Here is a 72089-nt window from a genome sequence, read left to right on the forward strand (position 1 = left end):
AAGTTTAACACACATAATTTGTATACGCCACCTCATTTGTCCGAGGCGGGCCCACTATTCCTGAATTTTTCTTTGTTATTCCGTTTGACTTATGTTAGGTAGAATTTAAAGGAAACTCCTTGCTACTCTTCCAAATATTATACGACTATTATTTTAATTATTCCATTAGGTCTCATAATATATTTTGAAATATGGAGACGATTTTAGAAGAACTATCTTGACATTAGAAAGACTTGCACTATGATTATTATTCAATTTCTTTTATATGATTCATCATCGAAATTATGCTATTGAGTCTGTATAAATATTTTGTATTTTAAATTGCATTTAGTTTCTCACTACTCTACTCGCGCATACTGTAACCACTCTTTCACTGAGCATGGGCCAGGACATGTTATCAAGCGTATTTCTCTGCATTGTTCATCATGCCCCGATGTGAAGGGGTAGGTACACCTTGTACATGGGTTTGTGGAGTTATGTTGTGCCATGTACACATATGCTGATGTCTGATGATATGATTTGATGTGATATGATATGGTCATCTGATATGTTATGATTTGTTATAGAGGTATTCCCTACTTTAGAGTTATGTTGTGCTGTGGCGTCAGAGACGGGGTGGCGACCACATTTTGTTCACCGAGTCCCATAAAATAGAGGCTGGATATTGCATGTATGATTTGTGATTATGATAAGCATTTTGATATTCTGGGCATTTAGTTCATTTTCTACACATACTATTCAAATTATGGTTTTATTTATTACCGTTCATGCTTTACATATTCGGTACATTTTCCGTACTGACTCTCTTTCTTTGGGGGCTGCGTTACATGCCCGCAGGTATAGATGTTTGATTTGCTGATCCGCCTGCTTAGGACATTCGCCGTGTTGTTGACAGTGCTCCTTTGTCCGGAGCTTATATTTTGGTACTGATTTTTCTTCTGTATATCTGGATATGTTGGTCAGGGGTACGACGGGGCCCTGTCTCGTCCTATGACTAGATTATCATTCTGTAGAGGTCTGTAGATATTTATTGTGGGTTCTGTATATGGTTTGGGATTTTGTATTCTGTGACGACTGTAGTGGCGTCCCTATACTACGTATGTTCTTATTTGATCTTGCGAACTCGTTTGATATCTATATTTGTTTATTCTGTTAATATGCTAATTTGGGCTAAGGGTACATATGGGTGTCCAACTCGGGCATGAGTCACGGCCTACGGAGTTGGATCGTGACATCTACTAGTCGTAGAGTTGAATCATAACTATTTATGATCTGGCAGCCAAACTCCGAATGAGGCAAACTTGATGGCGTTGAAAAGAGGATTCAAAGACCTTTATTTTGATAGGTCATGGGCCACCTAATTCTTTATATTCTAGTAGATATGATCGTTTGAAGTTTATTCAAGTAAAATCTTTTTACCGAAACTCAATCGGTAAGGAAGTTTTCAACTTGAATTTGTGCTAGAGGATCCTTATAACCTTAATTCATCTCCAAATCTATCATCACACTAAATAATTAACCTCCACACAATTATGAATCATCAGGTACAACCCCATAAACATATGAAGGATGGCTCGGTCTTAGCTTAATTTTTTTTGGGGTGTTACAAAAATGTGAATGGTACAAGTGCGGTATTGTGACCCCGAGATGAGAGCAATGAAGTGTGGATAAGTTATTAGATAAATAAGAGCATTAAGAGGTGTACCCATAATCGTATATAATCATATGAGACTCTAATTAAGATTATGATTTTCTATGTGTACCTAGATAGTATATTTGAGTTGTCAATATGGGGTAGGCTGATGTAAGTTTTCTTTATTATCCTTAAGAGTTTGGTCGAAGGGATCATATATAGATAATGATGAGCCTCTTAAATATAGTTCAAGTGTCCTTCAATTAGGCAGATATGAACTTAGAAGGATGGTATTAGCAGGCTAAGAAGAAGAAGTCATAGTATTAAGAATTAGAAAAAGCAGCTTTATAAGATAATGCGGGTAACAATTATAGAAAGACTTCTATAAAAGCAGGATAAAGTTAAGAGAAACATCTCAAAGAGAAGCTTTAGAAGGAATCTTAATACCTGCACTTAAAGAGTTTAGTAGACATGAGATTAACATTTTTCAAGTATTAGAGTAAAGTAAATATAAACCAGTTTAGAGAATGTGGAATAGGTCCATAGCCTTAGAGTGTTGGCTTCAAACTTAAAAGGGAGATGATAAATTGAGGACCAAGTTAAGTGATGAGAGTCAGATAGTGATGTGTTCAGAAAAAGTTCTGGTGGTATATCAGTCCATTCCTTTTCTAGCGCATTCCTCAAATTTTAATTGTTATAACACCCTATTGATGTCTCACATATCAGTATTATGTCCACGACCTATGCTCATATACTTCAAACAAATTAACATCTATGCTTAGTTCTCAGAATAAGAGATAAAGACTTTAGCCCATTAATTTTAATCTTACTCCATAAAGTTTCGAATATCAGCCTCATGATATGAATCATATTACGTCATGTATGTTTTCTAATCAGATTTCTTAAATGAATTGTGCTTATGGTCTTTTACTCGTCTTTCCAGTAATCTTTTTCTTTCAGTCTTGATGGTGATGCTGATAGTAGTAGTTGAGTTATGGCATATGGGAGAGAGTGGGTGTTCCTATTGTGATAGTTGTGGTGTACTCATTCCATTTAAGGTTATAGATGTGGAGGAAGAGCAAGATGGGATTTTGTTATGTACAATAGATAGATAAGAGTATATTGGTGTGCCTTTTAGTAGAAGTCAATGAAATTGTGGATGTATAGATGCTAAGGTAGACATAAAAATTCTTAACTGAGGTTGACTTCAAAAAAGCCATAAAGTGATTAGAATAATAGGCTTGAATGTGTGGTTGTCTTTATGTGAATGATTACATTAGGCTATTGATGACTTCTTATTATGAGTTTCAAGTAAGTGTATTAGAGCCTGTTTGAAATAGCTTATAAGTAGCTTATAAGTTGTTTTCGGATTTTTTGAGTGTTTAGATGGCCAATTTAAAGCCACTTTATGCTTAAAATAAGCCCCAAAAATAATTGGATCTGTTTGCATTAGCTTATAAGCAACTTAAAATAAGTTAATCCGAACAAGCTATTAGAGTAGTAAGAGAAGTAGCATCCTCTAAAGGAAAGTCCCTACAGAGGTATAGAACATGAATTTGTAATTCATAGTAGCATGGTCATCTTATGGGTAGCACCTTGTGATTTAAAGTTAGGCTTGAACACAATAAGAATATGCAACTAGACTTAGGCTTTAGTGGGAGCTATAAGTAGGCTTTAGTGGGAGCTATAAGTTCAGCTAATGAAGTGTAATATTCAAGAAGAAGAGCGTTGCTGAGAAGAGTTGGCAAGCTTAAAGGCTACAAGTCGTATCTCTTAATGCATAGTAATCCTACTCTTATATTATGCCCATAATTATCTTCCTAGAAATTATGAGAAATTTTCGTTTCTACTTTGTACTCGTGCCTTGTGCAATTTCCTAACTTGGCCATCATTCGAGGACAAATGATCTCAAGGGGTTGATGTTGTAATACCCAAGAATTTCTACGCTAAGACTTAAGTCATTTTTCATCTGCGTGTAAGCCCGAACCTAATAATTTTAATTATATATATGTGTTAGGATCAATTCTTAACTATTTGAAGTGTATTTGATGTGAATTAAGGTACTAAGAAACCTTAGTACTTAGTCATGTTCAAAGATTCTCTAAATTTAATTGTCTTACTATTTTTAATTATAATTATATTAATTGTATTTTTTTAGCAAATAGTAAAAATTCAAAAATATGTGCAATTATTTATATTTTTATATAATAATTTTGAAGCCCTTACTCTCTTTTTTTTTTTTTTTTGGGTTTTGCCTAAAGGCACTGAGTGGCGCCGATCACTACATCTATCTCTTGAACTTAGCTCCTATTCACATTCTTCATTCCCCTGATCGATCGTGTTGAAAGTAAAAAAAAATTATTCAGAGATGGCTTCGTCTACTTTAATTTGCGATTCTGAGCCCTGGAAGGATTTACAAGTAAGCAATTTCAGAATTAACCCATATGAATATGAATTAATTACTCCTATGTTGTAATTAAATGTGAAATTTCTGTGTTATCTCAGGCTCATGTTGATGATATTAACAAGACTCATTTGCGTGATTTGATGAATGACACTAATCGATGCCAGTCAATGATGGTGTATGATATACTTATTTGCTTTAATTATGTGCTAGTTAATCCAAGATCTTTCCGAAACATTTTAATTTTTTTAATCAATGTATAGGGAGTTTGATGGAATTCTGTTGGATTACTCGAGACAACGAGCTAACCTTGATACGTTGAATAAGCTCTTCAATTTAGCTGAGGTTTGTTTGTTTCCTTATACTAATCTCTTTCAGGTGCTTAGAAAGTTATATAACCTCGCATTCTTTGTGTTTTGTGATGATGCAGGCAGCACGTGTCAAGGAGAAGATTAATCGGATGTTCAATGGAGAGCATGTAAGAAGGTTACTTATGGTGAAAAATAGTCTTAGATAGTTGCATTAGGATAAGATAACTTTGTTCTTCAATACATGTTATTTTCTGTTCCATGTTTACCCTTTAATTTAATTTAATTGTGCATTTTATTATCATCGACTGTATTGAACTTGAAATTGTGAATGTAGTATGTTTATTTTTTCTTGTATGCCAAATGGAATCATCAACAGCTTAAATGTAATTGAGGAACTACAATAATTTGTCTTGTAGGCCAAGTGAATAATCAACATCTTAAATATAATCAAGGAACTAGGATATCTTCTAACTCACAAAGGCAGTTTTGTCTTTTACATTTGGTCATCCTATGAGAAGCCAAAAATTTTATCAGAAAACTGATTAAGCACTTTGTATTAGTATTATAAAATTTGCATTTCTTCTATGTTACTAAGCTGTATAAAGGATTTACGTATTGTCTACATTTACGTGTCCTGTCTACAAAAAAATTTTCTCCTTCAAATAGTAGGAATTTTGGTAATTCAAATATTGACCGTCAATATCAGTGTGCTCTAATGACTTGGGGGGAGGGGGAGGGACACTGACAAAGGATCGTTAGTTAATCTGATATTAACAACTCGAATGCTCACTTACCTATGGAGAAGTTACTAGTTCTTACAGTATTTTGATATTTTTTAGTTATTATGTTTATTCGGTCAACTAGTGAGTGGTTTGCAATATTTAATCTTTCTTGTAGATAAACAGCACAGAAAACAGATCCGTTCTTCATGTTGCATTGCGTGCTCCAAGGGATGCAGTCATAAATAGTGACGGGAAGAATGTTGTCCCTGAGGTTTGGCATGTTCTTGATAAGATCCGAGACTTCTCTGAGAGGGTTCGCAGTGGTGCCTGGGTAATATCTATTATCAAAGAGATTCATTTAAGCAATACTGCTAAGTTTCTAATCAAGAGGCAATTCTTGATAGGTTGGAGCCACTGGAAAAACATTGAAAGATGTTGTAGCTATTGGTATAGGTGGCAGTTTCTTAGGCCCTTTGTTCGTACACACAGCTCTTCAAGCAGGTATGTATACGACCCCCTCATCCAAAAAAATTCTATTCATTTGTTTTGCTTTCTTTGCTGTCTAGTTTTTAACTAGCCAAATGTTAAAATTTTAAACTTGAAATATTACAGAAGCGGAGGCTATTGAGTGTGCAAGAGGGCGCCAGTTGCGATTGTAAGTGTGAAGGAATTATTTAAACCAATTCTGGTTTTGAGCAAGTAGTTTTGTTCAAAACTCATTTGGCCGATAGTAACCTTTTAACTGCCATGCATCTATTGCCATACATGTTGTGTCCCGCTTTAAATGGTCCCGTATTTCTAGTTTAGAGCAAATAAATTGCTCTCTTTCTGAATTGTGAGAATAACTACATTTACATTTCTTTGTGGTTGCAGTCTTGCAAATGTTGATCCAATTGATGTAGCCAGAAATATAACAGGCTTGAATCCTGAAACAACTCTAGGTGAATTAATGTTTATTGATGTTATTTTCCTACAAATAGAGAAATGTAAACTTATCAGACTTATCCTTGATACTATCTTCTTTTCTTGCTTGAAGTTGTGGTAGTCTCGAAGACGTTTACTACTGCCGAGACAATGCTAAATGCCCGTACAATGAGGGAATGGATCTCTTCTGCATTAGGGTAAGTGTGACAATGTTTACGTCCATCTTTTGACATGTTTTATTTACTGTTATACTTTTGGACAATTGATTTTTATTCTGTGCTTCATTAATGGGAAGTATTGACAGTACAAGTGATGGGACCTTAGTCTGTATCTCTACCTGAAACCGACTAGCTAGCCTGAGTTGGTTACCTTAGATCAATTGTGCATGATGTTAGATTAACCTACTTGACTGTCCTGGTTCTAACAAAACCCACTGCACCCACCTGGTTAAAGAAAATGTTAGTGTCTCCACTTTCATCTGAAAAGATATTAAGAGAAATTCAGTTTTGGCCTGTTGCCTTCTACCGCATCATTTCAAACGAAGTTTTACCATAACGTGTGTCAAGGTGATATCAGGCTACATAGAGAGAAACCCAGGTTCATCAGTTATGGTGCACACATTAATTTAACCTTTTTCTAGAAGGCACATTCATTTAACCTTTTAGTGACATGTATCTTTAGTCCATTCTTTGTTGATTTTTCCGTTGCTGGACGAGTCTTAATTTGGTAAAGAGAGCCTGATAATTCTGAACGATGACTGCAGCCCAAGAGCGAGGATCCACCACTCTTTCTAACCCCAAAACCACGGTTGCCATGCACATCATCAAAACCACTAATGTTGCCCCAATGTGTCCATTGAAAATCTCCGCCAATGAAAACCTTCTCGGTGCTCGGCAAACCTCCCAAAATTGCATCCAATTCCTCCCAAAAAAGCGTCTTGACCTCGTCTAAACCTGAATGCAGAGCGTAAGCACTAACGACGTTCAAAGTTAGCCCAACAAAGATTAGCTTGATCGCCAACAACCGATTGTTAACCCTCCGAATATCTACCACTTGCTTCCTAAGGTCTCCATCTACTAGAATGCCTACACCATACTTGTTCCCCAGGCTTCTTGAGTACCAAAGTTTGAACCCGTCCACATCCCAAGGCTTAGAACCTACCAATCTAGTCTCTTGAATGCATGCCATATTGATCTTCCTCTTCTTAAGGATCTTCACTAACTCAATGGACTTTCCGAACAAAAGAATGTCACCTTACTATAATATGTAATTAGAAATAATTTAATTTTAAAATTCTCCTTTTACCCTTAATGAAATGATTTACAGCCACACAAATATTTAAGGATTGTTTTAGACCACAAGTTTCGAAAGTTTTTCCTTTTTTCTTAAACATCTGCCAAGTCAAATGGTGCCACATAAAATGGGACGGAGGGAGTACATTCTTTGTTGCTTTCTTCCTATTAAAATATCTTAAAACCTGACAAATATTCATGCATAAAATTATACAAACAGCTAATTCAGCTGACAAGAGACTACTTTGGATAGGTTGTTGACCAGTTCAATTCCTAGAAATCAGGTTAAACCTGTAGAAAGGGAAGCATGGGAAAAAATGTGAACCAACCAAGCTTCCATCATCTTCTACACGATTTATTACTGCTATTGTTGGAAACAGCCTCTGGCAGAAATGCAAGGTAAGGCTGCGTACAATAGACCCTTGTGGTCAGGCCCTTCCCCGGACCCTGCGCATAGCGGGAGCCTTAGTGCACCGGGCTGCCCTTTTATTGTTATCACCAGCTAAAAAAAAAAAGCTTAGCAAATGAAACATGGTAGTTCAACTTTACATCAGTCAGTATATATTGAAGGGATCACTTAGTTTGTTGGCATACTGGTCACTTGTTCAGCTATTGAAGTGTATTGACCAGTGCTTATTTATTTTGGATTTTTAGTGTCAGTTTTGTTTTTCACAAATCTTTGCTTGACTTGGACCTCCCTTTTCCGGGGAGGGCATTCTTACTTTTTAGACCTCAGGCAGTTGCAAAGCATATGGTTGCAGTTAGTACCAATCTTAAGGTGCGGTCATCTCCTTTGCTCATCTGTTTGTGTGTCATTTGAATCACTTCTTGCAATGAAATCATACTTATTCAAATTATTTCTAGCAAACGTGTTTTTGTTCTTTTTGCCTTTGTGGGATATAGCATGTTTGAGTTTAGCTTGATTTTGATAGTGTATCTTTGTTTAAAACAAATATCACATGATTTCTGGCTTGCAGCTTGCAAAACCTTTGACATGATATAGAGTTTTAGATGTTAACTTGACATATATATTATATACGTAATAGTAGAATGAAAATTTGAAGTGATGATTGAAAAGTTAGTTTGATAGAAAATATCACATCACATTCCATCAACTTTAAAATTGTGATATTCTAATGATTTTGAATTCTTGAAAGTTCTGAAATTTGTAGAAGTGGAATGTTATTAAGCAATTATTAACTTTCCAATAGTGCCATGAATCGGAGGAGTTATCAGAGTATCCAATTTTTCCTCTAGATAAATCCTGATGAAGTACTAGAAAACAGCTTGGTTGTTGCTAAATCGGTCAGTTTTTATCTCGAAATGTAAATGGACCCTGTTTCGTCGTCAGGCCAACACTAATGACTGCTAGAATTACAAAGTCCTAGAAGGGTTTCCCCTAGTCAGTGCATTTTGTAGAATGCCTTTTTCTTTTTGATCGGTTGCATTTTGTAGAAAGTATTGCCCATCTTCTTCTAGTTTGTCTTCCAATTTCCCTTATCTAGTGAGTAATTTGTTAAGCTTTTGTCCTCCTACAAATTTAAACAATATATAATTTTATTTAGGTGGTGCTTTACTGGGCAACTTTATTCCATTGAATTCCATCTGTTATATGGATTGGGGAGTACCTTTTTTGTTGATCATAGAAAGGATATTGGAGATTTCTGGTTTAACTAGATCTTAAAATCATCACTAAAGATACATTATATATTAGCTCACTATATTCTTTACTAAATGTATCAATTTGTAACAGCTCGTAGAACAATTTGGCATTGATCCAAATAATGCATTCGCTTTCTGGGACTGGGTTGGAGGTCGATATAGTGGTAAGTGTTTTTAAGAGTATCTTGGCAGATGCACACAGATTTTGCTATCAAATTTTGTTTATCTAAATGTATATTAAAGGATTACTTATTAAAAGAAGGAAATTTATCAAATATATTTATTTTAATCCTTGTTTTGCAGTCTGCAGCGCAGTTGGAGTATTGCCTCTTTCTCTGCAATATGGATTTTCCATTGTTGAGAAGTAAGTAATTTGCAGCTACCTTTGCACATAGATCCTTCATGTTATTTTAATATCTCATGCATCCTTTACGTTGACTATACACGTCTAAACGTTATAGGTTTTCAAATTGTATACTTTTCTCATGATCTATTGACAGGTCAAGTATAAACCATATCTGCTGATTAGTTATATCCATAACATCTGGTCTCTTTTGTTTCATAATCATCACCTCGAGTATATGGTGAAAAGCTAGACTGGAAATAAATTGCCTCCTTTTGCCCACTTAGTGATGTCAGGCTGTACTTTTTCTATTGCATAGTTTGGTGTCTCCATCTCTTAGCTTAATTATTAGGATGTTGTTTGCCAACTTTATTGGTTTGGCGGTTTAACTTTCGACATCAAGAGAACACTATATATCTGAAGCCTCCAGCGTTTTTCTCTTCCGAAGAATTGGTTGTCATAGGGTAGCAGCTTCCTTAATTGTTATGTTGCATGTGATAGGTGTTTCATTTTGCTACCTATTTTCTTTTGCTTCTGGTTGTACTGCTTTAATAATTTTTTCTGACATGTTCTCTATTTTTTTAAGATTTCTGAAGGGAGCTTCAAGTGTTGATCAGCATTTCTTCTCAGCCCCATTTGAGAAAAATATACCTGTATGTCCCAGCTAATAGAAACTTATGTTTATGTCCTCTCTTATACTTAATTGTTCTATTCTCTTATGAACGTTAGGGCTATAATATTTCTGTAATGTTCACTTGGTATACCCAGTGATGTAATTACATCGGTAAGTGTGCATTCCGCCTTAGAGAGTTCAGAAGTCCAAACTGAGGGGCTAAGTATAAATGCACACTTCACAAACAATAATATGTTGTCAGATTGTTTGATGCAAATGAATGTGTGCTTATACTGATGTATATCATGTCTACTTGTGTTTCCTCCATATCTTAGACTGGTAGCTTCATTCTACTCCTAGCCAATGAGGTGATCTGTTGATTAAGTTTATATCCCTACCCAGATATTGAGCCAAGCCTGTACCCTTGATTTTTTGTCGGATTCAATTTTCCCAGAGCAATCAAACAGTTTATAGCTCTTATTGCTTGATCAGCTGTTATGATGATTGGATGGTTCAGTGTCTTCTAGCCTGGTCCCGTCTTGCATGTTTGCATTCTGATTATTCTTACCAAGCTAGTGAATCTGAAGTTTTCCCTTCTGTGGTTAGGCATCTTTCTCTGTTACCTTCTTGTTTCATAAGGCTCAAAGCTTTCCTAGCTCCGGGCTCTGTTACACATTTTATCTATACGCTTTGTTGTCTCTTTATTTCTCTGCAATATATTGTCTTTAGCTTTATTTTTTCTATTTTCCCCCGTTCTCTTCATACTTCGGATTCTTGAAGATTCTTTTGCAATTACTTACATCTTTAATTATTGGATTATTCTGCCAATGTAACAAATACTAAGCCTCAATCCCAAGCATTATCTGCTAATAGCAACTTTATATTCTGCTTGTCTAGTCAGATGCTTGATTTGCTTATATCACATCACTAAACTAAGTTGCTTGCTTGATTCTTAATATCACATCGTTGTTTCAGGTGCTTTTAGGCTTGCTGAGTGTGTGGAATGTCTCATTCCTTGGATATCCAGCAAGAGTGAGTATATTATCATTCTGCTTGCATCTGGAGTGTCTGGTCTGACTCATCAATACCATACTACTAAACATTTGATATTTCAGGCAATATTACCCTATTCTCAAGCATTGGAGAAGTTGGCACCTCATATTCAACAGGCATGTTATTCTAACTTGTTTGCTTGTATGTTATTCCAGATGCCATACTTACGTCCTTTACAAAAATTTGATTGAATTCAGGTCAGTATGGAGAGTAATGGGAAAGGGGTGTCTATTGATGGTGTCCCTCTTCCTTACCAGACTGGTGAAATTGATTTTGGTGAACCAGGGACAAATGGCCAACACAGCTTTTACCAATTAATTCACCAGGTAGCATAAGTTTCCAGTTCCAACAGTTCATGTTTTTCCTGAAATTATGCCCATTCTGTAGTTGATTGAGGCAGGTAACATGTGTCAACTTCTTCTTGTTCAAGATTGTATTGACACTTACAGTTTGTTGATTACATTTTTATCTTAGTACTGTTCAACTTAATAAAAATGTATGTAGAAGCTTTATGTTGTTATTTTGTTGTTCTTGGTGTAGGGATTGTGTCATTACGCGAAGAGCCTCTGTAAGAAAAGAGTATTGCTCATTTGCTTGAATTAAGAATCTTCTAAAGCATATTAATAATATAGTCTGAAGAAGACCTCTCACAAACTACATACGAGGTTATTAGAAAATTTCATTTGCATTCCTGTCCCACAAACTATAGTTTCAACATGATATGTAATATATCACGTGAATTAATTTAGGGAGATTTGTGAGTCTTCTTGTTGTTATTAGGTGGTGCTTTGGTTCTTCATTTAATTATTTTTTGGGATGTGGCGGTGGAAGGATGTCAATTTGGAGATTCTAGGTTGGTTAGCGAGGATGGTCCAAAACTCTTACATACTCTCCAGCTCTGCAAGAAGAGTAACCACCTCCCCCTCAAACAACCACCCCAAAAGGCAAACTGAAAACAAGTGCTCATGTATCTACTCTTGGTATGTTTAGTTTTATACAAAATCTTACTTGAATATTGAGTACCATCTTCCTGTAATTTTCAGGGTCGTGTTATTCCTTGTGATTTTATTGGTGTTGTTAAGAGTCAGCAACCTATATACCTGAAAGGTACCAATTCCTTTTACTTTTATATTCTTATTCTTCTTTTTCGTGTGTTCGATGAGCAATATATAAAAACTAATTTTGCCCTTGTCAAAGATAGTATAGAAAAGTTATCGTTTCCACAATGATTGGTACAGATAACGCTCAAATAGATTTTGATTGATGCTATTAAGGAAAATAATTCTTGTAGCTGAGGTAATTGTAAACCACGAGCATTGCAATGGAAACTAAACAAGTTAAAGACTCATCAGATATTCGAGAAATGGGCAGTGATTGATAATTTGCAATGAGACAAACTAGGGCAATCAACAAGATAGGTGCAAGATTATTCTCTAAGGATTTACTCTTATTCAAGGTTCGCTTCTAGGTATTATTGAATCTTGCTAATTCAATAATTAGTTAGATCATCCGTTGCTAACTGAGGTTCTTCTTTATAATTAACTCAAGTTTCATTAGATAAAATAATGAAACCATATTGTTCAAGGAAAACTTTGTGCGATGTTCTCTAACTTCAGTTAGATTAATAATTAAGTGTCAAAAACACACCTGAACTATCCCTCTTTTTTGAGTTTCATACCTAAACTATTGATAGTGTGAGTTTCATACCTAAACTATCGCTTATTAGCTTGAGAAAGACACCTCTCTCTTTTATTCCACTCTCATCATAGCGTGTGTATTACACTCTCTCTTTCATTTAAAAAAAGTTATCACATTACATTCCACATGGACAAAACATTCCATCTTAACAAAAATTAAATAAATTATTAGGATTAGTTAAAATTAAGATTAAAGTATTACCATCTCCCGGCCAAAAAAAAATTGTAAAATAAAATATAAAATAATATTTTTCTTACCTCACTCCACCACGTTCTCTCATCATACCCCACCTCCAATTTTTTAGTTTTATTTTTGTTTATTAATTTTTTTTTATAAAAGTTTTTTTAAAAATTCTTACTTCATCTCTCCCCACCCCCCTTCAAATAATAATTTAGGTATTTTTTTTTTAAAAAAATCTACCCCGCGCTATCCAACTCTCCGCTTTCAATTTTTTTTCGTTTTGTGTTATATATATATATGTGTGTGTGTGTGTGTGTGTGATTTTAGGAAAGTATTTTTTACTTGCCACAAGATTTTTCTTAAAATACATTTTTATTTCTGTTATATTCGGTATGCAAGTAGAAAAAAATATTTTCCTAAAAATATATATGCATATCTAACACAAAGCGAGAAAAATATATAAAAAAATAAATATAAATTAAGAGCGGAAGATTAGATGGGATGGGTATAATTTTATTTTTTTAAAAATAAAAATAATAATATTTTTTAGGAAGGAGTGGGGGAAGGGGATGAAGTATGCTATTTTTCTAAAAAATATTTTGTAAAAGAAATTTAAAAAACTAAAAAATATAAAAGGACGGGGATTTTGTTGCGGGGGGGGGGGGAGGTGGTGGAGTGCGTTGAGCAAAATATTTTAATTTTATTTTTAAAAAAATAATTTTTTTATAAAAAAATAATTTCATTTTTTTGGATAGAAATACTTTAATCTTTAACTTTTAAGTAATCTTAATAGTTTATCTAATATTTTTGTCAAGGTGGAATATTTTATCCATGTGGCAAGTTTTTAAAAAAAAATAGAGAAAGAGTAGAGAGAGTGTATTAAACACACCATCGAGGTGTGTTTCTCAAACTAATAAGTGATAGTTTATATATGAAACTTACACTTTCAATAGTTTAGGTATGAAACTCAAAAAAGGGGATAGTTTAGGTGTGTTTTTGACACTTATCTCGATTAATAATTCTCAAGTACTTCTGATCACTTTGAAGAATTACTAAATATGAACTGAACCATACGATGTGAAGATGTCACGCCTCAAACCCGGGGAGGCGCAATCGGCACCCGGTGCCTCAATTGACCGAGTGAACCGACTGAAATCATGCAACTTCAAGACTCGAAACCACAGGAAATCTGGGTCGACAAGGCCACCATACACAACACTGGCTACATAAAGAAATAACTAAAAATATTTTTATACACATAAGGTCAACAAGCCTAAATCAGAAACAACAACTAAAAACAAAGCTGACAAGGCCACACTAACTTAGAGGACCCACAAAAACGTTTACAAGCATCTAAGATCATAACCGCTAACACAGTTTGGACTGGGCCCCAACCTACCCATCAGCTACACAAATCAAATAAGACTCCTGACTCAGTAGTCCCGGGAAGAATGGAGCGTACCAATCATCCGTTGAACTCGACCACGCACAACGAGGGCTTGTGCCTACCTGTCAACCTGCAAGCATGAATGCAGCTTAACTTAAAGTTTTGTTTCGAGGCTCCCTTTGGCTTCTAACTTTGGTCCAATACTTTGAACATCTTCATACATCACTCTCTTGATACAATCACTCATTTGCAACCTCATTCTCCCGACATCTCATCGACGGGGTGACATAAAGCGGTAATATTAGACTTGTAAGTCTTCGGCGGCCTAATTTAACACTCCGAAAGTGCGGGGTGTTATAGAAGATATTCATCAAAACACTTCTCTTTTGATTAACATGTAATAACGATTACTCCATAGTTTCCATTAGAAACCCATCAGCAAGTTCTAATCATTCAACATGAGTTAAAACTGAAAGTGATAATCATTACGCCATATCCGTCTATGTTTTATGAGAAAATTACTCCCTCGAAGAGAAGTACATAGCAAATAAGAATAAAAAGCTAGAAAACATTACAACTAACTTCTCAATCCAAACTATTGTATGCAATTGATCATTGATGGGAACTCTTAGAAACCTCGTGTCTCCAAGCAAGGAGCTTTCCTCTACATTTTCATAGGTCAAAAGTCCTCCCAGGTCATGCTATCCATGTATATATACCGTGTAGAAATGACCTTGTACCAGAATATCCTTAATGAACCAAAGAAGGATCGCACATGCCTGAAATTAGCCTGGCACCCCGTGCTAACAGTAAAATCCCGAGACTCTGATTTCAACAGCAGAAAGGCCAAATTGCCCTTGGACAACATGCCACACGATGCTTGGCATGCGGTGCCCAGAGGGATTTCCCAAGACCATAATTCCTGCAGCTCTGATCCAAAATTTTCCTGGCACCTCGTGCCACACGGCACTGGGCATGGCATGCTAGGGTAATTTTGGGTCTTTTATTTTTTTCTTGTTAATTTTTCTCATGCACACTTGGTTCTCGACCCCTGAGCTTCGCTTTGGTTAATTTCCTTGAACTTCTATTCAGACTTCGAAGCTCCATTTCATCTGTTTTCGCTCCAAATTAGTTTTTCTACTGGAGAACAGGTCCTACACAATAAAACACACGTATTAAGTATGTAATGCTCAGATTCTATCTCAAACACGATTAAAGTATTCAATTATAAGGCGAAATGTAGCTAAAAAGCTACATTTCTAGCCTAATATCATGGTCTCTCATTCCATTTTACGGAGAAATACAAAATATAACATTGACACCTAGGTTACAGTCTGCTGCTTATTCCATTTGCTCCCCCTTATTTTGGGCAACTCATTTTCAGATGAAGTGGTGAGTAACCATGATGAGCTCATGTCGAACTTCTTTGCACAGCCAGATGCCCTTGCTTATGGGAAGGTGAGACACTCTTTCTATTTTTACAATATACCCACCACATACCTGAATAGTTGAAATTAGGAAATAGATCTCATTCAATTGATTATCATTACCGACTTTCTTCGCAGACACCAGAGCAGTTGCAAAAGGAGAATGTTCCTGAGCATCTTGTTTCTCATAAGGTAATTCCTAACATTCCATATTTGATGATATTGTGCTTTACTTAGAGGTCTATTCTCAAAATCCTCCAATATCTTGCAGACATTTTCTGGAAATCGACCTTCTCTAAGTATACTACTTCCATCATTGAATGCTTACAACATTGGACAGGTATGAGATATTAGACATTAAAGTATTTTACAAGTGTTTCTGAGTTTTGAGTGACACAGTATGTCCTATGCGTTGAGTTTGTACCATTGTATAAGTGACGGTGTGAAAATCAGTGCTACCTTTCTTGAACTGCATCGATGATTTTCAAATGAATTTTGTTTGTCATTAATGCAAGCTTAGTGCAATGGGCTGCCCATATATTTATTTTTTAGTATAGACCTTAGGGGGAAAGCGTGAGAAGGAATAGCTTACTGCATTTGAAAGAGACAATGAGGTGATTCCTTTGAGGTCGATTGATATTTTATTTTCCCAAATAAATTTCGTCAATGAAATTTCCATATAAATCTAATTAACTGAAAAGCTAATAAATTGCTACTTAAATGACCAATTGAATCTTGTACTCAGTTATCTTAATCCCTTAAAATATTCCATGTGAAGCTAGTCTATGTAATCCCTTAATTATGTCCCTTTTCTGGTAGAAAGTCCCACATTAGGACACATGCCTTTCTAGTTTGCTCCTTGTGATCCCTAATCTCAACTTCCCGCTATCATCTTCTACTTTCTTTCAGTTACTGGCCATCTACGAGCACAGAGTTGCAGTCCAAGGCTTTGTATGGTGTATCAATTCTTTTGATCAGTGGGGTGTGGAGTTAGGAAAGGTACTTCTAAGAGAATGGCTTGAAAAAGTGAGTAATTGAACATTCTATGATACTAATATAATACTGAGTTACCTTGTTTATTAATGTCCTCTGCAGTCTCTAGCGACTCAAATCAGAAAGCAACTTCATGCTTCTCGTAAGAAAAAAGAATCAGTTGAAGGCTTCAATTTCAGCACCAAAATGTTGATAACAAGATATCTCAAGGTATGACACGATTTTGTTAGACCAAAAGTGGAAAACTTGAGTTCTCAAATCCTAGGTAACAAGGTTAACTATGGTTTCCCAGAAAATTACCTATATTGTTGCATGGAAGTTCTTCTTTCGCTTTTGGAAATGTTACTTTAGAAATGAGATAGCTTATCTGGAAAAGTAGAGTAAAGAAAAGTTAACTTTAACGTGTTTCAGTTCTTAGGCAACACGAAACAATATTTGTCCAAAGTATCTTCAGATAGAAGTCATTTAATTCCTTCATGGGACACTGCATTGATCTCCCACCAATCCACTTTCTCTGTCCCCTTTTGGTCAATTCTTTTATGCTTTAGTTCAATTTTTCAGATTTCTTTTTGTGAACATTAGTTTCAAGATGATTATTTCTATGTATTCTAGATCTGCTCTCATGGACATTGACCCCTGATTAATCTTGAGTTTTTAAAACATAACCCTCTAATAGTTCCATGTAAGTTGTTAGCAAAAATATGGTGGTTCAAACAAATTGGATAGTAGTTCACATCACTTGCACTACTAAGTCTCAAAATAGAAGTCCCTTATTCTTAGGGTTTGCTTGGTTTGTAGAAAGGGATGTCCCTGGGATTATAACCCCACATCCTATATGGGATAGATTTATATCTTATTAGCCAAACCAATAACCAAACACGGGATAAAAGTATTTCAAAATTTCATACTGGGACTAGGACCAAAAGATCTATTTGTGCCTAGCCTTGACAACCCAACAGAGGGTTCATTGCTTTTTTATGATAAGTAGGTTTCATTGCACTATATTCATTGAAAGTTCACTGGAGATGTTTTTCTTGGCAGGCAAGTGCTGATGTTCCTTCTGATCCTTCAACTCTTCTACCAAATATATAAGGAATGTTAAGGATCGGGTTTGAGGACCACGGTTTAACGGAGGCGTCAACTTCAGTACCAAGCAAAAATGAACTAATGTTAAATAAACCAATTTTGAAGTTACATAAAAGTTTTGGTGTTATATGGCCACTCATCTTGGCAAACATATCGCTGCAGTTGTATCAATAAAATTCGAAATCTAAATATTCTGTGCGTTTGTTTATATTTTTGTAAAAATAATGGTCTTTCAACTTGCAAATCAATGTCAGTTTGTGTAAGTGAACAAAAAAATTAACTTGAAGGTTGAAAGAAAAAAAATTCAATTGAATACCCACGCGAAGGTGAATTTCGTGTAATATTTGAATGTCAAAACTCTTACAATACTGGGTCAGCATGGAACTTTAGATGCCAAATTGAAATACTTATAAAACCTCAAGCGCAATGATGCGTAACGAAGGGAGGTGACAAGAACCATTGAAGAAACATTCATTAGAACTGAAACCCCTAAACAACATAAATGGCTTAGAAAAGGTGGAGGCAAATAAATTTGTAATGAAAACCTCTACAAAAAGCATACAGAAGAATAGCAGGAGACCAGCTACAATATTGGAGTTCAAATATGAGGTAACACTTGTTAAACAGACAACTTAAAGGAGTATCAACAGTCAAAAATGAGAACCGCTCCTCAGTAGAATCGCTTAGAGTTCACCGCTGCTTCTGTATCCTTTTGTCTCTAATGGGCAATTCAACAGGTTTCTGTGCCTCATGAGGATGTTCAGGACCTTTATACACTTTAAGATGGGTAAATAGTTGTCTACCAAGCTGCATAAACAGAAAATTGAATCTTTTTAGTATTTGGAGTATATAAAATGTAAAAAAAGGCAGACTTTTTTCCCTACAGATTGTAATCAGTGATTCAAGGCAAAGCAAGTGCAATCACCACCAATTCTAAGATCCAATAAATGAACTTGTCAATGTCATTTGGGGGGGGGGGGGGGAGAACATGCACATGATAAGGAAAACCAGAAGCATGAGAAAACCACCGTTGCATAATTTAGAAGTAAACAATAGCCGTACAGAGATGATGTAGGATTAAGGGTAAGGTATCTGTTAATCCATTCTCTGCATACAACCCTCCATTCAAAGAAGTAATACTCTTTTATGCAGAGGCGAATCTAGGATTTAAAATCATTAGTTCGAAGTGGGGTTGGTTTATATGTGAGTGTATGTGTGTGTAAAAATAAATAATACACATACACACACAAAAACACGAGTATATTGTAAGTTCCATGGATGATACCGCTATGTGAGAGTTATTATGGAGTCCCTAAAATCTGATAAGTGATACTTTGTCCCCAACATTATATCTAAATTGCCTAACATCTTCTTTAGGTTGATCGACATAATTAAGAAAACTCATATAGGTCTAACATGGAATGAAACTCCACAAATAGTAAAGCATACTGACCCTTCCTTTGGGAAGCATGCCACGGACAGCATGCTCAATGATTCTTTCAGGAATTCTCTGTTGCAGTTGATCAAAAGTCTCCACTGTCATCCCACCTGGTCTGCCAGAGTGCCTCCTATAAAGTTTTTGGCTCCTCTTCTTCCCAGACACAGCAACCTTCTCAGCATTAACCTTTTGGTGTTCAAGTAAAAACAAAATTACTCAGCTATCAAACTGCAGACTAGCAAATAATTTACACTCAAAGAGAGCTAGAAAGTGAAAGTTATATAATGCTATCTTACACACTAGGTCCCCTGTCCAGATGTGGGGTCAAACAATCTAATTTTCTTATTTACCCAACTAATATGGCAGTGGCGCATGCCTAATTGTCATATTTAATGCTCATGTGGATTAACGAAGGTATAATTTGAAGTGTGTAATTCAAGTTTAACCTTGGTTAAGTGATACTACGAGAAGTGATCAGACAGTAAGTAGCACCAGGTTCCTATGCACACAAAGGATTTCATCAAAGTTGAACAAACAGAAGTCTAGCTAAGTGATAATAGGAGTGGTCAGGAAGTAAGCATCACCCGGCGTTTCTTATGCAACACAAAAGATTTCATCGAAGTTGAATAAAGAACCATGCCTCAGGGACCTCGATGTCATGAGATGCAAAATGAAAGAAGCCTCTAAAACTGAACATACTAGCAAAAGGCTTTCGTTGAAATATGACCAGTCATCAAAAATAATCACAAGGAAAGATAGCATTCACTCCTTTTTTCAAAAAACTGAGAAATTGCTGGGAATCAATGGCGTGTGATTTAGAACTTGGTGGATCTGAACCAGGCTCGTGTCTGCAGCAAGTTCAGATCCGTTCATTGCGTCTAACCTACACATCACATGTTGCTCTTTTTTTTCTATTGTTACATCACACGCTACTCTCTCACCACTAGTCCAAAGCCCAGGGGGGCACATTAAACATCCATTTTCATCTTTCAATGATCTTCTATCAAAGTCTGCTAAGACTACATGGTCCGACATTCTTAAGTGAGGATATGGAATTCATAGGACCTACAATTCAAAAAGGAAAAAGTAGGATCCCAATGCCCTTTTTCCTAAAAACAGCAGATAAGTTAACATGCTTTTCTCACAGAAACTTACCACTATGACAAATGCACCCATGTCAACACTTGGAGTGTATGTGGCCAGATTCTTCCCTCTCATATGTATCGCTATAGTTGATGCCAATCTTCCAAGAATTTTGTCAGTGGCATCAACGATATACCAAGGTTTGTCAGTGTTCACATGGTCAGCAGCCTTGGGATACCATGTCTCGTTCCAAATGTCCTACAGGAAGAAAGAAGAATAAGTTATCTGTCCTATCTTATCCATTCAATCATGCAGAAACATTCATACACCTTGCTTCAGCAACTCTAGACAAATTTTTAAAATAAAACTCGTGTTATGTTCATTGATTAAGAAAGTAAGTCATGTTGAATCACAAAACTTACGGACATCGCTAAACCTCAAGATAATATTATTGCCAGAGCTTATATTCTCCATAATATGCCTGATAGTTGCAATACTTTGGATCGATATGCCCCTAGTCATTCAACTCATCCCCGGACACTCTCTGTCTCTCTCAATATTAAAGTAGATAGTAGAAGCACCCCCAGCAGCAACACTACATGCAATTCAGTGTCTTTAACATTTCTTAAACATAGTGCCAATGAGATTTTCAAGTCATTGGTTAACTGCCAAAGCAGGCAATCTATCCTGGAGAGACACAGAATTACTTTGAAACTTAGCTTCTCATGTATTTCTGCAGGTAAGCTAGCAAAATTCATCTTTTTTCCTTTCGAAAGAAGGTGGTGCTGTCAATCTGTAGATTCAAGGGGATAGACAAAACATAGCATTATGAAATCTTATAGCTGTTTGACAGTTTCTTATTCAACTTGTCCAGTTTAAAAAGTCAATAAATTATTTATCACTTAATTCCTAATTTACCGTTGTTATTAACTATACAAATTTCCCAAAACCTTGAATCTATTATAATGCATTTTTAAGGACTGTGGCAAGTCATAAAAATGACGGGAAGCTTCGCTCAAGAATTGATTTTCCCAAAATTTAAGTATACGCAGGTAGCCTAGGTTTGAAAATCTAACGAATTATCAGCTCAGCTAGAGAAAACTCAAGTCAGATAAATAAATGGCGAAAAGATAAAAAGGGAGAAATTTTAAGTTTACAGGGCCATCGATTTCAGATTCTTCGAACATCCATCGCTGGTCAAGAGCAATATAAGCAGCTTTGTCTTGGCTACGAATTTGGGTTGTCCGATTGATCCTGGAAAGGGCTAATGATTGAAACGAAGGGGCTGCCATGGAGAAACCGAGAAACGGGGTTTTGTTAGGTGAAGAAGAGAGAGATTTTGGTGAAGGAGCAGTGAACATTAACGAAGAAGAGTATTGAAGAGCCATTGTTGTTATCTCTAGCTATCTACTCCTCGGCTCTTTGCCTCTCAGTCCTAAATGGTAAGACCCTCTCCAAGTAGATAAGGGGGAAAAAGGACAAAAGAAATATATTACAACTATAATATTATATAGAGAGTTTTTAGCAAAAATTGAGGGGAAAATGACATGACTTTAACTTTGTAATTTAGATTTGATATACTTTTCTTATAAAGGTGACTCATATATATTTATAAAAAAACTCATTTTAAATTTATTTTGTTTACTTTTTTAAACAAAATAATTCATGGAATATTTAATTCTTTTCACACGTGAATTTTTTTGACTTCTACTACTAATTTGGATTTATCATTTTGATGATTAAATTTATTTTTTAAAATTTATTTTCTGGTAAAATTTATCACAGATACCCTAATCTTTTTACAAATACAATTAAAAAAAATTACAATATAACTGCAAACAAATTAGTTTTAATTTTTTTCACTTTTTTCTTTCACATTAATTTTTTCTTTATTTTCTAATATTTTCACACTAAATAATGAAAGAAAAAACTGAAATAAGAATAAAAAACTCAAATAATGATAAGAAAATAGATCTATAAGGAAGATATTTAATTAAAACTCAAATTAATTGTGGAATCAAAGAAATAAAAAAAATCAAAAGGATTGAATATACCCCTGAACTTGGTTAGAAAGATCATACATACCCTCCAAACATGAATTGTTTTAATCAAAATCAAGTAAATAAATTTAAAATTATTTTTTTCACTTTCGTCAGTTAAAAAGTGTATATGTGAGCCACTTTTGTAACGATATGATATATGTGAGCCACTTTTATAATTGTAAGGATATATGTAAGTCATTTTATAACGAGGGATATATCAAATCTAAATCGCAAAGTCAAGGGTATATCAGGTATATCAGGTCTCCCCCCTCCTATATATATGTGTGTGTGTGTGTTTGGGGGGGGGAGGGGGGAATTTGTCTATTTTAAATGGGTGAAAATCGTTTACCATTTCTAACTTTGTTTTAAAAATCAAACTCCTCCCTCAATTATAAATAATAGATATTCTCCCTTCTTTAACTAATTGATTTTTCTAAATACCTATTTCACCATTTGTATTATCAACCTTTATCTTCTCTTTTTACTTCTTAAAATTATGATTTTTTTCATAATCTATGTAACAATTTTCAATGAAAAAAGTAAATATTAATTTTCGATAGTAAGAAATACTAATTGAATATATAAGTTAATGATTTTCTAGAATGAAATAAATGAGCAAATAAAAGGTTAATATTTTAATAATAATCAAAATTCTAGTATCTGTTTAACAAGTAAAAATAATTGGTAATAATAACTTTTTCAATATATTTCAATGCTGGTAATATAAAAATATTAATAAAAATAGAGGTGTACTCTGTAAATTTTTAACAGGGATTATCTATTTTTATCATACGTAAAGTTTTAATTTTTAATTTAAAAAATACTCAGTTATGACAATAAAAATTGTTTATCTATATAGATATTAAAGAATAACACAAAATTTTAAACATGCAGCTATATACATACTTAGGGCTAGTTTGGCCATGCGATATGAAATCATGATATGAAATTATGAGATGAACTTGAAGTTTTGTTTGGACATGCGATTTGGACTTTTTATGTTGTATGTTTTTTCATTAACATAAAAATTCATAAGTGCAACGACCTGTCCCTATCATTATCGATAGGCCAATGGAGAAGGATCTTGGGTCAGAAAATTTCGGGTAGTAGCTTCGAAAATTTTTAGCATGGGCCAGAATGGTGGGGGATCAAATCTCTAATTTGATTGGGTAAGCTGATAGCCAAGACGATATCGAGCATTTACGGCATCGCGGAATGACATTCGGGAGAGTAAAACTCCCAAAATTGGACTTGGCGTTAAGGGTATAATTTAATGCGTCTTGGGGAGGGGTTGTGTTATAAAATGGGGGTTTGGAGCTCAAGTTCTGAACTCTCTGTTTTCGCGCAACCAGCTAGAGAGGGAATTGTCTTGCCAGAGCGGGAATTGTCCTGCCAGAGCAGGATAGTCCCGTCAGAGCGGGACAATCGCGACTTAAAGATGGAAAAAACCCCAAAAATGATTTTATTCAGCAAAGACTGTTCCTAAAACGTCAAAAGGCGACCCGGGATGATTTTCATTATTTTTTCATGGATTTCCACGCTTAAAGTTAGAATTCTACTCCCTAAACTCATCATTCGATTCCTAAAACCCATAAACTAGGATGGAAGGGTTTTGGGCTGTGGGTAAGGATGGAAAATAGCCTTGGGGTGGGGTTAGAATCATGGATTTTGATCTAGGAAGGGAATTATGTTATAATTCATGTGAGCTAGGCCATTGTATTGATCCTTTGTATATATGTGACTTGTTTTAGATCAAGAGCAAGAGGAACGAACCCGAAAAGGGAAAACTCTTGCACTTTAGAGTTGTTGAATCTCGAATTCGAGGTAGGTGATGGTTTTGTTTCCCGTACATGTTTCATGTACTTATTAAATTGCTTCATGACATGCATGTGTGTATATGAATATGGAAGTACATCATTGAATACTTGAAGTGATCAATTGTTGGCATGTTTTGTGATGGACCTGTTCTTGGGGACATAATATTGAATATTGAATGTAATTGTGGCTGTTTTATATGTTGGGATCGGGTGTTACGTTCTGACACATAAATTAGATCGGGTGTCACGTTCCGACACAAGTTAAGTGTTTGCAGGTCCCATGAGAGGATCCTTATGTGAAATTGTATGATATTGGAATTGACAAACTGTGATCTTGTTGAGTACTGATTTATGTGAAAATGGTTAAGTTATTCTATATATATGTACTTATTATATTGAGTTTACTTGTCCACGATCCATTTATTGGATAGCCGTGTGATCCTACTAGTACACTGTTGGTTTTGCGTATTGATACTACACTTGCTCTGTCTTTGTTGAGTACAAGGCATATTCAGCCGGCTTCGGAGAGACCTCGCGCTAGAGGAGTGATTGTGTTCGAGTCCAAGGGTGAGCTATTCTTTCATGCTGCTGTGGACTCTCTCCTTTATACTAGTCCTTCGTCCGGGACTTAGATGTTCAAACATTGGTTAACTCTTAATAATTTTTTTGGGGGATTGCATTCCTTTTCTAGGCTTGTTGGTTGTTTAGAGTTTTGGTACGATTAACTTTCAATTCCTAAGATGATTTTACTTCCGCGTGTTTGGGGTCGATAACTAGATAATTATGAGCTTATGAAAACTCAGACTATATTTTGTTGATTAAACCTGTTTCCGCATCTTTAAACTTTTGTATACCTTGCGATTGTTGTTAGTTGGGTTGTAGTAATGGTTCTCCCACCGAAGGGTTAGTGTGGATGTCAGTTACGGCGGATCGGGATCGTAACAATAAGTTGTATAACTATTAAAGTTCTCCCAATTATTTATTCAATCTTACCAAATAAATAAAAGTTTATAAAATCGCGTAATATGCTATAAGAAAACTATTCTTAAAAAAATACAATATTTATTGATTAAACCTTATTAATTCAACAACAAAATAGAATTAAACATAAGTTGTAGTGTACTAGTCTTTAATATAATCCTCACACATAGTATGGACAATCTCCTCACGTTGAACTTACATTTCTCGATCATATGACCGAGAAGATGAATCAACATTGCTGCTTTGAGCCATTTATTGATCAATATCATCAATAACTATATCTTCATGTTCATAGACCATAAATATTTCATCACTTCTTTGGTATTCTCGCAAGAAATTATGTAACACTGCACAAGCTATTACAATTGTCACTTGTGTGTCAATATCATAATGTTAGTGCCATTGTTGTGAGTCTTTCTTATCCCACTGTAATATTAATGTCATTGTGGTGGTTATAAAGTATATCTTATCCCATTGTGAAATTAATGACATTTTTGTGAGTCTTGTCCGCTCAATATAATGATGAAAAATTATTTTTTATTAAAAGTTGATTTGAATGAAGTAGTAAAAAATTTAATTGGTAAATAAATTTGATAAAAAATAATGAATTTGGTGAATTAAATGGTAAAATAAGAATTAATTTTATTTACATATGAAACAAATGGTAAGTAAATATAAATGTGGGGTTGTTTTTATAAAATATAAATTTGTGGGTCAATTTTTGTATTTGAAAAATTCCAAATCATGATTTTTGAAGAATTTGAGATTTCATCTCATAATATGAAATCAGTGTGAAATCACATATCCAAACGTTGATTTCATCTCATGATTTTATATAGCATGTCCAAACGCCTACTTAATATATGTAATATTAAAATAATGATCATAATTAATAATATTAGATTTTGTGACAAATTGATTAAAAAAATAATCATAATTAATAACATTAAAATTTGTGACACATTGATTTAAAAAAATCCGAGCAAGTTCTACAACGATAACAATAACGACATATTTGAGACCAAATTTAAAGTGAATCTAAGTGACCATTCAAAATTTCAACTCTCAATTTGTAAGGAGTTTCTTGAACTAATTCTTTGCTTAGCTATGACAACTTTCATTTGTGACATATCCCTATACAAATTTACATGAACCTTTAACTAGTATCACACATAAATATTGTTGTAATTATAGACGATGTAATTTTTCGCTGAAGGGGTTTCAGATGACTCCTTGCGCTTCCTAGCTCAAACCTTTTTACCAACTGAACATAGAAAGGAGATGGAAGATATTCTACTTCTCATATTCTCCAAGATTTCAGAAGCAGAGGGTCTAAGACCTGGGAAATCACTTAAACATAATGCTGCAAGTGTAACCATGGCCTTAGCTTCCTCCAATACGTAATTCCTATCGAGGCGTGGATCCATTATTTCCGCTACCTTAGATGCATCGTTCAAAATCGAAGCAGCTTTCGATATCAGTCTCTCCCCACTAACTGAGGAAAAGGCTTCAACTCCTGAAATGAGTTCTAAAATAATGACTCCAAAGCTATAAATGTCGTTTTTCTTGGAGGCAATGCCGGTTCTCAAGTAATGAGGATCAGTATAACCTGGAGAACCGAGCATCACTCGATTTGTTGGTGGTGAAATGGAAGAAGAAAATCCAATTTTCGCAGACCCAAAATCACAAAGTTTACAGTTGAATTGATCATCTAGCAAAATATTCGAAGATTTGATATCGCTATGCACAATTTGTAGAGCACATTTGTCATGTAGATAATCAATAGCTTGAGCAAGTTGAAATGCAACCGCCATTCGGTTTCTCCAGGAAAGAATTGTGTTGTTTCCGTGGAGTTTGTCCTGTAGAGTACCTTTTGGGACATACTCAAATACCAGCATGTTTCCGAATTCATCATCATCACAATGATCAAGAAGTTTAACTATGTTGTCGTGCTGGATTTTAACCAAGATGTCTAATTCTTGTTTGTAGATTCTGTTGAGACGCTCGCTGCTGCGGTCCATGATTTTGACAGCTTTGAGAGATGAATCAGGGAAATTAGCTAAATAGACTCTGCTAAATCCTCCACAGGCAATTATATTGGAATTTGAGAAATTCATGGTGAATTTCTTCAACTTGTCGCTTGTATATCTCGTTGCACCAGCAGTCATTGTGCTATCTGATTGATCTTCTTTATCGCCTTCTGCGAAAACACGGACATCAGCAACTCCACCGCGCTTTACGTTGTACCCAAAGCACCTAAGGAAAGCCATAATGGACACGAGAATAAGGCAGAGGACCAACTTGTTTGTGCTTGGTGGGATGGACGTTAGAATCTCTCGATTCTTAATTAGAAATCTCTGACTTCAAGCTTGATAATGGAGAATTTCTTATTAGATAGGGCTCAACGTGAATCCAAATTAGTCAGGTTGAGCAGATAGTTAAAAACTGAAACAACACACGAGGCTTGGTGGGTATGGTTGAAAATGATCTCTTGATCCTTAACTAGAAATCTTTGACTCCAAGCCTAGAACGGAGAATTTCTTAGTAGGGAGCAACCAACAAAATACAAAGGCTTAGTGGGATGATGGTTGCAATGAATCTTTCGATCCAGAAGTGTGCGAATTCAAAATAGTCAGGCCGCCGGCAATGAAAACCGGATTGTGTATGATGGGAACTCTAGTAGTGAATGATGAAGTAGTTGTGTCTGTGTTTAAGAAAGTTGTTATAGTCAATATTGCTATCCACTGCCCGTACGTGTGGGATATAAAAAGGGTAAGTGACGGTCGGTGAGTACAAGTATATTAGGCGCTGAAGCTACTGGGAAGGAAAAGGAGAACCCCACACACAAAAAAACAAAAAACCAACATATAAAGAAATGAGAAGGGAAAGAGCATGGACTCAACCAAAAAGTGTACCACCCACAGACAAATAAACCATTTCTATTCCATAATAAAGATAGCATTGTAAAGAAGAAGAAATTGTACTATAAAATATTCCCCCGTCCCAATTTGTATGACCAAGAACGGCGGAGCTAGCTTACTTATTCGAACTCTTTTCGACGAAAAATTATATATAGCTAAATTTATTTTTTATGTATATATAATAGATGTCGAATCTCCTTCAGCTAGTTCATGTGTTTATTTCTTCAACTTTTGAAAGTTTGGAGTTCGAATTTCGAGAGTTAAAGTTCTTTATTTTGACTGTAAATTTAAACATACAATCTTTAAGTCATAAGAATTAAAGATTCAAAATATTTAAAAAGCATATGAATAAATCACGACAAATTTTTTCTTATTTGACTCTCAAAATTCGATCTATGCTATATAAATTTGGATGTAGGAGTACTCCCACTAATCATTACTAGTAAAATTCAACGTAGTAGGAAAATGAATAGTTTAATTAAATGTGTCTCAAGTTTATAAGTATCATCATATTCATGAAGGGGAATATAGAAAAAGCAAAAGTTGTACTCCTAATGTTATCCCATTACACGGTGGTTTCGTCTAAACATGAAATTTAAAATGTTCATTAGACTTTACCAAATTTAAATATAAATTAAACATAAGCTAAAGCAACATGAATAAAATACCACAATCTACCTTGTACCAAACCATTTGTTTTGTATCCTACCTACAACAAGTTATGTCAATGGCAAATAAGCATGTTTTTTACATGTAGAAAATGACTAATTATTTTGGAACGGTGGATTAGAGAACATAGACAAACTGAGACTTTGAATAGAAGGTGATAAGTGAAAGCAAAATAAAATAACGTCGGTTGGTAAAAACTATATTCCAATTTCTCATGCTCGATTGGACAAAATTTTTGAAAAATATTTTTCTTAGAGAAAACAAATTTCTTAGAATTAATAATTTTTAAGTTCGTTTAAACAATATTTTTATTTTACATATCGAATACAAAAAGATAAATTAAAAACCTACTATTTTCCTTAATAGCGAACACACCAATAATCTAAAATACTTCCTTCGTGTTGTGATGTTTTAGCCTCTTTTTTTTAAAAAAAATAAATAAATAAGTGCTGTGTTAGAATTTCAAGGAGAAATTGATCTTATCCTTCCAAAATTACCCTTCTCTTGATATATAGAGTTTTATACTATCAAATAGTAAGCACTTTTTTCTTCAAGGTATTTAATTAGGAATAAATTAGTAAAAACACTCTTTATTTTCTAGGTATGAGTACTTTCTTAAAAATTGTGCGTAAGTTAAAAACATCATTTATTTAAGAACGAAGGGAGTAGTACATAATTTTTCAGATAATTATTGCACTGGGTGTGCTTGGTACGGAGGAGAATGTTTGTAATTATTTTCATGTTGATTGGTAAAAATTTTTGGAGAATAATTTTTTCAAAAAATATAAATTTCTTAAAATAAGAAAGTAGAAAAATTAAATTTCATGAATAACATTTCACATTAATTGTCTTCTCCCAACCCTCCAGCACACACTATCTACACTCCCACCCGTCGTAACCCCATCTCCATCTCCACCCCCACACTCCTACCCTAGCTCCCACCTCCCATGGTGTTTAATTTGAATAAATTATATATAAATATTTTTTGTTTATTTATTAAAAAAACAAAAGAAACAAGAAAATTACTTATTGTCTCAGAAAACATTTTCCAAAAAAAAAAACATTTTCTTGCGCATCAAATGCACTTTTTTTTTTTAAAATTCAAATTCGGTGTCCGGAAGTCCACATTGGAGCTTTGACTAAATTTGAATCATGAATTGCAGGATTTATTTTTGGATGACGCTCCGAACGACATTTTCACCATATTCAGGACTCGAACTTCATACTTCTGATTAAGAATGAAACAATATCACTACAATCCATATAGGTACACCAAACACACTTAAATCTATATGTAGGTCGCTAAAAAAGCATGGAGGTAGAAGATGGGAAGTTTCTTGTGGTCAACTCAGTCTTACTCTTTGATCTTTGCCTACTCATAGGAGGCCCCTCTTTTATTTCCCCGTGTGGTATGGGCATTTAGGTTCGTAGTATCTATATTGGTTTCTAGATTTTGTTTTTAATTTGTTTGGTGCATATATAATTAGTTTTCCTTCTCCTTTTAATCTTTTGTTTCATAATTTTCATGATTGTCACACCAAACAAATCAAAAGCGCCTCACCGAATTTCTGACAAACATATCTTGCACGATATGTTGGGTTAGGTGTTGTACAACCGAGGGAAAAATCATATTAAATTCCAACATTCGAGAAAATAATTTTTGATCAAAATTATGTGTTGAGAATATAATTAAATACTAAATGTGTGTTTTTAATAGCTTAAGCTTTTAAATAAGATGATCACATATTTCAATATGATATCAAAGTGGGCATAAAATCTGAGATTGAATCTCACTGCAATCATTATTATATATAAAAAAGAAGAATTTTCACGTATTTGGTTCATAAAAAAATAATCAGGGTCGCGTGCAGTGGCAGAGCCACCTTGAGTCCAGAGGGTTCGGCCGAATCCCCTTCAGCGAAAAATTGTACTATCTATATATAGTTAAAACAATTTTTTATGTATATATAGTATATGTCGAACCTCTTTCGACTAGTTTGTATGTCTACTCTTCAGATTTTGAACCCCCTTAATGAAAATTCTAGTTCCTCCACTAGCTGCATGTGTCGGGGCATGTTGAGAATACATTAAATAATAAAAAGTGATTTCTCAAACATCTTATAAGCTTTTAAACGAGATGGTCGCGAGCAGTGGCAGAGCCAGAATTTTTATTAAGGGGGTTCAAAATCTAAAGAGTAGATATATAAATTATTCGAATGAGGTTCGACATCTACTATATATACATTAACAAATTATTTTAACTATGTATAGATGATATAATTTTCCGCCGAAGGGGCTTCGGCTAAACCCCTAAACTCAAGATGGCTCCGCCACTGATCGTGAGATGATCATACACTTCAACGTTAAGCATGCTAATTGTACTAGATAAGCTAAGTTGCATGAAGTCTTTACTTTCGATACCACATCTGTATTCGTGTGTCGAATTCTCCAAAAATATCATATACATCCATTGATATTTTTAAAGTGTAACTATTGTCCAAGAAAGAGAGAATAATTCGAAACAGTTTTAGCAAACGCGTCCACAGTAGAAAATATGAGCGTTGAGCCGATTATGGCATTATGTGATTTGACCATGAACATTGCCGTAAACAGTGTTATTTCTCTACCTACTACTACTAGCAATAATCAAATAACACGAGAATAAGTAAAGATTGATTAGGAATTTCAAATCTACTAACACTACAAAAAATTGACAAAAAATGAGAGAACAAAAAGCGACGGACTGCATCGCAAATAAAATGCGACGGAGAAAATGACGTTGTCCGTCGTTTTTATTTATTTTTAATTTTTTTAATAGGAGCGACGGACAGTGATGCCTAGTCCGTCGCTTATTTTGACAAGTTTTTTCGCTAAAATTAAATATTATTTTTATATAAATATTTTATTAAAAAATAATTATTTAAAAATTAAATATTATAACGCCGTCCGTCGCTTTTAGTTTTATTTAGTTTTTTTTAACGTAGCGACGGACGGTGTCGCTTTGTCCGTCGCTTTTTGGTCAAAATGGCGGTCAAATATTTTTTAAAAAGCGACGGACTTAGAGTCGCTGTCCGTCGCTTTTTGTTAAATATTTTCAACACAGAACGTATTTTTTTCAGTTCTCTCTCTCTCTAAACTAATTTTTCTCTCTGCCTTCTCTCTAAAATCTGTCGCCTCCCACAGCCGTCCCACCATCCCCTTCTCTGTCCTCCGTCAGTCAACCGCCGCCGCCGCCGTCTTGTGGTGCTTTAGGACTATTATTCATTTTTAAGAGGTTAGGGCTTAAACCTAAAACTAAATTTTAATTTTTTTATTTGTCATTTGTTAATTAGTTGATTACATTTAGTTTGTTGTAGTTCATTTGTATATTAGATTGTAAAATTAGTGAATGTAGTTATAGTTTTGATTTTAGGGCTTAATTTAGATTTGGGTTGTTGAATTAGATTGTAAATTTTTTAGTAATTTGTGATGTTAGTTAGTTAATTAGGTGATTACATTTAGTTTGTTGTAGTTGATTTGTATATTGGATTGTGAAATTAGTGAATGTAGTTATAATTTTGATTGTAGGGCTTAAGTTAGATTTGAGTTGTTGAATTAGATTGTAATTTTTTTAGTAATTTGTGATGTTAGTTAGTTAATTAGTTTATGCCATTTAGTTTGTTGTAGTTTATTTGTATATTGGATTGTAAAATTAGTGAATGTAGTTATAGTTTTGATTTTAAGCTTTAAGTTAGATTTGAGTCTTTTGAATTAGATTGTAAATTGGATAGTAATTTGTGATTTAGTAGTTACTTAATTAGTTTATTTCATTTAGTTTGTTGTAGTTTGCTTGTATATTGGATTGTAACTTAGGAAGTTTTGAAGTTTGAAACTTAAAGAAAAATATTTGAACTTAATTAGAGGCTCGAGTTTTAGGACTTTAGAACTTATAATTAGAATAATTTAGATATTTGAATTTTAGGATACTTAAATTTAGAAGTTGAACTTAATTAGAACTTTGAAGTTGAAATTTTTGTTTACTTTAGAAATCTTGTTGAGGTTAAACTACCTTGTGAACTAATTAAGCTAATGTTGAACTTTAGAATAACTTAGATACATGAATATAGGAAATTTTGAAGTTTGAAACTTAGAAAAATATTGGAAATTGGAAATTATATATAGGACTTTAATTTAGAACTTATAATTAGAATAACTTAGATACTAATTTTGAACTTTAGTTTTGTATAATATTTGAAATCTTTAGACTTTAGAACTAATTAAGCTAAGTAGAGTTAGATATTTAAAGTCATGAAGTTGAACTTTAGGACTCATGAAGTTAAACTTAGAAATTTTTTAGGTTTGTATAAATTTTGAACTCTTTAAACTTTATAGCTAGTTTGAATAACTTAGATACTTGAATTTTAGGATATTTTAATTTATAACTTCAATCTGAATGTCATGAGGTTTGAAACTTAATTTTTACTTGAATTAATTATTACTTGAATTAATTAGAAATTGAAATTAGTTATAACTTGAATTAATTAGAACATGAAATTAATGATAACTTGAATTAATTAGAACTTGAAATTAATTATTATATGAATTAATTAATTATAACTTGAATTAATTAGAATATGAACTTAATTATAACTTGAATTAATTAAAAGTTGAACTTAATTATTATATGAATTAATTAATTATAACTTGAATTAATTAGAATATGAACTTAATTATAACTTGAATTAATTAGAACTTGAACTTAATTATTATATGAATTAATTAATTATAACTTGAATTAATTAGAATATGAACTTAATTATAACTTGAATTAATTAGAACTTGAACTTAATTATAACTTGAATTAATTAGAACTTGAACTTAATTATAACTTGAATTAATTCGGACTTGAACTTAATTATAACTTGAATTAATTAGAACTTGAACTTAATTATAACTTGAATTAATTATTATATAAATTAATTAATTATAAATTGAATTAATTATAATTTGAATTAAGTAGAGCTTGAACTTAATTATTACATGAATTAATTAATTATAACTTAAATTAATTATAACTTAAACTGAATTATTATATAAATTAATTAATTATAACTTGAATTAATGACAGTTGTAGTCTCGATGAATTGTAGTCTCGATAAATTGTAGTCTTTATGAACTAATTAAGCTTGAATATATGTAATTTTGTAGATGGATCATCGTTTGTGGATGTATAACATGTATTATGAAGTTGGTGGTGGTTTGAAACCTGAATTTATTGACGGTGTAAGAAGTTTTATCGATCATACAATGACACTTGATGTTTTTACGCGAAATAGATTGGTTAGGTGTCCTTGTCGTGAATGTAGGTATTTGAATTTTTTTAATCCAGATATAGTTATGGTTCATTTGTATGGTAATGGATTTAAGCCTAGATATTTTGTATGGGTTGATCATGGAGAAATAGATGGATTGAATAATATATTTTATAATCTGCTGCCCGTGGATGATTATAATATGCTTGCACCACATAGTCAAATTAGAATTGAACATGATAGGGTTCTACACGATAGAGTTCAACATTATATATTTCAACATGATAGAGTTCATGAAATGATTAATGATGCATTTGGGGTTCAAGGTGGGATGAAACCCGAACAATATTTTGATAAAACTCCTAATGAAGAAGCAAGACGCTTCTATCAACATTTAGAAGAGGCTAGTCATTCACTATGTGAAGGGAGTCTGCATTCTGTTTTGTCAGTTGCAGTCAGTTTAATGAATATTAAATCAGATTGGAGTGTTTCTCATGCGGCTATGGACTCAATGGTTGATCTTTTGGGCGAACTGGTTAATCCTGAGTTTAACATACCTAAGAACTTCTATCAGGCAAAGAAATTGATTTCCAAGTTAGGATTGTCGTATGATAAAATTCATTATTGTGTTAATGGTTGCATGTTGTTCTACAAGACTGATAGTGAATTAGAAAGTTGTAAGTTTTTTGGACAAGCTTGTTATATGAGGACTCTTACTGGAAAGATGGTCTCAATTAAGGCGATGAATTATTTACGTCTTATTCCCAGATTAAAGAGGTTGTATGCATCGATGAGGTTTACCCCACATATGAGATAACACCGTGAATATAGAAGGTCGCCGGGTGTCTTGTCACATCCATCTGACGGAGAAGCATGGAAACATTTTGATAACATGTATCCTAATTCTGCTAGTGAACCAAGAAATGTACGATTGGGTTTGTGTGCAGATGGCTTCACACCATTCTCTAATGCTGCCTCACCTTATTCTTGCTGGCCTTTATTTCTTACCCCGTACAACCTTCCTCCTGAAATGTGCATGACAAGTCCGTACATCTTTCTAAGTTGTGTTATTCCAGGTCCTCGCAATCCTAAAAATTTGATTGATGTCTATCTACAACCATTGATAGATGAGCTTAAACAATTGTCCGATCAAGGAAAAAAAGCAAGATCCAGTCTAAAGGGTGGCTCGTTGCACACCGGAGGTGCAAAGAGTGTTGGTACGATTTAGAGGGAGATGGTAAGGTTTTTAAATTTTAAGTTTATATTCATTTTCTGAAATAAATTATTTCACAAAATATTATTTCATTAATTGTATTTTTATTTATAGGAAAAAGAATTGAGAGACACTCCCTATCGCCATGGAGTCTTTAAAAAGACTCATGTGAAGAAAAAGACTGATAAGTCGGATCCAGATGAGTGGGTGGAGGAATGAACCGAACGAACCTATGTAAGTTATTTAAGATATATTATAGTATAATTTTTCTAATATGAAGCAAGATTATGAGTGACACGTATGTGAGATGGGAGATTCGGTTCAGCTAACGCCTGAACAGTCCACTCAAATTTGGACAGAAAAAGTGGTTGGAGGCAGCCACAAGGGCCGAATATATGGAATGAGCTCTAAGAATAATGTACGACGACTCCAATCAGATTTAGAAGGTATTGGATCGTCGCGTCAAGATGAGGCCATTGACGGAGTTCAGATAGCTGCAATGTCTCAGCATATTGCCGAACTTATACGCGCATTGACAGAATCAGAGAAAAGAAGGATCGAGGATAAAAAAAGTATGAATGAAAAAGTTGAGCAAATTAAAGAACAAGTGTTCAACCTCGCCCGTCAGCCTCCGCCCCGTTATTCAAGTGTGTCCACTCCGAATGATTCCGACGATAGTGATGAATATATAGCAAATAGTCCTTAGGGTTCCATATGTTTGTTTATGAACATTTTGAATTTTTTTTGTTAACTTTGAAACACTTTAAATCATTCTAAATTATGATTTTATTCATTTTAAGTGTTTAATTATGTTTGTTATTATGTATTTTGCGGATTTTGTTTGTTGTTATTTGTGTTTGAATGGGCTGAATTGAATACAATTGAATTGAATTTTGATTGCAGGTGGGCAACAGAAACTGCAGGTTTCTACTATCAAATGTGTGGCAGAAAAAGTGACGGACAGGGTCCTTTAGTCCGTCGCTTTTCTATTTTTTTTTATATTTTCCAGAAAAGCGACGGACAGGGTCCTTTAGTTCGTCGCTTTTCTGGTTTTTGTTTTTCTATTTTTCCAGAAAAGCGATGGACTAAAGGACCCTGTCCGTCGCTTTTCTGGAAAAGATTCAGATAAACAAAGCGACGGACGGAGACTAAATGTCCGTCGCTTTGTATTAAATAATTTCTTTTTTTAAAAAAAATAAAAAGACGGAGTCCGTCGTTTTTTTTATATATATATTTTTAATTAAAATAATTAGGAGCGACGCAATCCGCCGCTTTTTACGACCCTATCCGCCGCTCCTTCAAAAGCGTCGAGCAAAAAAGCGACGGAAGTGACTCCGTCGCTTTTCCGTTGAGTTTGACAAAAAAAGCGACGCAGTCCGTCTCTTTTTTGTGTCGCTTTTTGGCAGTTTTTTAGTAGTGTAATTAGCCTTCAAAAGTTGGCCATATGATCCATTGCTAATTCTTTGTACGATGCATTCTATAATAGGTAGAGCAATGGATTTGATCGGGTTGATTTCTTAAATAGTCATTTAAATTAATAATTTTTATCTTAGAAAGTCACGTTTCTTCAACAAAAAAAGTGACTTTTTAAGATAATAACTGATATTTATTGAATGACCATTTGAGAAATCAGTTCGGATTTGATCAGATAATTAACTCTTTTTCCTGCAACTCATGTAACTACTTCCTTGTTTATTCAGAGTTACGATCAAATTCTACCATAAGCTTTTCACTTTTTCGACTTTTGTTGTATCATCCATTATATCGTGGGCCTTGAATACAACTTATTCAGCTGCTTCTTCTCGAGGGTATAGGTATCATTTTTCTTGGAACTTTTCCTAAAAATACCTCATCCGTCATTCATTTAACTTATGTGGTATAATTTGATCTGATGCAAAATTTAAGAAACAAATACCTCTAAAATATGTGATCTTAAGCATGTTGTGAGATTTCTCCAAGAAATTGCTCATGGATTCCTCCTCAGCGAGCAGGGAGGCGGAGGCACAAAGCTAGTAAAAGTACGTATCAATTCGCCAGAACTCAATAACTTTAGTTCAAACTGTTGGGATATGCTATTAACCATGTGGTTTAAGTTATAGTATTATGTTTTCATCATGTAATTAAGACAATTTATGTTACGGAAAAGGATCAACAATACCCTCAAACTATTCGAAACAACTCACATTTACTCTCCGTTTATTTTTTGTATCAAAAATATCCTTTCCGTCTATTTTTTAGACCACAAATACCCTTACGACGACGTTAGCCTTGCCACGTTAGCCATTTAGATGTTGACACGAGAGTCCAACATGACATAAAAGAGATAAAATTATCTTCGAACTATCAAAAATAGCTCAGTTTTGCTCTATATTTACTTTTTGTATCAAAAATACCCATGTCTTCTAATTTTTGGTGCATTTAATGGAATCATTTCCTTTTGTTGGATTTTTTGTTGGGTTTAATAGAATTATTTTTTATGCCAATATTAGAATCTTCTTTTTTAAAAAAATATATATATCATAGGTTCAACTAAAAATTTCAAGTTCAAATGAATTTAAGTATTAGGAAAAGAAATAATTATTTAAAATGAAGATATATTTTTAAACCATCACAAATTAAGTTCAAATTTAAAATTATCCCAAATTTTGTGAAACAAACTTTAGCATTCAAATAAAATAAGATTGTTTGCAAGTTGTTAAATAACGAGACCCTAAGTTAAGTTGCATACAGTAGAAGATGACACTTAAAGTCTTTACTAAATCAAAATATATCACATAAATTAAAATAGAAGCGTTAATAATATGAAGAAAAATATTAAAAATCAACGTCTTTTTATTCAACTATATCCAATCTTCTTTCTCTAATACAAAAACTATACTATTTTTTAAAAAAATAATCTCTATTTTACGTACCATACGTACTATTATCTTGATCTATAAAAATATATCAAGATACAAACCCATGAGTCATACTAATCAACTATTATATTAATAGTTAATAGTACAAAAGGTTGGTTGCTCTTATTTACTTGACTTGACTTTTTATTATTTGGTCTTTTAAGTATGTGTTATCTTCTACCGTATATGGCATATGCAACTTAACGAGGGTCTCGTTATTTAGCAACTTGCAAATAATTTACTTTATGTGCATGCTAAAGTTTGTTTCACAAAATTTGAAATAATTTGAAGTACTTAAACTTAATTTCTGATGGTTTAAAAATATATCTTAATTTCATTATTTAGCAAATTGCAAATAATTTACTTTATGTGCTTGCTAAAGTATGTTTCACAAAATTTGAGATAATTTGAAGTACTCAAACTTAATTTCTGATAGTTTAAAAATATATTTAAATAATTCTTTCTTTTCCTAATACTTAAATTCATTTGAACTTAGAATCTTTTAGTTGAACCTATAATTTTAAAAAAAGATTTTAACATTGACATAAAAAAAATAATCTATTTAACCCACCAAAAAATTCAATAAAAGAAAATGATTTCATTAAATGCATAAAAAAAATTAGAAGACAAGGGTATTTTTGACATCAAAAGCAAATAAAAGGTAAAATTGAGCTATTTTTAATAGTTTGAGGGTAATTTTATCTTTTTTTGCCATGCTGGATTTCCATGTCAGAATCTAAATGGTTTATGTGGCAAGGCTAACGCCGTAAGGGTATTTGTAGTTCAAAAAATTGGAAAAAGCATTTTTTCTATCAAAACAAATTGAGGGTAAATGTGATCTATTTTGAATAGTTTGAGGGTATTTTTGATTCTTTCCCATCTTTTTTATTTACTTAATTTAATAAAGTCTTTATTTGAAAAGATCATTATTGTGCTAACATGTGTGTCATTTACTTATATAGTAGACAATTTTGTATATGGAGTTATTTAACTCATACACGAAAGATTAAACATCTGGTATGCCAACAAGGCTTACTAAGAGAGATCTTGCATGCTTTATAGGGTGCTTCTTATGTCTTTCCATAAGAGAAGTATGAGTAGAACTTGCTCTTCCCTTATTCTTTATCTCACTTCTTATGTTTGTCAACAAGAGCCCAAGTATGTTTGTCAACAAGAGCCCAACCCTTGGTTTAATCGATAGATAAAATTATTGGTTCTTATAAGTTATAAATTAATGTTCATAATCAAAGATGAAGTAGGATAAACGTCTTGATGATTGTAACATAAGATTAAATATTTGATCTTAATTATGAAAGCGGTCATATTCCAACGTCTTGTGCTAGTACATTAATGAACGGACCAACTTGAGATGATTGTTTAATTTCTGAATATTAACGAAATAACTTCTCTAGACAATTGCATGTACTTGTACTCTATGATCTATGTGATTTGATTGGTATTTTGATTTATCAAAAGGTGAGACCCTATTATGGATCAACACATACCTAATATATTGGATAGTGACGGATCATATTAGTGAAATAATAATTAGTTGATGGAACAATGTCTGGGACTCAAGAGATATGACACCCCTTTATGATTGTTTATATATTTTCATGTGAAAACCCTGAATGTGGATTTAATATCCGTCATGTGATATAATTTAAATATAAAAATAAAGGATTAAATTAATCAATGAATTAATTTTTTTTCCAGAAATTGATTTAATTGATTAGTGTAGGTAATTCTAACATGAAGAGTTATATAAGATATAAAAGTAGATTTTAAAATTAAATTGAGAAGTGCAATAAAAGATTTTAGTGAAATAATTTATAATTTATTATGATATGATTAATTCATTCATATGCAAATTAATATTATAATTGAAAGCCTCAATTAATAAGTCCGTGGTCCTTACTGTATCTGATTAATTAATTAATTTTAAAAAAAGAAAAGGAGTATTCCAAAAAAAGTAATATTACTGGTCATCTATAAGGAATAAATCGTTTGTTTTTAACAATTACAATATTGGTTTAAAAATAAAATAGTTTCTTTTGAAGAAATTAAAACATTGGCTTTTAATTGCTCATTATTGCCCTTAATTGTCCCTAATGCCAAAGAGCATTTTGCCCCTTTCTCCTTCCCATCTTTTGTAGAAAAATGGAAATAAATAGGGGCGTTTTTCCTTGGAGAAGATCATTCTTTTTCAGAAGAAAATACTCTTGCCTATACAAAGTTTGGTTGAAAGGTTAATTAGAAAAAGAGTAGAAGATTGTAGTTCTGAATTACTTAGTTTTGAGCGAATTTTTGCGAAAGCTTCAAGTTCTTAGTTGGTTTGATTATATTACCTATTTACTATGTAAAATTTGTGATCTGGAATGCACGTTTCCGTTGTGTTTATTCTAACATTTGATATTATGCTTCTTTTTACATTTACTAGATAATGTAAAAGAATATCCATGATTTTTATACATGTCTTGTTTATCAAATAAATGTATAAATCATGTTATTGATGATTTTGTTTATTTCTATAATCTTGAATTATCATCAACTATTTTTGAAATAATATTTGAAGTATAAAATCAATGATTCATATTATACTAATTATTAATTTGAATTAATGTCTTAAATTGATGATTCATATACTTTAATTCAAGAGATATACTAATTATGTTTTTGATCAAGATTGAGTATACATGTTTTTCTGAAAAAAAGAGAGAAGAAAAACAACTAAGCTGTATATAGATGTCGCGTGCCAATGGCATGTGCCCTCGCGCGCAGATGACATGCCAATGCGCTGATGGCCTGAGCCCTCGCACACAAATGACATGCCAACGCACGATGCCCTGGCCGTTGTGTTGATTTTGGTCGTCTAGGAGTTTTCATTTTTTTTACGAACTGCGGTTGTCTTGAAATTAATTGATTTTTTTTCAAAACTTTTGTTAAATTAGAAAAATATTTTTAAATTTTTTTCCTTAAACTTCACCACCTCAAAACAGGTCCCAACTCTGGACCTGACCCGAGACCCAAATCACAACCCTAGTCGGGACTCGACTCCTCACCTCATTTCTCTTAACTGACAAAATCATTCAAATTATTTAATTTGGATGGAATATAATTAAACAACATCGGGAAAAAAGAAAAAAATGAAATTAAAAGGCTCTTAGATACATTGGATTAGTTTTTGAAATTCAAATTTTGTAAAGACATGTTTCCGTCGTTATATATAGGCCAGTGGGGAAAGATTTAAGGGCCAGATACTTCGGGTAGTAACTTCAATTTTTTTTAGCCAAGGCCAGATTTGGACGAATTCTGAGTCAGGTGAAGTCTAGGGTGACTTGCTGAATAGTGGGAGATCGAATCTCCGATTTATTTGGATAAACTGATAGCCAAGACGATACGGAATATTTACGGCTTCGCAAAATCGTATTAGGACGAGTAAAACTCCTGGAATCGAATTTGACATGAAGGGTATACTTTAATACGTCTTCGGAAGAGGGTATGTTGTAAAAGGGGAAACTCGGAGACTCTTTACGAGCTCTCTGTATCCGCCTATCTCGCTAGAGCGGGATTACTGCTGCCAGAGCGGGGCAGTCGCGACTTAAGTCGAGAAAACCCCCAGAAATGGTTCTTTTATGAAAAGAACAGTTTCTAAGACTTCAGGAGGCGACCTAGGGCAATTTTCATCAATTTTCTATGGATTTCCACTCTTGAGGTAAGGATTTTACTCCCTAAATTCATCCTTTGATTCCTAGAACCTAGAAACTAAGGTTGCTAATTATTGGGGGAGGGTTTGAACTGAAAATTTATATTAGAAAATAGCCCTAGGGTGGGGTTAGGATCATGGGTTTGACCTAGGATGAGAATTGTGTTATTTTTCATGATAGTTAGGTCATTATGTTGATTCTCTATATGCATTTACTATTTTTAGACCGAGAACGAGAGGAACGAACCTAGAAAGGGAAGACTCTTTTATTGTAAGGTTGTTGAAGTTTGAATTTGAGGTAGGTGATTGTCACGCCCCGGGAGGGTACCCTAGACGTAACCGGCACTCAGAAACTACTTCTGGCTCCCAAGCGAACCACATAGCCTATCACACATCCATTCATTCATTCATTCAGGAAAATTTAAAAATAAAGAATAATTTAGCGGGCAACTCAAATCACCCATCCAACTCAAAGAATAAAGACCTTGGGCCGACCGATCAACTAAATATTTGCCATTTAAAACTAGTTTGACAAAAATAACTCAAGGATAGAAATACTCAATCGACTCATCACTATCTAGTCTATGAAGCCTCTATCACTACTATCTAATTGGTGCCGATGACATGTTCATGGCTACCTCAAATAAGAATAAAAAGGGCTAACTCGATGTAAAAATACACAAATGGTGTCCTCCGAATGTAAGGGAGGACTCACCAATATGCTGAGTGCGAATAGATCCCCAATGATGCTCCTATTGACGATCTCTTAAACCTGTCTCTGCATCATGAAATGATGCAGGTCCAAATGGACATCAGTACGTGAAATGTACCAGTATGTAAAATGGCAGAATGAAACATACCTCAAGAAAGAGTAACGTTGGTTCAAATATCTCAACTCAGGAAGATAAGAGAGACTCAAATAAAGCGTCGTAAATCTAAAGTAAGGATACATTTTAGACAGAGACCAATCATCTATCATATAATCCAACCCAATTATGTATAATACAGTTCAACCAAATCATTTACAATTCGATCCCTTTCAATCATGTACACTCCGATTATATACACTCAACTCAACAATCAACTCAATAATCAAATCCAATCTAGTCACATACCATTCTATTCAATCCAATCACAATTCATCTATTCCAATCCGACCATATACAATCTACTCAACATTCAACTCAACAATCAGCTCAAAGGACTCAACTCAGTATATATGCAAATTAAATTATGCAACGTTTTACAATTCAACTCAAAGGACTCAACTCAATAAATATGTAACAACTCACTCAAGTGTCCTAAGTCTAACAAGAAATAGTTTAGACATGACTAACTCATAAGTATATAGCAACTCACTCAACTCAACTGACTCAGAGTACTATCAAAACCTAAATGGGAGTTTCTCTTAACCGACAACCATCACTTATGAGCCAGTGAAAGTACAACAAACCGACGTTGTTGCCGCGTTCGTTCATACTTTGACAGGGTATGAACGAATCAACCAATCATGAATCCAATCCAACCAAGTCCTATAATGTCAGGACAAAACTCTCGGGGAAGCATCCGACTTAACGGTTCAATCCCCCCTACGTTTGGCAATACAGGTATTGGGTTCGAGTACGGACTAAACTCTTGCCCAATTCGGTGCTCGATACTGCTCCCATGACTCTATGCTCATAAAACTCCTCCAATCATCTCAAACAAGCCCTCACGGCTAGTTTCCTGTGGAACATTGCCACCTCATCAACTCTGTTCTCATTTCAACTCAATCAAGCCTCATTGGACCTTCTTTCAAATTGACTCATATCAAATCATCAAACTCTTCTCTTTAAAAATTTATACAATCTCAACCTAATGAATGCAAAAAATATTATGTACATTAAAATATAATTTCAACTCCTCAACTCCTCAACTCAAACTCAAAATAGATACTTTAATGTAAAAATACTCAACTCATTTAAAGGCTCCTCATACTTAACTCATACTTAAACTCCTTTCTAAATCAAAGATGAAACTAATAATTCTTTAGACTCAATATAGTGTATAAATAGTTTATGCAAAAAAGTTCACAAATAATTTATTTAAAGCTCCTCCTCAAAAGATCATTTATTTTCAAAATATTCCTAAGACTCCAATCAACTCAAATTATGCACATCATATACCACAAAATCACATTAGACTCCAATCCACTTCATCACACAATATCCTCCTCAACATAACCTCTTTATTTACATCATCATCAAATATCATCATTCACATCGTCATCAAACATCGTTATCAAACATCATCATCATATATCATCATTCACATCATCATCAAACATTATCATCACATCATCATCAAATATGGTCATCACATCAATCGTCAAACATCCACTCTGAAATCCTTATTTTAGTCCTATGTTCATTTTATAGAAGAAAAAGGACATTCTTAACTATCCAATTCATTCTTTTCATTCCAATCAATACATACATACATACAACTATCCATCTCAACCTCAAGACATTTATGACAAGGAATCTCATCTTGGGTTCATGTGAATGAAATATGAACCCATACTCTCAATAAAACTCAACTCAAGAATATCGTCAATACCTATAAATCTATATACAAAGATACATTTGTAGTTAATAATATGAAAACTAACTATTTAGTAACTCAAGTCATTAAAATCATCCATAGTTTAGGGAAAACTTTCAAGAAAACCTTTCTAGAAGGTGCAACTCTTTCACAACTCCTAACCAACACATCTATGGGCATATGGAAGAACTCAATCCATATTTTAGGTTAGCCTTACATACCTTGTTTGAATACTTTGAAGAAAACCTTGTGTTGGATCTTCAATGGAGAACTCAAATCTTGAAGCTCTTGGACCCTTCTTGTTGGAAATGGAGAAGAAGAAGAAGAAGAGAGAGAGAAGCTCCTAGGGATTTTAGAGAGAGAGTGGGGGCTGAAAATATGATCTCAAAATAGTCTAGGGTGATACATATATAATTTGGGTAAGTTCCCAAATTACCCCTCCTCAAAAGTTCTGAAAATAGGCTAAAAATGCACCTGGCACGATAGTGGCGCATCGCGCCCTTGCAACGCCAGGCTGATTACGCCTAAAACCTGCACACCTCGTAGTGGTGCGCCGTGCCAAGGATCAAACTACTGAGGCATATTCTTGGCGCGATAGTGGCGCGTCACGCCCTTACAGCGCCAAGGCCAATATTTTTTAGGTTCTGGAAATTGGCTTGAAAAACCCTGCACACCTTTTAGTGGCTCGTCGCGCCAAAGCCCAAACTACTGAGGTATGTTTCTGGCGCGATAGTGGCGTATCGCGCCACTGCGGCGCCAAGCCCAGTTTTCCAGCAATTGCAACCCAGGTCTGAAAATCTCTACTGTGCTAGTTCATCTTAGGATCATCATATCTTTTGACTCTGAATTCCAAAAATTACAATCTTGGTGGCATTGAAAAGAAGACTCAAAGACCTTTAATTCGGTAGGTCGTGGGACACCCATTTATTTATATACTAGGAGATATGGTCATTTGAAGTTGACCCTTATACTAACTCGTCCGAAATCTTAATCGATTGAAGTTCTTTGGACTCGACTTGGTGTTAGAGATCCCTTATGACCCCTAATCACATCTAACACACTTAAAATACTTAAGAATTAATCCTAACTCATGTGTAGAATTATAAGTCCTCCGGTCCGAGTCTACCCACACGTGAAGAAATGTTCGAGTCTTTGCGAAAAAATTTCCGGGGTGTCACAGTAATAGTCCTTTTTCCTGTATGTGTTTCATATAAATATTAAATTATTTCATAATATGCATATGTGTATATGAATAGAGAGACATGCTAGATTATGTGTGAAATGATCACTTGTTGGCCTGTTTTTGTGATGAACTTGTTCTTGGTGATATAATGTGGTAAATACTGGATGTACTTGTGATTGTGGTATGTTTGGATTGAATGTCACGTTCCGACACATATTTGGATCAGATGCACGTTCTGACACAAAGTTGATTGTTTGTAGGTCCCTTGTGAGGACCCTTGTATGAAGTTATAACATGTTGAAGATATTAAGTTGTGGTCTTGCTGAATATGGTTGAACATGAGATTGGTTGACTTATTCCGTATATGTATATGCTTATTGTGTCGAATTTACTTGTCTATGATCCGCTTACTGGCTAACTACGTGATCCTAGCAGTACACTGTTGATTTTGTGTTCTGATACTACACTTGCTCAGTCTTTGTTGAGTACAGGGCATATTCAGTTGGCTGCGGAGAGACCTCACTTAGAGGAGTAGAAATCTTGTTCAAGTCTGAGGGTAAGCTATTCTGTCATGCTGCCGTGGACTTTCTCAATTTTCTTAGTCCCTCGTTCGGGACTCAGATGTTCACACATTGTAATTTTCATTATGAATTCTTTTGGGGTTGTATTATTCTTCTTTTCTAGACTTGTTCATTTTTAGAGTTTTGGTACGATGACTTTCAGTTCCTAGGACGTGTTTACTTCCGCATATTTTGGGTTGATAACTAGACGGTTTTTGAGTTTATGGGAACTCAGTAGTTATTTTTTGATTTAAACCAGCTTCCGCATCTTTAAGCTTTGTATACTTCTCGATTATTGTTGTTGGTCTGTTGAAAATGGTTCTCCCACCTAAGGGTTAGTGTGGGTGCCAACCACGATGGGTCGGGGTCGTGACAATTTTGAATCCTTTCTTTTTTTATATTCAAATAATGAGTGAGTGCTATACATTATTCAGTACGATCTTGTAATTTAACCGGAAACATCCATTTTGAAATTTCAAAATTGACATTTTTATCACTGTATTACCTCAAACCAGAATTTGTTTGAAAAATTTATTTAGATTTATTCACAGTCAAAATGTTTTTAGCAAATCATTAAATCAAACGAAGCTATGTTTGAAAATATTATTTGGATTTATTCACAGTCAAAATATTTTTTTATCACGTTATTAACTCAAATCAGATTTTGGTTTGAAGATATTATTTAAGTCTATTAACGGTCAAAATATTTTTATCTCTTCATTAACTCAAATCAAATTTTGTTCGAAGTTAATATTTGAATCTATTCTAAGTCAAAATATTTTTATCACTTTATTAAGTCAAGTCAGATTGTGTTAAAGAGATTATTTAAATCTATTCACGGTCAAAATACTTTTATCACTTCATTGAGTCATACCAAATTATGTTAAAAGATATTATTTGAATCTATTAACATTAACATATTTTCATTTTATGACATCCAAATTCTTTTGTTAACAGAATATAATCAAGGAATTCCTTTTTTTTTTTTTGGCTATATATAGTTGGGAGGTTACAAAGGAACAATTGTACCTCTTGTAGCCTTGTTCACTTCTCTATCTTTGCTTTCTTTTCCATTTGAGTCATACCACCAAACTAATGGAAATAGGATTTATCAACAAAAAAGATTGCATAAAAGTTGAAATCTTATGGACCAAACTCATAAAGCCATCTTTACCAACTCCCCCTCACCTTCAACGTTACAAGCTCTCTTTCTTCGACCAATTATCTGAAAAAGAACATGTCCCATTTGTTCTTTTCTATGCAAATAATAATTTCATCAACAACTCCACCATCGATGAACGACTAGAACAATCCCTTTCAAAGATATTAACCCATGTTTATCCAGCAGCAGGAAGGTACGACAAAGATGAACGTTCGATTCTTTGTCTTGATCAAGGCGTTTCCTACACTAAAGCCAAGGTCAATTGTAAGCTGGATAATTTCCTAGAGAAAACACGCAAGGACCTTGGTCTTGCGGGTTTATTTTGGCCACATGAAAACAAGAATATAGATGAAACTAATCTGATGGTTTCACCAATTGTCATTGCACAAGTAACCGAGTTTGAATGTGGTGGCCTAGCTATATCACTCAGTGGTTCACACCCTGCAATGGATGGTTTCTCAGATTTTAAATTTCTTTTTGAGTGGGCAAAAGTGTGCAGAATGGGAACTCCCATCGAGGAGATTAATTTTCTAAGCTTTGATTTAGGTAATATTTTCCCAACAAGAGATATATCGGGACTTTTGAAGTCAAGCTACGATCCAATTATAGAAAAAGATATTATTGTTAAGAGATTCATCGTCCGTGAAGCTGCTATGTCAAGGCTTAGAAAAAAATGTATCGAGGAATCAGATGGAGCTTTGACTTTTGAACCTTCAAGGGTTGAAATTATTACAGCACTCCTCTGGAGGGCTTTAATCCACATTTCAACAACCATAAATGGATATGTTAGGCCTTCTCTAATGGACTTTCCATTGAATTTGCGTTCTAAAACATCTTTACCACAAGTTCACAACTCTATGGGGAATTTTAGAATCGATGTTCCGATAAAATTCATACCAGGGGAGACGAAGATGGAATTGCACAACTTCATAATATTAATCAGGGATACCGTGAATAAAGTTGTTGCTTCATGTGCCAAAGCTTCACCAGATGAAATAGTGTCAACATTGGTTAATATATATAATGAAAGTGTTAGATCACCAGAGTGGGGAGGTAATGATGAAGTTGACAAAGTTTTATGTTCAAGTATGTGCATGTTCCCTTTACATGATACTGATTTTGGTTTGGGAAAACCAACCTTACTATTTTTTGGTATGAAAGATACACAAATGTTATGGTTGCATGATACGGATATTCATTCTGAAGTTGGTGTGCAAGTGGACTTAAAGGAAAGCTATATGCAGTTATTTGATCGTGATGAAGACATCAAAGCTCTTACGTTTATACGTGATGCAAATCTTTGATATTATTTTACTTTCATTCTGTTATTGGAAATTGTTTTGTTTGTCATTTTTGTTTAGACATGCAATATGAAATCATGATTTGAAATAAGATTAGTTTGAATTTGAAGTTTTATTTGTATATGCAATTTGGATTTCTTAAGTTGTTTTTCCCTTCATAATATGAAAAACCCAACAAGTTATGAATACTATCAAAATTTTCTCAGTTTTTATACAATCTTAATAAATGAGTAAACCATAGTTCATAAACAAGATATTGGTATGTCCTAAGGTGCCGCACTGATCAATCACATATCTCTATATCCCTTTTAACTATAAATGTTTGCGATTACAAACTTCTACATACACATATTTTTATTAAAATTCACTAATAAACAATACTAGTAATTAGTTACTTTTTAATATATATAACCCTTTATAGGGTACAAACAAAATCTTCACGCTGAGCATGAGTTCATTTTTACAAAATTTAAAATAAAGGGTCTTGTTTTTACAAAATATGAACTTATGAGTCAAGACTAACATTTAAAAAAAATCACAATTTGAAATCCCAAATTCTGCTTTTGGAGAATTTGAGATTTGAAATCATGATTTCAAATAGTATGTCTAAACACTGATTTGAAATCATGATTCCACATCGGATGTCCAAATGCCCAATAGTCTTAAAGACTTGGGATAAATAATCAAGGGTGAAAAGAAAGTTTTAGAACTAAGAAAAAGTGAGACAAGTATTAATTATTGAGTAGGGGCGAAGATTTTAAGATTAGTGTTAAAGAATCTAATTCTAAAAGCCTCCAAGTTTTATTCTGACAGCTTTTTAATTAGGGTTATTTTAGTCTTTTCCCATTCTTCCTAAGCCTAAACCTCAATATTTTAATACCTAATTGGAGATTATATCGTAGTATTACCTCATAATACTCTTATATCTTTCTACCCAAGCTTAGAACATGAATACAAAAAGAACAAACCTATGATTTCAAGTTTCTCAATCAAGCTTTCTTCAAGAACTCTTATTCTCTCAGGTATGTAAGACTATCATAATGAGGGATTAAGTTCTTCTTCACTCCCTACATCTACAATTTCAATTAGCAAGATCAAACCTAGAATATTTTCCCCCAAATTTAATATGTTTGAAATTCTCTCCATATTCCTATTATTGATTTTTGCTTTCATTATAAAGATTTCGTACTTCATATTATTAATGATCTTTGAAAGTGTGGAAAAGGGTGATGGAAATGAGGGCGATGAGAGGTGTGTCTATTTTAGAGAACTAGTTTGGATTCATGCCGGAGCGCTCGACTACAAAAGCCATTCATATTGTAAGGAGATTGGTGGAGCAGTATAGGGAGCGGAAGAGGGACTTACACATAATATTCATTGACCTAGAAAAGGCTTACGACAAAGTGCCAAGAGAGGTCCTATAGAGATGCTTGGAGGATAAAGGTGTACCTGTGGCGTACATTAGAGCGATTAAGGACATGTATGATGGAGCTAAGACCAAGGTAAGGACGGTAGGATGAGACTCAGAGCACTTCCCTGTTATGATGGGGTTGCACTAGAGATCAGCTTTTAGCCCGTTTCTATTTGTCCTAGTGATGGATGAATTGATGAGATAAATACAAGGTGAGGTGCCTTGGTGTATGTTGTTCGCGGATGACATAGTCCTGATTGATGAGACTCGCAACGGAGTTAACGATAAGCTGGAGGGATGGAGACAAACATTGAAGTCTAAAGGATTTAAATTGAGTTGGACCAAGATAGAATACTTGGAGTGCAGGTTCAGTGGCCTGCCACGTGAGGTTGACAGGGAAGTGAGGCTTGGTACCCAGGTCATTCAAAAGAAAAGAAGCTTCAAGTATCTTGGGTCTATTATACATGAAGATGAGGATATCAACGATGATGTTTCACATCGCCTCTAAAGTGTTGTGTAATAAGAAAGTTCCACCAAAACTCAAATACAATTTCTACAAAGTGGTGGTTAGACCGACTTTATTGTACGGGGTAGAGTGTTAGACAGTCAAAATTTTTTATGTTCAGAAGATGAAAGTCGCAGAAATGTGAATGTTGCGGTGGATGTGTGGACACACTAGGATGGATAGAATTAGAAATGAAGATAATAAGACAAGGTGAGAGTGACATTGGTGAAGGACAAAATGCGGGAAGCGAGACTGAGATGGTTTGGACATGTGAAGAGGAGAGACACAGATACTCCAGTGCGGAGGTGCGAGAGGTTAACTATGGATGATTTCAGGAGGGGAAAATGGAGGCCGAAGAAGTATTGAGGAGAGGTGATTAGATAGGATATGATACAGTTGCAGCTCACAGAGGACATGACCTTAGATAGGAGACTGTAGAGGAATCAGATTAAGATAGAAGGCTAAGTGGCTTATCTTTTCACCATAGTAGTCGTAGTTTTGCTCATTTGTCTATTACCATTTCTGCATTTGATTGCTGCTTATATTTGTGAGGCTGGTATAATTTGGTTAGCTTATTTATCTATAGTAGTTAATGCTCCTTTCTTCCCGAACTGTCCTACCATGACTTTCTCGCTCTCATTATTCCTTATTTTCATATTGTTTTCGATATGCTTGGTTCTATCTGACCTTTGTCCTATTTTTCTTGTTTCCCTCTCTTGTTCTCCTTTCTTGAGCCGAGGGTCTTTTAAAAACAACCGCTTTACCTTTCAAGGTGGAGGTTAGGTCTGTGTACATTCTATCTTCTCCAAACCCCTCATGGTGGGATTATACTAGGCTTGGTGTTGTTGATTATTGTTCACTCTTAATATACTACATGAACTATATTTGGCTAAAAGTTATTTGAAAACCTTGACATACTATTTCTTATAGATTGTTTTCATGAGTAAAGTAAATTTCAAGTCTTAAAGTAGTATTTCTGAAAGTGTTTTAAGGAAGCATGAATTACTTCAAGTGCATTATTTTTAAAATGAAAAGCATAGTTAGCTTTAAAGCTCAGTTTCGAGAAAGTATAATCAATTTTTTTTTATAAAAGAATAGTATTTTAAAACAAGTTCAGTACAGTTATAAAGAATCGTTTCTAAGTATTAACTTAAGACAAAGATTATCAATTTTCTCTTAAAGTGGAACTTTTTTCTAAAATGGGACATCATATAGTTATTGAGCATTATTATATTATTTTGGGAGTAGTATTGAGCACTGAATTAGATAAGAGTTCAGGTAATTCAAACTCTAGAACTGCACCGCCAACATAGGATAGAATTGTGTCGTTGGTTTGAGCGTCTCCTCAGACAGCTCTTGGTAAGGGCTTAAAAATTGGATATGTTAGTTAAGTTCGTTCTTTACCCTAACAAGGTATAGGACGACTCTGGCAACATGGGGCTCACGTGATGGTTCTCTGTTAGAGAAACTCCTCCAAGAAAATAAAATTATCTTATTTTTAGTATTTGCTATTATTACATATATCTCAGTTGTAAAGCTTTGTTGTTACCCTGATAAGGTATAGGATGGATCTGCCCCTTCTCTTTCAAACTCCGAAAACTAAGGTTTGACTTGTATGTGTTAAGCTAGTTTGAGTTTCACTTTTTAGCGCTTAGGCCACTACCTAAAAGTCATTTTCTCGCTCTTTTCCTTTTACATAACAATGATGAAGGAGAAAGAAAGCACGACTTTCTACACAATGATTTCTTCTTCTATTATAATTTTTCAAGTTGCAGGGGAGAGGCCAAGAAAGTATAGTGGTTGGGTTTTCCAGTCAAGGCAACGTGGGCAAGCCCTTCCAATTTTCATGTCTTAAGCATGGGAGATTTCTTCCATTTTATCGATCTTGTCCATTATATCATTATGAGCTCACGTGATGGTTCTCTATTAAAGAAACTCCTCAAGAAAAATAAAGTTGTATTATGTTTAGTATTTTCTATTATTACGTATATCTCAGTTATACAACTTTGTTGTTAAAGTACACTTACATGCTTTACTATTCAGTTGACTTTATTTAAATCTATATTCAGAGTTACTGATTCAGTGGTTTAGTCAGTTGTTTTCATTTTACTATTTTAAATACTTTATATTTTACATACTGATGCTATATGGCGTTGCATTTTTAAATAATGCAGATTCAGGTATTGAGGATTGCCCGTAGAGGCTTCACTAGGATATTTTTCGATCAGCATTTGGTGAGACCTCCTTGCTTTTAGAGGGCTCCAGATTATCTATCTTATTCAGTATTTAGTAGACATTTATAGTAGAGTATTCAGGTAATCGGTGATCTTATACCGATACCTATATTTTAGTAGAGACTTTATAGATGAGTTAGATGAGTCAGTCAAGTCATTATTTTTAGATGTTTTCAAACTCAGTTATTATTATTATTTAGACTTTTAGATAGAGTTGTTGAAATGATTTGATTTGTTTAAATCATTATGATGCTCATATTTTATAAAGCTTTTGCATAAGTTGTTCAGTCTTCTGGTCTAGCAGAATGCTAGGCCAAGTATTCGTTTGAGATCAAAAATATTTTTGAGTATCAGCCACGTCCAGAATATAGGCCCGGGGCATGAAAAACTTGATATCAAAGTACCTAGTTTAAATTTCCTAGAATGTCTATGAAGCCGTGTCTAGTATAGTCCTTCTTATATATATGAAGCATGCCACTTCTATAATAGTGAAGATATTAGGAGATACTACCATTCTTTCATACTCTAGTTCGTTCGATAGAGTCTAACTCTATAAAATTTCTATTAATTTGTGTGTTCACGTATTTTAGATCATACCTCCGAAGCGTAGGTTCAGTTAAAGGAATGTTGCAAGTACTGAGGTTCCCACTAGAATTGATGCAAACAATCTGCCTCCACTAACTAAAATTTAAACTAGGAAAGGAGCCTGCTATACATATTAAGGGGCAAGTGTTAGGGCTCAAGATATGCCTTCTAATACTATGAGGGTTCCATATACACTTTTTTCTCAACCTGCTATTATCACAATACAAACACATGTGTGATGACACTTGCCTTATCCCACCAAGACAAGTCAGTCTAAAATTTGATGATATAGATAAATGTAGAAATAAAGCAAAAATAAAATCTCAATATAACGAAATATGTGAATAACATAATCAAACTCTTAATATCCCCAAAGTTTGATCGTCACTCCAATCTATGTCATAAGAGTAGTCTGACAAGAGTAGGCCACTAACGTATTATAATAGAAGTGAAGAAAATACAAGAAGAGAATTGCATTGTTCTTGTCAGACTACTCTTATGACATAGATTGGAGTGATATATTGGCCTATGACCTTTGTTCCTTGAGTTAGAGTGTTGATTGGATTTGCCCATCCATTTGCCTCTTTATTTTAAGTCTTCCGCTGATTGAATGAATGAGCGGATGTGACCAAGTCAAGTGATTCACTTCGGAGCCCGTAATAATTTTTGAGTGCCGGCCACATCTAGGATACCCTCCCGGGGTGTGACAATCTCTCTTACCAAATTAATGCTCAATGATTGAGGCAACCAGAAATAAAAGTATGAAACTAAATCCTAAATCAAGAAATATACCACATGGTATAAATACAATTTATTGATTTACTATTGGATTATTGGTTAACCTATTACGATAAACCTCAAAATGTTAAAATATTGGGTGTTTTTCTCGACTTTTCTAGTATAATTTGCTTTTTCTTTTCCTAAAAAGAAAATACAATGTCTCCATATTTAGCTAGTCCTTTTTCTTATAGGAAAAAGTTTATGACTCTATAAATAGAGGCTCATTCCTTCTAATATGATATCATGCACAATGTAATCCTTAAGGGTCTTTGAGAGTTTTGTGGGGAGGGGGGGGACTATGAGACACAAGTGATATGTTATCACTAGTGTGAACCTCTTTTTATTTTGAGTGAATTGTGTGAGGTTATTTATCTTGATATTTTGTACTCTCATATTTATAGTGGATTACTCATCTACTCTTGTGGATGTAGCTTGGTTGACCGAACCATATTAAATGATTGTGTCTTTTTTGGTATATTTCTCGTTTGTCTTCTTACTCATGAACTTTCGAGTTTTTATTTGCTAGACTCCGTATGACACATGTTTATTTCGGTCCTAACAAGTGGTATCAGAGCAATATTAAAAATGGATGTTCATCTTGGCGGGTTCAATTTTAGCTGCAACCTTTTTTGAAAGTAACGGAGAAGTTTGTTGGAGAAGTTTTTCAGAGAAGTTTTCTGTGTCGAGATATAGATTTTACAGAGGAGATTTTGAAGATTGAGATGCAATCTATTGAAAATTATGTAAAGAAGGAGGACCAAATTTATTTTGTCGGAAATTCAGGCCAAGAGAGAGAATTGTTGGGTATTTTACATAACTTTCCTAGTATAATTCGGTTTTTCTTTTTCTAAAAGGAAAACACAATATCTCCATATTTGACTAGTCCTTTTTTTATAGGAAAATATTTATTACTCTATAAATATAGGCTCATTCCTTCTAACATGATAACATTCACAATGTAGTCCTTAAGGGGCTTTGAGAGTTTTGTGTGTGGGGAGAAACTGTGAGACACATGTGATACATTATCACTTGTGTGAACCTCTTTGTATTCCTAGTGAATTGTGTGAGGTTATTTCTCTCAAAATTTTATACTCTCATATTTATAGTGGATTTCTCATCTCCTCTTATGGATTTAGGTCAGTTGACCGAACTGCATTAAATGGTTGTGTCTCTTTTGGTATATTTCTCATTTGTCTTCTTACTCATGGTCTTTCGAGGTTTGCTTTGCTAGCTTCCGTATGACACCTTGGTTGTCTATCAAGGATTTTTTAATTGAGGGTAATATGAGAAAGATGGTATATTTAAATTGAAGTAACTACAACATATGGAAGAGTAAGATGAAAGATTTACTGTTCGTGAAGAAGGTGCATTTTCCCATTTTCGCTGCTCATAAACCTAAGAATGTGACAGATGAAAATTGGGATTTTGAGCACCAACAAGTATGTGGATATATAAGGTAATGGATTGAAGATAATGTTCTCAATCATATTGTGAATGAGACACATGCTAGAGTATTGTGGAAAAAGTTGGAGACGCTTTATGATTCAAAAACTGGTAATAAAAGGTTTTTATTGCTTAAGCAATTGATGATCTTTAAATACAAAAAGGGCAGTCCTATTCTTGATCACATAAATAATTTTCAAGGTATTCTTGATCAATTTTTAGGAATGAGTGCCAATTTTGATGATGAAATACAAGGACTTTGGCTTTTTAATACTCTACCAGATTCTTGGGAAACTCTTCGAGTTTCTTTAATAAATTCTGCTTTTGGTGGTAAGGTTATTATGTAATATGCAAAAGGTTGTGTGTTGAATGAACAAGTCAGAAGAAGATCTCAAGGCACATCCTCACATTCAAACATTTTCTTTATAAAAGATCAAGGGAGAGGTAAAACAAGAGGTTTGGGAAATAGAGGTAAAAGTAGAAGCAATTCAAGATCCAACTATCAAAATATTTTATGTCATCATTGTGGAAAGAAAGGACATATTAAAAGATTTTGTAATAAGAAAATAATGGAGATAGTGTTGTTGTTGTCGTCTGAGATGACCTTCTCTTTGCTTGTGATAAAAACGTCATCAATTTTGTATCTCAAGATACAAGTTGGATAGTAGATTCTGGAGTTACATCGCATGTCACACCGAGAAAAGACTTCTTTTCATCTTATACTCATGTTAATTCTAGCGTGTTAAATATGGGTAATGCCGGTGAGGTTAAGATGCTTGGTGTTGATATGGTTTGTTTGAAGACCAATCTTGGTACAACGTTAGTCTTTCAGAATGCCAATCATGCTCCAGACATTCCTTTGAATTTGATCTCTATAGGACAGCTAGATGATGATGGCTACCATAATGACTTGTTTAATAGCCAATTAAATCTCACCAAAGGCTCATTGATTGTAGCTCGAGGAAGAAAGCATTCAAATTTATAAGTGACACACAGATCAATTCTTGGGGACTCTATAAATTTGGTAGAAAGTGAGACTTCTAACTTTGTCAGAATTATGGCACAAGAGACTCAGTCATGAGAGAGAGGGGGATCACATGTTTGGATAAGAAGAATGTGCTTGCTGGTGTGAAATAAGCAAAGGTGAAAAGATGTGTTCATTGCTTAGCTGAAAAATAAAAAAAAGTTTTTTTTCATAGTCATCCTCCTTCAAGAAAGTCTGAACTACTGGAGCTAGTACAGTCTGACTTGTGTGGTCCTTTTAAAGTAAAATGAAAAGGTGGTGCACTTTACTTTGCAACTTTCATTGATGACCATTCTCGCAAGTTGTGGGTATATACTTTAAAATCCCAAGATTAAGTACTTGATGTGTTTGAAGAGTTTCAAGCAGAGACAAATTGGAAAGAAATTAAAATATATTCGTACTGACAATGGTGGTGAGTATATTGGTCCCTTTGATAACTACTGCAAAGCGCAAGGAATTCATCATCAAAAGACTCATCGCAAGATGCCTCAATTGAATGGATTGATAGAAAGAATGAATATAACTCTTGTTGAGAGAGTTAGATGCGTGATTTCAGAGGCTAAGCTTCCAAATTCCTTTTGGAAAGAAACACGTAGCATTGTTGTTTATATTATTAATTTGTCTCCCACTATTTTTTTGGATGGTGATGTTCCAAACAGAGTTTGGTTTGCAAAGGATGTCTCATATGATCTCTTGAAAGTCTTTAGGTGTAAAGCTTGTGTGCATATTCCAAAAGATAAGAGATCAAAACTAGACGTTAAAACTAAGCAGTGCATCTTCATTGGTTATGTTCAAGATGAGTTTGGATATCACTTTTATGATCCAATTGATAAGAAGCTTATCAGAAGTCGTGATGCTGTGTTCTTTGAAGACCAAACAATTGAAGATATTAACAAGACTGATAAAATAGATTCTCAAATTAATGAGATCTTGGTTGATGTTGATCCAGTTCCTAGTACTGACATATCTTTTGCACATGAAGGAATCCAAGATACTAATGTCGATGGGGATCAAGATCAGAATGATCATCAGAGTGTAGAACTTGAAGATGCTCATAGTAATGATGTTATGGTTGATCATCCACCAATTCATATTCAAATGACTACTCCAGATGCTTCAGAAACCTCTTATAGAAGTTCTATTAAGGAGAAGCTAAAGTCATCACATTATTCTCCTAGTGAGCATATACTTTTGACTGACATGGGAGAACATGAAGATTATGATGAAGTCCTGCTAGATACTCATAGAGATAAGTGGATAGAAGCCATGAAAGATGAGATGAAGTCACTTTATGAGAATGACACATATGAGTTAATGGAGTTACCAAAGGTAAGAAAGTTTTGACAAATAAATGGATCTTCAGAGTAAAGCAAGAGCAACATACATTTTCACCTAGATATAAAGCGAGGTTAGTTGTTAAAGGTTTTGGATAGAGAAAGGGAGTTGACTTTGATGAAATTTCTCTCTTATTGTGAAAATGTCTTCTATTCGCATGGTTCTAAGATTAGCTGCAAGTCTAGATTTAGAGGTTGAGCAGATGGATGTCAAGACTACTTTTCTTCATGGTGATTTAGAAGAATAAATTTACATGGAGCAGCCTGAAGGTTTCACGGTTAAAGGAAAAGAAAACTATCTCTGCAAATTGAGAAAGAGCTTGTACGGCTTGAAACAAGCTCCAAGGAAGTGGTACTTAAGTTTGAATTTATCATCAAAAATCAAGGATACAAAAAAACTTCTTCAGATCATTGTGTATTCTTTTAGAAGTTCTCTGATGATAATTTTTTTATCTTACTACTTTATGAAGATGATATGCTGATTGTTGGCAGAAATAAATCTAGAATTGTATTCCTTAAGAAGGAGTTGAGAAAATCATTTGCAATGAAAAACTTGGGGGCAACAAAGAAAATTTTAGGCATACAAATTTATCGAGATAGAAAGAAAGAGTTATCATTATCCCAAAAGCAGTATATTAAGAAGGTACTCAAGAGATTTAATATGACAGAAGCAAAAGTGGTTAGTACTCCTCTTACTAAACACTTTAAGTTGAGTACGATCCAGAGTCCATCTACTAATGAAGAGGAGAAGGAGATGTCATGTATTCCATACTCTTCTACAGTTGGTTGTTTGATGTATGGTATGGTTTGTACTAGATCAAATATTGCACATGCTGTTGGTACTGTTAGCAGATTTCTTTCTAATCCTAGAAAGGAACACTGGAATGCAGTGAAATGGATACTAAGATATTTGAAGGGCACTTCAGATATGGAGCTGTGCTTTGGTAGTGGCAAGCCTGAACTTGTATGCTACACAGACTCTGATTTGGGAGGAATCTTGACAATTCAAAATCCATTTTTGGTTATTTGATCACTTTTACAAGGGGAGCTATTTCTTGGAAATCTAGACTACAGAAGTGCATAGCTCTATCCATCACAGAAGCCGAATATATTGCTATCACTGAAGGTGCCAAAGAATTACTTTGGATGAAGGAATTTATGAAAGATCTTGACTTTGAGAAGTCAAGGTTCATCTTATTCTATGATAATCAGAGTGCTATTTATCTTACCAAGCACTCCACCTTTCATTCTAAGTATAAGCATATTAGTAGAAAATATCATTAGATTAGAATGACCGTGAAAAAGAAATTATTTGAGGTTGAGAAGATACACACTGATGACAATCCTTTAGATATGCTTACAAAAGTGGTGATCATAGAAAAATAAGAGTTTTGTAGAACAGTGACAGGCTTGAAGCCTGTCAAGAGTTCCTTCACTTGAAGTTCATTTGGCCCCTTGACTGGAGGAGTCTGTTGGGCAATGGCTCATGTTCCATCCAAAGGCCCACGGCCTAATCCTATTTGTAAAATGATTGAAATAATTCTCCTAATTTGATTCCCAATTCTATTTGGAAAAGGATTGGAATTATAATCCTATTTGGAGTTGGTTTTGACTTTAGGAAAAAAGACCACTCTATAAATAAGATAATTTGAGAGAATTATGCAATTACTCATTGGTAGTGTCTTTGAGAGATATTAGATACATAAGAGAGATTTTTGAAAGAGCTTTAAACAAGAGAGAAGAGAGAAGAATAGGGTGTTTTCCGCAACAGTTTTGCCTCTCCGACTAGAAACCTTCAAATTGCGTTTACCAATCCATTAACCGTTGGATCGGGCTGAATATTTTACTGAGTGTTTCGAATATCTTAGTGTTTGATTTGAACGGTGCATATCGAATTTGAAGATCATCCAGTTTAGGTCCTAACAGTAGCTTTCATTTGAGTGGTTTTCTTCCTATTACTTTTGTTGATATAGCTATTGTTTTCCCTTGCTTGAAAATTGTTGTGTAGTCATTTAGGAGAATATTTGTAACCCTTTTATTGTTATAGTGGAACAATTCGAATTTCGAAGATCTCTGTTTTTGGATTTGCGTCCTTCCGTCATAACATAAAAATTGATAATCCGATAATAAAAAAACCAAAATCGTTACCGAAACTGCTAAATCAATAACCCATTATCGATAAATCAATAATTTTTTTTCGATTCAAATTAACAATTTTGATTCGATTTTAAACAGCCCTAATAATTAGAATAAGAGAAAAAGTATGCGAAGGCTATAGAGCTGTGTTTTTTGAAATTTACTGCCCTTCCTTATGACAACAATAAATAATATTAGTAATGGGTCTGACAGTAAGACAGTTGTTAGTTGCCAACAAGGAAGAGAAATCAAATGCAAATCAGAAGGAGATAGGTAATCCAACGTGGATTCTTCAGAGCAAGCTCAAAAGATTCAGTAAGAGGTCTTTGTCTTTGGTTCAAGAACAATATTGGTCCAAATTAATTTTATTTCTGTTGGATATTTGAGGTGTAAATGGAAAATAAGAAAGACATTTTTTGGATTGAATAAAAAAGATACCTTTTGAATGACACCTCTTTATCTCATCTTTTCATTCTCTATAATTTCGAAGGCCATGCCTCTGATTTATAATTTTAAATACAATGAAAATCTGAAATTCTTCTCTTTTTTTTTTGTGCATTGTTTTTAAATAAAATATAAGTGTCGTATATTTGCTTCGTTTGTTGAGTTTGCTAGAGTTCTATAGTTTTCATTTCCTCTATTACAGAAACATATTTCCGTTCTATCCTCGGAGGAAGTAACCAAAACCTTGTGGGCTCGGAATAATATTTTACTTCTTTTACATTTCTGATCTAATAATTTAAACACGGGATACTAACAATTTCAAATCATAATTTCATATGCATGTGCCAAACAATCCTTAACTAAAAAAGTACAAACAAAACAAGTACCAATAACATAATGAAATTAAAGTTTTGCATCACATATAAATGTGAGATCTTTAATATCATCATCGCGGTCAAATAACGGCACACATTTTTCCTTCAAGTCCATTTGCACACAAATTTCAAGTCCAAAATCATACAACCAAAACATTTGTGTATCTTTCATACCAAAAAATATTAAGTTTGGTTTACCCAAACCAAAATCAGAATCGTGCACAGGGAACCTGCACACACTTGTACACATGACTTTGTCAACTTCTTCATTACCTCCCCACTTTGGTGATCGAAAACTTTCATTATATGAATTAACCAATGTTGACACTATGTCATCTGGTGAATTTGCTTTCATACATGAAGCAATAACTTTATTCACTGCATTTCTGATTAATATTATGAAATGATGCAATTCCATTTTGGTCTCTCCTGGTATGAATTTTACTGGAACACCAATCATAAAATTCCCCATAGGATTTTTCACCTGAGGTAAAAATGTAATTTTGGAACGCATATTCATTGGAAAGTCTAGTAGAGAAGGCTTGAAATACCCGTTTATGTTTGCTGTAGCGCGGATTAAAGCCCTCCATAGGAGTGCTGTAATAACCTCAACCCTTGAAGGTTGAAAAGTCAACGCTCCACCTGATTCATCAATGCATTTTTTTCTGAGCCTTGACATATTAGCCTCATGAATGATGAACCTCTTAGAAACAATATCTTGTTGTATAGTTGGTACTTGAGTCGACTTGAAAATTCCTGATATATCTCTTGTCTGAAAAATATTACCCATATCGAAGCTTAGAAAATTAATCTCCTCGATCGGAGTCCCCATTCTACACACTTTTGCCCACTCAAAAACAAATTGAAAATCTGAGAAACCATCCATTGCAGGGTGTGAAGTACTGATTGATATAGCTAGGCCACCACATTCAAATTTGGTTACTTGTATAGTAACAATTGGTGAAACCATGAAATTAGTTTCATTTATATTCTTGTTTACATGTGGCCTAAATAAAGCTGCAAGACCTAAGTCGTTACGTGCTTTTTCGAAGAAATTATCAAGCATACAACTGACCTTGGCCTTAGTGTAGGAAACACCTTGATCAAGACACAAAATCGAACAATATTCATCTTTGTCATTGTACCTTCCTGCAGCTGGATAAATATGAGTTAATACCTTAGAAAGGGATTGCTCAAGTCGTTCATCGATGTTGGAATTATTAGAATTACGAAAGAAATAAACAATAGATACATGTTCTCTCTCAGATATTTGATCGAAGAAAGAGAGCTTGTAATGCTGAAGGTGAGGAGGTGTAGGTAAACATGGCTTTATGAGCTTTGTGCATAAGATTTGGATTTTCATTTTTGTTACACAACTCAACTAAGGCTACAATTATATATGTGAGAACCTCCCAACTATATATAGCAAAAATAAGTTTTACATATGTTTTTTTAATGACAACTAGAGAACCTCATATGTATTGATTTTTTACTCACCCGTTTACTTTTTATCTTAATTGTAATCAAATAAATAAAAAAGCCAGCAATTATTGGAGGGGAATCTTATCCCACAACTGGACAAATATAAATTAGAGGGCTTACCCGTGATTGCGCGGGCCCTAGTTAATTAAACGTCATTTTCATTTGCAGAAAACAAAAAAAGAAAATTTGAACTTTGGTATATGTATATTTGAATATTTGTATTATACATAATTAAAAGAAAAATGATAAGAGGAGATATATGATTTAGTAATTCAGCATCTTAAAATTTAAATATCTTGTTTATAAATTATAATTGGCTCATTTGATAATATTATATAAAAATTAAATTTTTTGAATAGTTTTCACAAATTATAAAATTAAATTATGATTTGAATTCATGTCCAACAAGGCTAAATAATCTAAATAAGTACGATGAATCTCTCAAGTTTCGCCAATTTTATGTAATAATAAAATATTTGCCTCTTACTGTGGGGAGGAGGGTATCTACGACCTATTATAATATAATATTGTATATATGTTATTTTTATGTAAGAGAAAAGTTTGTCAGCTACAACCTACTGTTATAATGAGAAATGAGTCCACTTTTTTCCAACTACAAGGCTGTGTTAAAGGGCTAAAAGGTCAGAATAATCATGAATTAATAAAATATGCACAAAAAGTTATTTATTTCTACTTATCAAAATTTAGAACCAGACTCAAAGGACTAAAATGTCATCTACAAATTAACTAAATCACTTTAAGCATACATGTTGTACGATTTATATTAAGTGAATAACCAAACTTGAGAGTAAAATTTAGCATTCATGATTCATTGAAAAATTATACTCCATGTATAAATTTAATATTATTTTATATATATACACATTAAATTACTTTCGTAATTGGAATTATTATAATTACAAAAGAAAAAAATAATAGATACGTGTTCTCTTTCAGAAATTTAAAGAGAGCTTGTAACGTTGAAGGCGAAGAGGAGTAAGTAAACATGGCTTTATGAGCATAAGATTTCAATTTCCATTTTTGAAGTAACCGGTAAAGTTGTTGTCATGTGACCAGGAGGTCACGAGTTCAAGCCTTGGAAACAGCCTCTGGCAGAAATGCAAGGTAAGACTGCGTACAATAGACCCTTGTGGTCAGGCCCTTCCCCGGACCCTGCGCATAGCGGGAGCCTTAGTGCACCGGACTACCCTTTTTTACACAACTCAACTAAGGCTATAATTATATATGTAAGAACCTCCCAACTATATATATAGCAAAAATAAGTTTTTTTTAATGTCAACTGGGGAACCTCATATGTATTGATTTGTACTCGCCCATTTTCTTTTTATTTTATTTATAATCAAATAAATCAAAAGTTTTAGGTGAGTTTGATAAAGTTATATCAAAGTTTTACTTAAAATTATATCAATATTTCAATTTAAGTTAGATGAGTTTGATTAAAAAATTCAGTTAGTTTGTCTTGCAATAGAAATACTATTAATTTAAAGAACAGTGTGCTGAAAAAAGATGTACAGTAAAACAGCCGAAAAGAAACACAAAAGATTCAAGTCCTATAAATTAGAGTTATCATGAAATTAGATCGACTTAAGTAATCAATGAAAATTTTGATTAAATTATGTAACGTAATTTTATGAATTGCACCAGACTACTAGAGTATAAATTATCTCTAAATATAAAAGCCAGGAATTACTAAAAGTTATAAAGCATTCAATGAGAACCGGACTAATAATAATGTAAAGAGATAAGTGTCAAAAACACATATAATTTTTTTTGAGTTTTATATCTAAACTATTGGATGCATGAGTTTCATACCTAAACTATTATTTATTAGATTAACAAACACACATCAGTTGTGTGTGTAATACACTCTCTCTCCTCTCTCTATTTTTTGAAAAACTCTTGTCACATGACATTGTACATAGATAAAATATCCACATTGACAAAAATTAGATAAACTATTCATATTAGTTAAAAGTTAAAGATTAAAGTATTGTTATTCCAAAAAAAAAGAAATTATATTTTTATAAAAGAAATTACTTTTTTTAAAAAGAAATTATTTTTTTAAAAAATAAAATTTAAAATATTTTGCTCACGCACTCCACCCCCCACCACAATCCCCGTCCTTTTATTTTTTAATTTTTTTAAATTTCTTTTATAAAATAATTTTTAAAAATCCATACTTCACCTCCTCCCCCACTCCTTTCTAAAAAAATGTTATTATTTTTATTTTTTTAAAAAATAAAATCATACCCAATCCATCTAACTCTTCGATCTTAATTTATATATATATATATAATATTTTTCTTATTTTGTGTGAAATATGTACATATATTTTTAGAAAAATATTTTTTCTACTTGCGTACCGAATATATTAGAAATAAAAAATTTATTTTAAGAAAAATCTTGCGGCAAGTAAAAATAAAAATATTTAAATTATTATTTGTGAGGGGGCCTGGGAGGAGATGAAGTAAGAATTTTTTAAAAAAACTTTTATAAAAGAAATTTAATAAATAAAAATAAAACTAAAAAATTGGGGTGGAGTGGGTTGGGGTGGGGGTATGGTGAAGGAAAGTGGTGGAGTGATGTAAGAAAGATATTTATATTTTATTTTATAATTTTTTTTGGGCAGGAAATAGTATTACTTTAATCTTAATTCTAACTAATTCTAATAATTTATTTAATTTTTGTTAAGATGGAATGTTTTGTCCATGTAGAATGTAATGTGATTAATATTTTTAAATAAAAGAGATAGTGTAGTACACACACTATGATGAGAGTGGATTAAAAGAGAGATGCGTATTTCTCAAACTAATAAGTGATAGTTTAGGATGAAACTCACACTCCTAATAGTTTAGATATGAAACTCAAAAAAAAATTAATTTAATCACGTTTTTGACACTTATCTCTAATGTAAATAGTAATACATTCTATGAGATCCCTTATCCCGGGAACTGACTCATAATAATACATTCTATGTAGTATAAACTTTATTAATGTCATTACATAACACTAGATATGACATAGTTAAAATTAGAGAATTATAGAAATTTTATTAATTAGTGTGATTTATAATACTTTTTATATAATTTTTAAATAATATAAATTATTCTGTATGTTTCAATTTACGTGGCAAAGATAAAATTTCACGAGTCAACTAAAATTTATATATATTTTAAATATTTGAAATTGTTAATTATTGTAATTTCTAGAACGTTTTACGTCATTTTTAAATAATATATGTTATTTCCTCAATCCCAGTTTATGTGGCACCAATAAAATTTTAAAAATCAATCAAATTTCTTATGTCTTTTATATTTTTAATATTTTAAATTGTTACTAATTGTGACTTATATGATTTTTTACGTAATTTATAAATATTCAAAAGACTAATAAAAATAAAATAAATAAATTAAAATAAAAGAAGTATGAAAATTATATAAATGTCCTCGACAAGAAGCTTATATGTTGATGAAGATGTGCCTGCTTCTAGACTTCTCTATATAATAGTAATTTATATGACACAACTCCAAATTTTTATATGATTTTAAAATATTTTAAATTATTAATTATTGTGAGTTGGACGTGCTGATTAAGTCTATATATAATCTACCTAATTAAATAATTTAAGTTAAAGAAAAATTATACTTGTTTGGTCTAATTGCCGTTGAGTTTGTTGTATGTTTTACTTATTACTAAAATTTAAAAAATCTCATTGTCTTAAGTCTCTTAGATTTGTCAAAATATTTGTAAGATTTGTCACATATTTTTCTCAACTTCTCTCTATTCTAAAAATTATGTGATTAAGTTATTGGCAACCATTGGTCATGGAGTTATTCTTACCTAATTGAATGATATGGGGTCTTCAAGCCGTTTCTGAATTCGTTTGTAATAGTGTTTATAGATGATATATTGGTATATTCAATGAGTGAACATGAACATGCAGATTATCTTCAAATTGTCTTGGATGTTTTGGGAAGACAAACTCATGAAGGTTGCAAGCGCATTGGTTAGCCCAAAAGACAACATCAAAAATTCATAAGGCCCATACCTGGTTTTAAAAGCTATTTTGGGTACATTCTCATGCCTAATTTTCAACTGGTGATACTCAGACCTGAGAGCAACCTTTGAGAAGAATGAGGCACCTGCAACTGATTAAAAATATCATCAATATGAGGCAAAGAGTATTTATTTCTGATGGTAATCATATTCAGTTGTCGATAATCAATGCACATTCTCATACTACCATCCTTTTTCTTGACAAACAACACCGGAGCACACTAAGGAAAATCACTGAGACAAATGAATTCCTTATCAAGAAGCTCCTGGATCTGAGCCTTAAGCTCTCTCAACTCTGTCAGAGCCATACGATATGGAGGAATGAAAATTAGACGAGTTCCCGGCTCTAAGTCAATGCAAAAATCTATAGCTTGGTCAGGAGGCATACAAGGCAAGTCTGAAGGAAATACTTTCAGAAATTCACACACAACTGGAATAGAAGGAGACTCTACATCCACATTTTGAATATGGGCGAAATAGGCCTAACAACCCTGCCCCGTCATTTTTCTAGCTTGTAGAAAAGATATGACCTTAGCTGCCTTAAGTTTGTACACCCCTTCCCACTCTAACCCTTTCCTCCCCGTGATCTCTAGAGCCACAGTTTTTGTATTAAAATTAAGCACAACAAAAATAGGGGAAAATCAAGTGATCCTAAGATCACATCAAAATCTGTCATGTCTAAAATCACGAAGTCCACCCAAGTCTGGTATCCCATAAACACTACAGAACAAGCACGATACATATGGGTGACTATGTCTGATTCTCCAAAAGGGGTAGAAACATGAACAGGGGCATCTAATATATCACATAGTGAATCAAAATCCAAGGCATATTTCACAAACACGTAAGAATAAGTAGAACCCGGATCAAATAAATAGTAGCCATCTGGTCACAGATAAGAATAGTACTTGTGATCACTCTGTCAGATGCTTCTGCCTCGGTCTTGCTTGGAAATGTATAAAACTAAGCCCCGTCATCCTGATGGGCTACCTCCCTGCCTAGATGGACTACTCCTCGACCTGCATTACCATTACCTTGGCTCCCACGACCTCTTCGATTTTCTACTCTCCCACCATGTAGACGTCCTCTACCATTGCTCCCCCCAGCCACTAGTACTATTGTTCGGACTTGCTGGGGTGCTGAAACTGTCCCTCGGGGGTGAGGGCACTCACTACGTATATGTCTCGACTTTCCACAAATAAAATAGCTATGATCAAAAGACAGCTTGCTACCTGGGAATGATGCTCTCTGACCCTCATTGGTCGGATGTTGCTCTTGAGTACCTAAAAAACTGCTAGTAGAAGCGGGAAGCGCTGACTAAATCAACCGGTCTGCAATTACCATCCTGCTTGACCTTCTAGAATAGGAACCCTGAAAATTACTTGTGCTCATGGGCTTCTTAGCCGAAGCCTTGTCCTTCCCATCTCTTCTTACACCTTCCACCTTTTCACAAAGTCCTTGACTTCATTGTAACTCCTGAATAGCAAAGTCATATAGACGAACAATACCTGCAACTCAGGCTTCAACCTTTTCACAAACAACTTGATCCTTTCCTCCTCTATAGTGACCAGCTGAGTAGCATACCTGGACAACGCATGAAACTTGGCCTCAAAAGTAGCTATTGATAACCCTTCCTGCTCCATTGCCATAAAATCATCCTTCTTCCTGTCCCTTAAAGTACGAGGCACATATGTCTCTAGAAATAAGGCATGAAACTGAACCCAAGTAAGTGGGGGAAACACTGTCGAATGACACTCTACATAAGCCCTCCACCACTTCTTTGCTTCACCTAGTAGCTGAAATATCACAAACTCTACTTCGTGTTGGTGCACTATACCCAGCTTGTGCAACCTCTCGTAGAAATCAAGGATAAGTTCATAAGAATCTTCATTCTTAATATTATGGAAGAGTGGTGTTTCAAGTTTTAGGATCCTGGTGAGCAAGTCATGCTCATTACCGGTCATCACTAGAACCATGAGTGGTTTAAAGAAGGCATCTTTTCCTATCACCTCATCTGCTAGCAGAGCTGCTGCAGCAATAGGGGAGCTACAGGAGCGGGTGCTGCAGGCATGGTGGGAATAGCTCTAGTGCCAGCCAACCTACTCAAGAAAGTTATGATGTGCTGGGATAGTATAGGGTCCAAAGGGATAATACTCGTAGCCCTAGTTTGGGTGTCTTCCTCCAGCTTAGTATTCTCCACTTCCTCTCCAGTCTTTACATCTCCCTCTAACTTATTCTGGAGAGCAGAAGGGGCGGCCTCGCCTACTAGCACATACTCAATCGGAACCTCTACTATGGCAGGTGTTGCTCTCCACCTTCCCCTGCTATGTCTCCCTCTCATGCCTTTACCCCGACCTCTCCCTTGGACAACAGGCTCTTCCTCTAGATCTACTGGAGCTACGGGCCTTACACCATTATAACGTATGTTAATCATCTGGGAACAAGAGAGTGAAAGAGGTTAGATACCAATTTGGATCACCAGATACCAATTAATGTTTGGCGACGCAGTTATTGGGTTCGAGTATGGACTATACTCTTGCCCAATTCGGTGCTCGATACTCCTCCCAAGACTCAATGCTCATAAAACTCCATCCAATAAACTCAATCAAATCACATCGACAAGTCTCATTACAACCTTGTCAACTCATCAACTCTATCACAATCAAATCTCTTCTAATCATACTATCCGATTAATCTCAATCATATCTTCAAAAGAAATTTAAATGCACATATATAGCAACATCTAGATATAATCAATCATTTCCTCCATCCATATGAGAAATCTTTGAGACTCGTCACAATTTCAAGATTTTAAATTTATATTTTTATAATAAGCAACATTTTAAAGAAAATAACATCCTTTATCAAAATCTACATAGTCAAGAAGATCAATAGAACATATTTAACAACTCATTTTTATCAACTCATACTCACATAAAGGGTCATTTTTAGAACTTCTTGACTCAACAACATCAATACATATAGAATCAAATAAATAGGGGACAAAACTCATTTAAACTTAGACCATACCAAGAAACTCCATTTTCATGAACATCTAACCTCAAAGCAAGAATAGGGCACATGGGTGGACTCAACCCATGTTTTGGATAGCCTTACATACCTTAGTGAAGACTTGAAGAGAACCTTGTGGTTGGGTCTTCAATGAAGAACTCAAACCTTGAAGCTCTTGGAACTCTTCTTGTTGGAAATGAAGAAGAAGAAGAAGAAGAAGAGAGAGAGAGAGATAGGTTTCTAGGGCTTTTAGAGAGAGAGTGAGGGATTGAAAATGATCCCAAAATGTGCTAAGGCTGATACATATATAATTTGGAATAATTCCCAAATTGCCCCTCCTTAAAAGTTCTGAAAAATAGGCGAAAATACACATAGCGCGCTAGTGGCGCGTCGCGCCATTGCAGCGCCAGGCCGATTACGCCTAAAACCTGCACACCTCATAGTGGCGCGCCACGCCAGAGACCAAACTATTGAGGCATGTTTCTGGTGCGATAGTGGCGCATCGCGCCCTTACAGCGCCAAGGCCATATTTTCTGGGTTCTGGAAATTTTGCCTGAAAAACCCTGCACAACTTTTAGTGGCGCGTCGCGCCAAGGACCAAACTACTGAGGTATGTTTCTAGCGCGATAGTGGTGCGTCGCGCCCTTACAGCGCCAAGGCCATTTCCCCAGCAGTTGTAACCCTGGCCAAAAATGAAATTCCTATCGTGCTAGTTCGTCTTAGGATCGTCGTATCTTTCGACTCTGAACTCCAAAATTCACATTCTTGGTGGCGTTGGAAAGAAGACTCGATGACCTTTGATTTAATATTTTGTGGGCCATCCAGATCATCATATATCAAAAGATAGGGTCATTAGAAGTGAACCCTCATGCGAACTCCTCCTCAAGTTTAGTCACGATGAATCTTTTTGGACTTAGCTTGGTCCTAGGGGTCCTACGTGACCCCACATCACCTCCAAAACTCTTAAATTACTTGGGGAATCATCTTAATTTAAGCACACATTTCTAAATAATTGGTTTCGACCCTACATGAATACAAGAAAGGTCCGAATCCTAGGGGAAAGATTTTGAGGGGTGTTACATTATCTCCCCCTTGGGATCATTTATCCTCGAATGACGAGTACCCATGGATGGATTCGAAGTACCAATCACAATAAGAATTCAGTCAATCAACCAATCGATTTCTCAAACAATTTACCAATCAAACTCATAATACGCAAACGAATTCAAGTCAAGGAAATGGGCATTACCTCTAACATTATTATCGATAGGCATGAATAGATGTGGGTATTTAGATTTCATGGCTTCCTTCGCTTCCCATGTGGCTTCCTCAACAAGTTGATTTTTCCATAGGACTTTGACTGAGGCGATCTCTTTGTTCTTCAATTTGCGAATTTGGCGATCAAGAATTTAGACCGGAACCTCTTTATAAGATAAGCTATCTTAACTCCAATACTATCAATGGGAACTACCAATGAAGGATCGCCTAAGCACTTCTTCAACATCGAAATGTGGAATACCGGATGGATAGAAGCTAACTTCGAGGGTAACTCCAACTCATAAGCAGCACCCCCAATCCGCCTCAAAATATGGTAAGGACCAATATATCGAGGACTAAGCTTCCCTTTCCTTCCAAACCTCATGAAACCCTTCATGGGTGATACTTTCAAGTACACCCAATCACCCACCTCAAACTCCAAGTCTCTCCTCCTCACATCGGTATAAGATTTTTGGCGGCTTTGGGCTGTCTTTAGCCTATCTTGGATAACTCTCACCTTCTCCATGGCTTGGTGAACAAGGTCAGGCCCAATCAGCTCGGCTTCACCAACTTCAAACCACCTAATGGGCGATCTACACCTCCTCCCATACAAAGCTTCATAAGGAGCCATTTGAATGCTTGCATGATAGCTATTGTTGTATGCAAACTCTATGAGAGGTAAGTGATCATCCCAATTTACCTTAAAGTCGAGCACACTTGCCCTCAACATATCTTCCAATGTCTGGATGGTGCGCTCTGCTTAGCCATCTGTCTGGGGATGGAAGTCTTTACTCAAGTTCACCCTCGAACCTAATCCCTTCTGAAAGGATTTCCAAATTTGGGAAGTGAATTGAGCTCCTCTGTCTGAGATGATAGACAAAGGGACCCCTGCAATTTGACGATCTCCTGTATATACAACTTTGCATAATTTTCTGTGGTGTCAGTAGTCTTAACCGCCAAGAAGTGAGCTGATTTCGTTATTCTATCCACAATCACCTAAATGGAATCATGTTGCTTTCGGGACTTCGGCAAGCCTATAATAAAGTCCATGTTGATCATCTCCCACTTCCATTCTGGAATTCCTATGTTTTGGGCTAAACCACATGGTCTTTGATGCTCAACCTTCACCTGTTGGAAATTCGGGCACTTAGAAATAAATTCCGCAATATTCCTTTTCATCCCACTCCACCAGTAGATTTCCCTCAAGTCATGGTACATTTTCGTGGAGCCTGGATGAATAGAGTATCTGGAACTATGCGCTTCAGCCATAATCCTCTCTCGAACATCATTGACATCAGGTACACATAATCTACTTCGGTATCTCAACACACCATCTCCCCCTTTGGTGAAAACCATCACCCCTTATTTGTAAACAACTTCCTTCAACCGGAGGAGGATGGGATCCTGATCTTGTTT

The 72089-nt window shown here is 34.2% G+C and overlaps 5 protein-coding genes across 8 annotated transcripts; 2 read left to right on the forward strand and 3 right to left on the reverse strand.

Moving 5' to 3' along the window:
- The first annotated feature begins 3869 nt into the window (after positions 1 to 3869).
- LOC129870736 (glucose-6-phosphate isomerase, cytosolic 2B) lies at positions 3870 to 17961 on the forward strand. 4 transcript variants are annotated; one of them, XM_055945589.1, is made up of 25 exons: positions 3870 to 4052; positions 4139 to 4215; positions 4301 to 4382; positions 4468 to 4515; positions 5246 to 5401; positions 5475 to 5571; positions 5683 to 5725; positions 5944 to 6011; positions 6107 to 6191; positions 8016 to 8064; positions 9040 to 9112; positions 9252 to 9312; positions 9878 to 9944; positions 10880 to 10936; positions 11020 to 11073; positions 11155 to 11283; positions 11498 to 11525; positions 11738 to 11901; positions 12001 to 12064; positions 15607 to 15680; positions 15788 to 15841; positions 15921 to 15989; positions 16559 to 16648; positions 16745 to 16852; positions 17684 to 17961. In XM_055945589.1, exons 1-25 carry the CDS (start codon positions 4002 to 4004, stop codon positions 17732 to 17734), a joined length of 1899 nt encoding a protein of 632 aa, XP_055801564.1. In that variant the 5' UTR covers positions 3870 to 4001; the 3' UTR covers positions 17735 to 17961. The 4 variants fall into 4 exon arrangements, with proteins under 4 accessions (XP_055801564.1, XP_055801565.1, XP_055801566.1 ...); XM_055945590.1 differs by lacking the exon at positions 11738 to 11901 and having other exon boundaries at positions 11498 to 11536; XM_055945591.1 differs by lacking the exons at positions 11498 to 11525; positions 11738 to 11901.
- A 214-nt stretch (positions 17962 to 18175) lies between these two features.
- On the reverse strand, positions 18176 to 21731 carry LOC129870737 (50S ribosomal protein L13, chloroplastic-like). Its single transcript, XM_055945593.1, has 4 exons — positions 21407 to 21731; positions 20322 to 20507; positions 19182 to 19352; positions 18176 to 18535 (listed from the first exon to the last, which is right to left on the reverse strand). Exons 1-4 carry the CDS (start codon positions 21635 to 21637, stop codon positions 18419 to 18421), a joined length of 705 nt encoding a protein of 234 aa, XP_055801568.1. The 5' UTR covers positions 21638 to 21731; the 3' UTR covers positions 18176 to 18418.
- Positions 21732 to 26054: 4323 nt separating this feature from the next.
- On the reverse strand, positions 26055 to 27963 carry LOC129870827 (probable receptor-like protein kinase At1g33260). Its single transcript, XM_055945703.1, has one exon. It carries the CDS (start codon positions 27357 to 27359, stop codon positions 26337 to 26339), a length of 1023 nt encoding a protein of 340 aa, XP_055801678.1. The 5' UTR covers positions 27360 to 27963; the 3' UTR covers positions 26055 to 26336.
- A 19244-nt stretch (positions 27964 to 47207) lies between these two features.
- On the forward strand, positions 47208 to 48578 carry LOC129905015 (acetyl-CoA-benzylalcohol acetyltransferase-like). The gene has a single exon (XM_055980415.1). The coding sequence runs from the start codon at positions 47208 to 47210 to the stop codon at positions 48576 to 48578; it is 1371 nt and encodes a 456-aa protein (XP_055836390.1).
- Positions 48579 to 60781: 12203 nt separating this feature from the next.
- Positions 60782 to 62310, reverse strand: LOC129870314 (acetyl-CoA-benzylalcohol acetyltransferase-like). The gene has a single exon (XM_055945048.1). It carries the CDS (start codon positions 62206 to 62208, stop codon positions 60874 to 60876), a length of 1335 nt encoding a protein of 444 aa, XP_055801023.1. The 5' UTR covers positions 62209 to 62310; the 3' UTR covers positions 60782 to 60873.
- Positions 62311 to 72089: the final 9779 nt, after the last annotated feature.

Source organism: Solanum dulcamara, chromosome 10 (genome assembly GCF_947179165.1).
Source record: "Solanum dulcamara chromosome 10, daSolDulc1.2, whole genome shotgun sequence".
Classification (NCBI taxonomy): Eukaryota; Viridiplantae; Streptophyta; class Magnoliopsida; order Solanales; family Solanaceae; genus Solanum; species Solanum dulcamara.

Excerpts from the sequence above, each read along its gene's own strand:
- LOC129870736 (XM_055945589.1), top strand. The coding sequence starts at position 4,002 with ATGGCTTCGTCTACTTTAATTTGCGATTCTGAGCCCTGGAAGGATTTA. Across the intron at positions 9,313-9,877 it reads GGATTTTCCATTGTTGAGAA|ATTTCTGAAGGGAGCTTCAA; the intron begins GTAAGTAATTTG and ends TATTTTTTTAAG. Across the intron at positions 16,649-16,744 it reads GGGGTGTGGAGTTAGGAAAG|TCTCTAGCGACTCAAATCAG; the intron begins GTACTTCTAAGA and ends TGTCCTCTGCAG.
- LOC129870737 (XM_055945593.1), bottom strand. The coding sequence starts at position 21,637 with ATGGCTCTTCAATACTCTTCTTCGTTAATGTTCACTGCTCCTTCACCA. Across the intron at positions 19,353-20,321 it reads TGGGTGCATTTGTCATAGTG|GTTAATGCTGAGAAGGTTGC; the intron begins GTAAGTTTCTGT and ends GAACACCAAAAG. Across the intron at positions 18,536-19,181 it reads GCATGCTTCCCAAAGGAAGG|CTTGGTAGACAACTATTTAC; the intron begins GTCAGTATGCTT and ends CTGTTTATGCAG.
- LOC129870827 (XM_055945703.1), bottom strand. The coding sequence starts at position 27,359 with ATGGCTTTCCTTAGGTGCTTTGGGTACAACGTAAAGCGCGGTGGAGTT.
- LOC129905015 (XM_055980415.1), top strand. The coding sequence starts at position 47,208 with ATGGAAATAGGATTTATCAACAAAAAAGATTGCATAAAAGTTGAAATC.
- LOC129870314 (XM_055945048.1), bottom strand. The coding sequence starts at position 62,208 with ATGAAAATCCAAATCTTATGCACAAAGCTCATAAAGCCATGTTTACCT.